General features: G+C 34.5%; 7 protein-coding genes and 3 long non-coding RNA genes across 12 annotated transcripts; 5 read left to right on the forward strand and 5 right to left on the reverse strand.

Annotated features, from left to right (window-relative positions):
* Positions 1-5,008: 5,008 nt before the first annotated feature.
* On the forward strand, positions 5,009-5,377 carry LOC112797582 (uncharacterized). The gene has a single exon (XM_025840595.2). It carries the CDS (start codon positions 5,009-5,011, stop codon positions 5,375-5,377), a length of 369 nt encoding a protein of 122 aa, XP_025696380.1.
* A 512-nt stretch (positions 5,378-5,889) lies between these two features.
* On the reverse strand, positions 5,890-7,841 carry LOC112797581 (probable glucan endo-1,3-beta-glucosidase A6). Its single transcript, XM_025840594.2, has 2 exons — positions 7,309-7,841; positions 5,890-7,223 (listed from the first exon to the last, which is right to left on the reverse strand). The coding sequence occupies exons 1-2, from the start codon at positions 7,352-7,354 to the stop codon at positions 5,890-5,892; spliced, it is 1,380 nt and encodes a 459-aa protein (XP_025696379.2). The 5' UTR covers positions 7,355-7,841.
* Positions 7,842-10,095: 2,254 nt separating this feature from the next.
* LOC112797583 (uncharacterized) lies at positions 10,096-11,612 on the reverse strand. Of its 3 annotated transcripts, none has more exons than XM_025840599.3 (3): positions 11,476-11,612; positions 11,314-11,394; positions 10,096-11,002 (listed from the first exon to the last, which is right to left on the reverse strand). In XM_025840599.3, the coding sequence occupies exons 1-3, from the start codon at positions 11,503-11,505 to the stop codon at positions 10,235-10,237; spliced, it is 879 nt and encodes a 292-aa protein (XP_025696384.1). In that variant the 5' UTR covers positions 11,506-11,612; the 3' UTR covers positions 10,096-10,234. The 3 variants fall into 3 exon arrangements, with proteins under 3 accessions (XP_025696384.1, XP_025696383.1, XP_025696382.1); XM_025840598.3 differs by having other exon boundaries at positions 10,096-11,005; XM_025840597.3 differs by having other exon boundaries at positions 10,096-11,008.
* A 126-nt stretch (positions 11,613-11,738) lies between these two features.
* Positions 11,739-12,698, forward strand: LOC112797584 (uncharacterized). The gene is made up of 2 exons (XM_025840601.2): positions 11,739-11,907; positions 12,003-12,698. The coding sequence occupies exons 1-2, from the start codon at positions 11,827-11,829 to the stop codon at positions 12,522-12,524; spliced, it is 603 nt and encodes a 200-aa protein (XP_025696386.1). The 5' UTR covers positions 11,739-11,826; the 3' UTR covers positions 12,525-12,698.
* Positions 12,699-13,612: 914 nt separating this feature from the next.
* Positions 13,613-14,152, reverse strand: LOC114927588 (probable glucan endo-1,3-beta-glucosidase A6). The gene has a single exon (XM_029297635.1). The coding sequence runs from the start codon at positions 14,150-14,152 to the stop codon at positions 13,613-13,615; it is 540 nt and encodes a 179-aa protein (XP_029153468.1).
* Positions 14,153-18,307: 4,155 nt separating this feature from the next.
* On the reverse strand, positions 18,308-19,729 carry LOC112797585 (uncharacterized). Its single transcript, XR_011881472.1, has 3 exons — positions 19,576-19,729; positions 19,429-19,506; positions 18,308-19,167 (listed from the first exon to the last, which is right to left on the reverse strand). It is a non-coding gene; the product is annotated as an uncharacterized lncRNA (long non-coding RNA).
* A 74-nt stretch (positions 19,730-19,803) lies between these two features.
* Positions 19,804-21,243, forward strand: LOC112797586 (uncharacterized). The gene is made up of 2 exons (XR_011881471.1): positions 19,804-20,074; positions 20,305-21,243. It is a non-coding gene; the product is annotated as an uncharacterized lncRNA (long non-coding RNA).
* Positions 21,244-26,404: 5,161 nt separating this feature from the next.
* LOC112797588 (protein TIC 20-II, chloroplastic) lies at positions 26,405-30,095 on the forward strand. The gene has a single exon (XM_072236125.1). It carries the CDS (start codon positions 29,389-29,391, stop codon positions 30,016-30,018), a length of 630 nt encoding a protein of 209 aa, XP_072092226.1. The 5' UTR covers positions 26,405-29,388; the 3' UTR covers positions 30,019-30,095.
* Positions 30,096-30,586: 491 nt separating this feature from the next.
* Positions 30,587-35,269, reverse strand: LOC112797587 (U1 snRNP-associated protein usp106). Its single transcript, XM_025840606.3, has 13 exons — positions 34,627-35,269; positions 34,468-34,520; positions 33,747-33,915; positions 33,600-33,663; positions 32,929-33,008; positions 32,582-32,735; positions 32,402-32,463; positions 32,175-32,246; positions 31,835-31,893; positions 31,433-31,514; positions 31,264-31,304; positions 30,964-31,185; positions 30,587-30,889 (listed from the first exon to the last, which is right to left on the reverse strand). The coding sequence occupies exons 1-13, from the start codon at positions 34,771-34,773 to the stop codon at positions 30,871-30,873; spliced, it is 1,224 nt and encodes a 407-aa protein (XP_025696391.1). The 5' UTR covers positions 34,774-35,269; the 3' UTR covers positions 30,587-30,870.
* Positions 35,270-35,792: 523 nt separating this feature from the next.
* On the forward strand, positions 35,793-37,502 carry LOC112795312 (uncharacterized). Its single transcript, XR_011881473.1, has 2 exons — positions 35,793-36,081; positions 37,047-37,502. It is a non-coding gene; the product is annotated as an uncharacterized lncRNA (long non-coding RNA).
* The last annotated feature ends 33,548 nt before the right edge of the window (positions 37,503-71,050 follow it).

Below are 71,050 nucleotides of genomic sequence, written 5' to 3' on the forward strand. Positions count from 1 at the left end.
ATGAAGAAGCCACAAATTTTATAGAGGAAGTATTAGAAACTGCATCTTCCTTGGTTATGTAGCCTAAACCAGATTTTTCAAACAATGGTCTTTGATTTGCAAGTAATTTGTTCAAGTTGCTAGAACCTTGAGCAAATTTTGCTAAGTCACCATTCAACCTTTTGATCATTTCATTTAATCTTTCATTTTCAGCAATTAACTCATGAGAAGGATCAACAATGTGCTTTCCTTTTAATTTTTCAAGTTCAAATTTTAAAAATCTGTTTTCTTCAACAATGTCCAAAGCACATTCAGTTTCCTTCACTTTTTCTTTTAAAAATTCATTTTCAGTTCTTAACACATCTCTTTCAGATCTGCACTCATTGTATTTATCAAGCAGTTTTGATGTGTTTAGAGTGAGATCATCAATAATAGCATGCAAGTCCTCAATGGTCAAATCATAATAGTTTACCTCATCAAGATTGTTGTTTCCAGCCATGAAGCAGTCTTTGTCATCTCCTTCCGATTCTTCTTCTTCATTTGAGTCATTCTCAAGATCTTCCCAAGCTGCCATGAGTACTCTCTTCCTTTCCTTCTTGCCTTTGTCCTCCTTTTTGAGCTTTGGACAGTTTGACTTGAAGTGCCCAGCTTCCTTGCAATGATGACACGTCACCTTGCTCAAGTCTATCTTTTGCTCCTTTGAACTTGAACCCTTGTATTTACCCTTGCTTTTCAGCATCCTTTTAAATCTCCTAGCAAAAAACAAAAGCTCGTCATCTGAAATACCATCACTAGACTCACTCTCTTTCGGTTCTATTTGTGACTTGAGGGCTATTCCCTTTTTCTTTGAGTCTGTGTTTGTGTGTGTGGCTTCATAGGTAAGGAGTTTTCCTCTCAGCTCATCATAGGTTATGGGACTTATGTTGTTACTCTCGGTTAGGACAGTGGCAGTATTTTACCACTCTTTTGTGAGGCTTCTAAGGAGTTTTCTCACCAAGGTTTGTTCTGTATAGTTTGTACCCATAGCATCAAGGTTGTTGATTATGATTGAGAATCTCTCAAACGCTTCATCAATGCTTTCTCCATCCTTCATGCTAAACATCTCGTACTCTTTTCGCAGCATATCAATCCTCGTTTCTTTTACTTGTTTGGTGCCTTCATGTGTAACCTGGAGTTTTTCCCAGATTTCTTTGGCTGTCTTGCATCTAGACACCTTCCGGTACTCTTCAAAGCTGATAGCATAGTGAAGAAGGTTGATTGCTTTAGCGTTCAGCACTATCTTCTTCTTGTCATCTTCATTCCATTCAACTTCTTCTTTCGGAGTCACCACTCCATCAGCACTTGTTTTTGTTGGAATCTTGGGACCACTTACAACGATCTTCCATAAGTTGTAGTCAATGGATTGGATGAAGATCCTTATCCTTTCTTTCCAGTAGGAATAGTTCTTTCCGTTGAAGAAAGGTGGCCGGTTGTTTGACTGGCCTTCAGTGAGGGTATAGGCAACTGTGGTTGTGCCCAAGTTGGTCGCCATTGGATCTTTGCTCCAAGCGGTTAAGTTTGATTCTTGAGACCTTAGCTCCTGATACCAATTGAAGGTTGTGGTAGGCTTAGAGAAGGGGGGTTGAATCTATGCCTTCCTTTTAGTTGCTGTTATTACCCCTTTTAAACAAATTTGCAATTCTGATTCTGTTTGAATTCAGCAGCGGAAATTTATGAGACAATTTATTTTTGTCTCATGAATATCAGAAAATAGAACACAGCAGAGAAGAGAAAAGCTAACACCAGCATGTATCCTGGTTCGGTTGCCTTGTGCTATGCAACCTACATCCAGTCTCCTCCACAACTATGGAAGAATTTCACTATAGTTAACAGTATTACATACACCAATAACACAGGATTGACCCAATCCTTTCACACTCAAGTTCTAACCTAACTTGACATTGGCTATGCTAACACCCAACTATACCTCTTAGTGCTAACCCAACTAAGAAAGGGATACCTTACAGGTACAAGATACAAGACACAAACACACCTAAAGAAATCTGAAATTAACTCTAGGCTTTTCTCTCAAGTGTATCACTCAGCCTTTTTCCACTCATGGCTTTTACTTGAGCTTTCTCACACTGCCTTTTCTCACTTGAAATTACAGAATGATAAACATTGAATAGTACAATATAATCAGTAAAACATGAAGGAGATTGACTTCATCAACAGCCTCTTTGCTATGCGAAAAACCAGATTAGCAAGCCTCTGATTTAGTTCTTCATACTGGCGGAATGCACCTTTGATTAGGTTACACTGTCCAGTTAGTTGAACTTCTTCAAAGAGCTCTCTTCAGAACATAAACCTCTATTCACTGGTTTTCTCTCTTTTTTTCTGAATGAACAGCAAGCTCCTTTTATTTCCTTGCATGTGGCTGGGTTCTTCTTCCAAGGTCAACACCTTGAGCCTTGAGCTTCACCAACCCACAAGCTCACTTTTTCTTTTTTAACATTAAAGAAGACCCTTTGCTTCTGACTTTTCCAACTTGACCGAAAGCCATGAGGAAGTAACCGAAACTGTTTTCCAATGGTCAACCAAATCTGAACTATAGAGATGCAACTTGGTCCCCAAGAATCTCTTGTGACCGTGGATTTGTAGCAGTGAAGAGCAGAGATCAACTTTCCCTTGAATACCATTTTCGGATAGTGCAGAGAGTTGGGAAGAAGGGATGAAGATCTGATGCATGCAAGATGAGATGGATTACCTTTCTTAAGCTTGATTTGGTTTGTTTTAACTTCTGTGCTTCAAGCTTCAATTCTCTCTTTCTTGCTTCTTTGGTTCTTTGCTTGGTGAAGAAGCTCTTTCACTCTCGTTCTCTTTCTTACTTTTCTGAACTTGATGTGACTTGATTTGAGATGAGAGAAACGTTGCTTTGGTTGGAGCAAGATGGTGGGAAATTGAAAACAATTTCAAGCTTGGATCGGGTTCTTCTCTTTTTGGCCCGTGGTGCCTTGCTATGCTTCTTTGATGAATTTGTTTGATATGAATGACTTGGGCTTGTCTTTATTCCCACTTACCATTCAGCCCATTTAGCTTTGTTTTGTTTATTCATTCAACTTGGGCTGCCAAAATTGAATTATGGCCTGCAGCATGAAATAAATAATTAGTTAATAGGTAGATATATTTAATCAACACTAATTATTTATTTTACCCAAAAATAATGTTTGTCATCACTAATTAATTTAGTTAATTTCTTAACTCAACAATCATTTATATATCACTTTTTTACTTTTAATAATTTATATTTTTTAATATCATTTAGTTATAATATATTAATAAAAATATATGGTGTCTTAATTTATAAAAAAATAAAATTAAAAATTAAATATTATATTTAAACTATTGAAACGTTATATTCATACTTGTATTTCATATAATATTTTCATTCTTTCACTACAGTATTTAAATGTAAACTAGAAAAGGAAAAAGAATAATAAATAAAAATAACTTCTTGGAATGAACAAGGATAAAGATTATATGAAAATCAAATAAATAAACTTCAATTTAATATTTTCATAATTTTATTTATAGTTTAATCTATGTATATATTTTTTATTTTAATATTATTAAAATTTAAATTAATTCATATATTTTATTTATAAATTTTAATTTTAATTTTTAAAACAAGAGTCTGATTAGTGATACTAATAAGATTTTTTTTTCCTTCCTTTACTCGTTTAAGGTGATTTAATGAAGATGAGTTATGAGAAAACTTTTAATTTGAAGGATAATTATTCAAGGAGGTTCATATGTGCTGATTTATTCCTTTGCTAAAAATTATTATTATTTTTAAATATTTTAAGCTGAAATTTATCATAAATATAGGAGAACAGACTTAAACAAAACTACATCAATTATGCTCAATTGTGATTCTAAATTTTTTCAACAAGAGAATTCTCCACAATTTGTTAATATGTTCTTTTGATAAAAATTACCAATATATTTTTTATTTTAAATAAAAAATTTTACCAAGATATAAAAATAAAACCTTAATAAAAAATTATTTTAGAATTATTTAGAAAAATATTTAATAAATGTTTACAACTCTATTTTTTTTCAGTTGCATTCATATATTAATATTATTAATATCTTTCTATATGAATAACCATAGTGAATAATATCTACCTAACTAATTATAATTTTTCTAAAAGGAAGCTTATTCTTGCAATTAAAGAATATATTACAAAAAAAACACCAAAATAAATAGTTAAATGTTCAAATCCAAACCAATTTAAATAAATCTGCTCATTCAACCCAGTCAAAATAGAAAATTGATCGAAGCCACACTAATTTAAATTATATTGAATATTTGAATATTATTTTCGGTAAATTACATAAATATGCAAGTAAATCTAATTACTTTTAACTTCCAAATTTAAACAAAATTTTAAATATGCAAGTAAATATAATTAAATACAATTTTTTTTAAAAACTTCATGAAAATAAATTTAATATTATTTTTAAATTTTTTTAAATTTAATAGTTTCTTATATATAAATTTTAATTTATTTTAAATCTAGGAAAGGATAATTCATTGTGTATAAAAGCTGAATTAAGATGCTATGACTTGTCTCCGTAACTGATTCCCGTATACGATGCTTCAGAAGATAACGAACTTATAAATCCAAACAAACTCTGTTTCTCTCTTTTCAGTTCTCACTGCTAAATGCCGATGAAAAAACAACACACACTCTTCTCTTTCTTGCTTTCTTCCTTTCTTTACAGCGTTTCATAAGTCACATCCGATTCGATTCGAATCTATTCAACAAATGCCGTCCTTCTCGCGCTCGTTTTCATACACCCCCGCGAAACCATCCTGTGTTGGTTGAGTAATCATCTCACTCCCCCGCTTAAACAATTGCCGTGGGTTTGAATTTCGCCTTGTATATACACCTCCGCGAATTTCTCTCCCGGAGCCTCCCTTCTCATCCCCACGCCGCCGTGTCCAACATCGTCATCTCTGAGATTCTCCTCTGAGCAACGCTCCATGGCGAAAACCAAGAATCAGAGGAAAACCGCCTTGGTGTCGACGTCCAATCATCAGAGGAGGACGTGCATGTGTTCCCCTACGACGCACCCTGGCTCCTTCCGCTGCTCCTACCACAAACGCCTCGTCGAACAGCAGCAGCAGCAAATGGCGTCGTTTCATTCTGCTTCTTCTTCGAGGGGTAACACCCTAAATCTTCGAAGATCGGCGATGCAGAACTTGCTGGTGCGGATCGGAGGAGTGGAGGGCGAGCTGGTGAAGAGAGCTCTAAGTACTCTGATCAGACCCTCCTTCCACAACCATCGCCGCCGTGAAGGCTTTCATTCAAGGCCGAGCTGCCTCTCCATCATGTCCAAGGCAGAAGATTAGTAAATTCTCCTGTGTTTCTTTGTTGATCATATCATCCTTTTATTTTTTTTACAAAGGGTGGATGCATTAAAAAGAAAAAGTTACTGTGAATATTTTTTTTTTCTTTTGATGTTGAATTTGTGAATAGTATTTCTCTTTGAAAAGAAACAAGAAGGAAGACTAAAGTCTTATCGATTTATCATTTATAATTGTTATAAAGCACTGTGAACCATTGAAACATTGCAATGTGCAAGTGACATTGTATGACAGTAATTATCTTACCAAAAAGCACTAGATATACCAATACAATGTAATATTTTGTTGATGGAGTTCTTATTACTAACTACTTGCCAGTGTTTGTGTTTGCATACAATTAATTTTTTTCTTCCTGCAACTTTCTGCTAAAATGATCATAGTTCTTGTTTATTATCTTCAAAGAGTCACACTTGGGAACTTGCATGGACCTCGACCTGTTTCCAGAACCAAACGCACAAACAAAACATCAAATAAGAAATCTCATTGTTTTAGAAGCCTTATAGAAATGAAAGGAAAGAAAACTCACTAGGATTGGAAGTTGTTTGTTGAGCAAGTCCATTGAAATAGCAAGTGGCTCCTTGACTTCTAAACTTGGACCAGTAAGAGCTAAATACATAGCTGGCATGAGCAGCAATGGAAACAGGCTCATAGCACTCTCTTCCTGGTGCAAGACCATCACAATTCACATTACTTTGGTTGCAAGTATATGTCAATGCAGCTTCCAATTCCATTGCATTTGCTCCTTTCACTGCCACACACCACACCCTCCCTTTGTAAGGCACATTGTTCTTTGGAGCTGGCAATGGCCCAAAGTCGGCCGCAGCCGACTTTCCTGTCAGGTCTATTTGATAGACTGGCGTGCCATCCGGGTGTAACAAGCCCCAGTGTCGCTCTGTCCCTGGACCAGGCTTTTGATTTTCGTTGAACAATGAAAAGATGTAAGTTGGGATTGGAACTCCAGGCCTAGCTGGGGTGCCAAGAGGTGGATTTGTTGTCATTCTTTGGATCAAATTGCGGTTATATGTGGCTGCATTGAATATGTTTGCCCCAGGCTCATCGATGTCACCGGCATTAGGCCATCCTGTTTCGGATATGGCGAGTGGGATATTGGAGAAGCCGAGTTTGGACATAGCAAATATGACAGAATCTAGCATTTGGTCTAACAAATTGGTGTAGACTAAGGCACTGCCAGGATCTCTTGTGCTTAAGCCTCCTCTGAATAGAGCAAAGTCAAGGCTAATGTTATAAGGGTTTTGTGACCATGGAAAATATGGATACACATCAATGAAGAAAAATGACTTGGTTCTGTTTAAGAAGTTAAGCAATGGTATGATCACATTGTCTCTTATCTCATATCGGAACATCCCTCTTGATGGTGGGAAGGTTGATTCCAACACATCCATTGCCAACGGGGTGCCAACTTTGATGGATGAGATGTTTAGAGCCTTGAGGGATCTCTTGATCATTTGCATTGCTGGCACAAGATCGCGCCACATTTTCCGGCCTTGTTCCGAGTAGGAGCTTAGCACCTCGTTGCCGACGAGGAGGTAGCGAATCTTGGTTTTGGGAAGGTAAGGTAGGACATTGTTCCTCACCCATTCTTCCGCTGCTCTTCGGTTCACGGCAATGTTTGAGATTTCATTGTTTGGGACCATAACTGAGACGTGAATCTTTCTATTTGATAGAAGGTTTAGAATGTCAGGGTTGGCATCATAGAGCTTCACATGTCTAGCTTTCATTTTTGTTAGTAGCTCTATGGAGAGGTATGGAGAAGGTAGATTGTTTCCAAGTTGGCCATAGTTTACACCAATGTTGTTTGAGGCTTTTGCTCCTATAAAAATAGTGGAAACAGTGTTACATAGTTTAGAAAATGGGATGGCATAGCAAGGAAAAGAAATGTGAGTTTTCAAACTTACTTGATAATGAAAGTAACCATAGGAGAAATACAGCCAAAAGACCCATTTCTCCAACTTTTTGTGCTAGCTATCCAGTGACTAGTTGCCTCCAATTACGTCTATGCAGTGTGCAATGGAATGAGGTAAGTTGTATGAATTTATAGAATGAGATAAGCTTTGCCACAAAGAAGGCATATATCTTAGGCTGAAGGATCTTTATGATTGTATTAAATAAAGGGCTTTCTTTTTCTCTTTAAAGTATGTTCTTTTGAAGCAAGAAATAGGAAAGAAATGTGGGTGTTTATAAATGACTAAATTAGTGATAACTTGTAAAAGGCAAGGGTGTGATCGTTTTTTTTTTTTTTTTTCTTGCTTGGACCTATTTTTTCAACTTATTGTGTATCAAGAAATGTAGTTACATTAGTCACGAACTTTAGAAGGGGATAAAGAACCCACAAATGAATGAAAATTAGACTAATGTATTAAGGTTTACTCATGTATCTCTTGTGAAAATGGACAACCGGCTAATTAAATTGCACTCTCCAAGTATCCCCTTTTTCATGACATTTTTTCAGTTAATTTAATTTCACTGGAGTCATATTGAAAAGAAATTACATGTTTATATTGTGCATATGCCTTCTAAGTCTCTTGGTATGTTTCTAGACATAAGTTTGATGATCCAAACAAATGACATTTAAGGTTTGGGACATATCAAAATCTTTCCCAAAGCTCAGTAAGTTCCTCTTCTCAAATGCAAGAGAGTTCACCAATACCAACTGATGAAATAGGACACGATTCATGCCTAGAAACAGAAACCCACGAGTTATGCATTTGGTTCCAATCACCATCGACAACATATCCGAAAGAAATAACATGAAGGTATTAAGGGATTCATAATATGAATGATGATGATGATCAATGTGCCGCTGCTGCTGCTGCATATTACAAATCTCGAGAAACTTAACCTGATGGTGGAGTAAAAAGGGGCTAGTTTTCCGATCACAAAATATAACCCAGTGAAAACACAGAAGAAAATGTAATAAAGGTGAGTTTGGAACCACTGTTTGAACTAATTTGGTTTGCAAATCAATTATATTGTTGGATTTTAAGAAAAGGATGAAAATTGAATTGGTTTGGAATCCAAGGAATTTTATCTTGTTGTAACTGAAATATTTTTATCCATCAAATATAAAATAAAAAGATTAGCCATCTAAAGTGTGTACTTAGCCAGAGCAAAAAGAAAAACCCTTTCTGAATACATGAGGGGGAAAAAAGCAGCAGCTTAAGAACTAGTAACTACTAACTAACTAACTAAGTTTTTTTCTATTTTTAACGCGGTTTTTCTACTAGTTGATGTTATATGGAGCTAATTTTTTTTTTTTTTATAAATAGGTTTTTCGTCTCACATATGTACAACTGCAAACTTTCATTTACCTTTAAGCATTGTAACAATGATCTTGCATATAGCCAGGATAAAACTTTCATTTACTTTAGGTGCGCCAAATTTCATTATTGTTGTTCTTGTTGTGTGTATAACAGAAAATAGATAGCTCAGTTTGCAGTTCGCCTTTTTATTTCTCTGTTTCTTCTTTATCTGGACAGGCCCAGCACCACGGGCTTAAGGTAGCTGCACAACTTGGGTTATTTGTGGCAATTGCCAGTTTGGTACTGGAGATTCATAACAGTTTTGTTTTAGATTTGGTCTATACAAAATTAGATGTTGATAACTATTTACCCAAAGCCATTTTCTGCCATTTGTTTTGATGCAAGGAGAAAGAAATACACACTATAAATGACGCAAGTAATGCCTCAGGCGCACTGAATTAACACGAACACTGAAGCAGTATTCAGAACAAGAAGATGGATAAAGAACCCACAAATTAATGAAACTTATGATGCTAATGTAATAAGGTTTACTCATGCATCTCTTGTGAACATGGATAATCAGCTAATTGAATTTCACTTTCCAAGTAGCTCCTTCTTCATGACATCTCTTCAATTAGTTTAATGTCTTTCACTCGCGTCATATTGAACGGAAATTACTTGTTATATAGAATCAGAGTTGACTAGGACTTAAACTCGTTTCTGGATAGACTCGGCTGGACTTGGGCAGACTCGGACAAACTTGCTCAAACTCGCGAGTCTACCCATGAGTTCATGAGTTTGAAATTTGTCCCAATTTGATTTAAAACGGTATCTTTTTTTTTTAAAAGAAAAAGATAGCCAGTTCATTGCTCATCGTTGTGCTGTCATTTCCAGCTCCACTCTCTCCTTCTCTGTGCTCGTATCCTCTAAAGCAAAGAAATAGGAAAGAAATGTGGGTGTTTATAAATGACTAAATTAGTGATAACTTGTAAAAGGCAAGGGAGTGATTGCTTCTTGTTTCCTTCTTGCTTTGACCTATTTTTTTCAACTTATTGTGTATCAAGAAATGTAGTTACATTAATCACAAACTTTAGAAGGGGATAAAGAACCCACAAATGAATGAAAATTAGACTAATGTAATAAGGTTTACTCATGTATCTTGTGAAAATGGATAATCGGCTAATTAAATTGCACTCTCCAAGTGGCTCCTTCTTCATGACATTTTTTCAGTTAATTTAATTTCACTGGAGTCATATTGAAAAGAAATTACGTGTTATACTGTGCATATGCATTCCATGATAATGATGTCTTCTTAGTCTCTTGGTCTATTTCTAGACTTAAGTTTGATGATCCAAACAAAAAACATTAAGGTTTGGGGCATGTCAAACTTCAGAGTTAAAAACTCAAATATCAACCATTTCTTATACCGTAGCCAGAGACACATTCATCGTAAACCAGTTATAAGTCCATTGCAAAAATATTCAAACTACAGGTTGTGGATAGGAAGATATTCTATAAGCTATTACACGATCTGACAGTCCGATTCCAAACATTGCTAAAACAAGAGAGATCAACGAGTTGTTCAGGCATTCATTGCCCCTATTATGGCATCCCCATTGACCCTTATTCCTTGGAATTCCAGTCCTCTTCTTCTTGCATATAGCCAAGATAGAAAAACTATCAGCAGTACCATTGAACCACCAATTAGGAAGATGCCAAGGCCCCCTAAGGTAGAAAACCATATGAGGGGCATCTTGTACGACCTTCCTAAGTTTACAGCAATGCCAGCTGCTTTATGTGCTAGTTCAGCAAAATAATACAATGGCATTAATATGCAGAGGAGTAGAAGAACACATTGTATTCCAGGGTAAACTCGGAATAGGAGCACAAAATTCAGAGCTAAACTCAAAAGAATCATGCTGATATGTACCATCGGTGGAAGGGACATACTAAAAGCTTCCCCAAAGCTCAGTAAGTTCCTCTTCTCAAATGTAAAAGAGTTCACCGATGCCAACTGATGAATTACGACACCATTAGTGCCTAGAAACAGAAACCCGCGAGTTATCTCATTGACTGCCGTCACCATTGACCATGTCTCCAACAGAAATAACATGAAGGAAGAACAGCAAAGAGGAAAAAGAAGAAGACCAATGTATGGTACTGCAGTTCCCAAGGCTTGAAAATATCGCTGCAGCAACTGCATCAGCCGTAGCTCCGGCTGCAGCAACTCAATCCCCCGCTCCGGCTCCCGCAGCCGCTCCCGCAGCCGCTCCCGCAGCCGCTCCCGCTCCTGCTCCTGCTCCTGCTCCTGCTCCCGCAGCAGCTCCAGCAGCCGCAGCCACTCCGGAAGCTGCTGCTGCATAATACAAATCTTAAATTATCGTGATGATAGAATAAAAAGGGCTAGTTTCCTATCATAAAATATAATCCAGTGAAAACATAGGAGAAAATGTAATAAGGGTGAGTCCGGAACCACACACTATGTTTGAAGTAACTTGATTTGCAAATCAATTATATTTGTTGGATTTTAAGAAGAGACTAGAATATTGATTGATTTTGTAATCCAATAGATTTTATTGCACTTGAAATATTTAAGAGATTCAGTGTTTATGGTTCAGTAGTAGTAGGGTAGTAGCAGCAGCTTAGGAATTAGTAACTTACTGGTTCAGGTGAGCGTTCTTGTTCATTTTCAAAGGAAAGCATATCTAAGCGTGGCACCTCCTCCGACGGTGGATCGGAGGCCTGAAAGAATCCGAAACGTGTTAATTTGGGGGAAATTTTGTAAAAAAGCAAAGCAACAGAGAGTAAGATACTATTGCTTACACCGTCAAGTGGATGCCCTTCCGATGACATAGGGTTTCCGATTTGCTGATTGAACTGGAATTACGAAACAAAGTAAAGTGGAGGAAAGACGCAGACCCCTTTTTTGTTTCTCTCTCCCTAAGTATGATCAATGGTTGATAGTTCATATTGATATCTCTTAATTAATAAATTAACTAATGGGTTGATGGTCCCACCGAAGGGAACTGCTTAGTTCTTAAGCTTTATTAACAATAAGAATAATTTATCCTTTTCCGAAGGCGAATACCGCATATTACGGTTGCAGCTCTGAAACCCTCGACTTTTTCCTCTCTTGTTCATTGCCCTCTCCCTCTTGTACATAACCAAGGTAGGATGGTTCAGAACCACAAACAAGACCATGATTTCAACCAAACTCACTCCTCTGGTGCACCCATGGCTTCGGGGAATAATAAGGTGCGCCAAATTTCGTTATTACTTCTTCCAAGTAAATAGATTACCCAGTTTCCAATTCACCTTTCTATTACTTTGTTTCTTCTTTATCTGAACAGGCCCAGCAGCACGACGACACGGAAACCATGCCAGAGTACCGGCTCAAGGTAGCTGCACAGCTTGGGTTATGTATGGCGCTTGCCGTTATGGTACTGATTTATATTTCAAGTTGTTTCAATCTATTCGCCATGTGTACCGCAAAGGTCAATGAAGAAATTAGTTTGAGGAAATATACGGAGGCACTTAGGAATCTGCTATGCCCTGTCCTGAAGCTGATAAATCAACATGTAAGCATGTCCAAGTTGGTTCCCTTGATTGAATTGTTCAGTTTCCTTGTGATTATATGTGCTGTTACTGTATTGCTTCTTCTGGGTGCAAAATTCACTCGCATTCATGTTGCTATGTTCTGTATTTGGTCCATTCTCATGCTCCAAGGATCAGATACTTTAACCATTGGGATCTACCTTATAATACTTGGATTATACTGCATATGTTGGTCCCGAAAAAAGGAACCACCAAATGGGAATGAAAAGCTGCAGCCAAAGAGAGAATCCAAGAGTTATTTTGAGATGAATCCGTGACTTTTGTATTAGGGATACCTATGCTAAATGAATGTCTCTTTTGTGTTTATGTTTGCCGAGCTTTGTAATTCGAAGCGGTTTGGTACTATAAGTTGGTTGGGTAAGGAACTATGTGTACCTGATTAACAATTACTTGGAGTATACTATATAATCATAGCTGTATGATTGTACCCAGTGAGGTTTCGGTTTGCGTTTAACTAGTGCTTATAGAATCTCGTTCTATTTTCGGTGCACACAAATTGTGCTGGGAATAGTTGTTGACTCGAGAGTGTCCTTCCATGCTTTTCAGCACCTCTAACAATTTAACCTAGAAGATTCATAACAGTTTTGTTTTAGATTTAGTAATAGTCTATACGAAATTAGATGTTGATAACTATATTCTATTATCCAAGGCCATTTTCAGCCAATTGTTTTGATTCAGGGAGCAAGAAATACACACTATAAATGACACAAGTAATACCTCAAGTACTGAATTAACACGAAACTGAAGTAGTTTGGGAACAATATAAAAATAACCCAATGGTGTAGTGCGCTTGCTTGCTACATTTTGAGCGTTGAACAGAAACTGATAATAGAAAAGATGAGGGGAAGAAATGGTTGATGGGGTTCTTTACGGGCTGCGGTAATTATTCACAAAACCGATTATTAGAGATAACCATGAATTTGGTTTATTTTCCTTTTATTGTTGTTTTTCTTTATCTTTTGATCCACTTTTGTTGTGTCGAGCTCTTTTTTAAAAAAAAAAGGACAAAAGGAAAATTAATAATTAACAATGTGTGGAGGAATTGGTGCAGAGCGGAGGAGGTAGTGTGAGAGTTGAAATTTAAGTCAAAAGATGGAGTTGTGTGGTGCTTTTTCCTTGAGTTTCAGACGCAGAGAAGTGGAGATGGTGTGTAGTTGCAGTTGTGTTGGATTGCTTTGTGAAAATGGCATCGTTTTGATTGGGACAAGGGCTGTTTCTCCCAATTCAATTGTTATGGTTAACATTTTATGGCTAACTTGACAGAAGATTCTATTTGTTTAACGGAAAGGGTGTCAATTTTTTTAGTTGCATAAAAAACGTTCAAATATTAATTTTACGGTATAATTTATAATGTCAATCCTGTTTCGGATATGGCGAGCAGAATATTGGAGAAGCCGAGTTTGGACTTAGCAAATACGAGAGAATCTAGCATTGGGTCTAACAAATTGGTGTAGACTAAGGCACTGCCAGGATCTCTTATGCTTAAGCCTCCTCTGAATAGAGCAAAATCAAGGCTAATGTTATAAGGGTTTTGTGACCATGGAAAATATGGATACACATCGATGAATAAAAATGACTTGGTTCTGTTTAAGAAGTTAAGCATTGGTATGATCACATTGTCTCTTATCTCATATCGGAACATCCCTCTTGATGGTGGGAAGGTTGAGATGTTTAGAGCCTTGAGGGATCTCTTGATCATTTGCATTGCTGGCACAAGATCGCGCCACATTTGCCGGCCTTGTTCCGAGTAGGATCTTAGCACCTCATTGTCGACGAGGAGGTAGCGAATCTTGGTTTTGGGAAGGTAAGGTAGGACATTGTTCCTCACCCATTCTTCCGCTGCTCTTCGGTTCACGGAAATGTTTGAGAATGTCAGGGTTGGCATCATAGAGCTTCACATGTCTAGCTTTCATTTTTGTCAGTAGCTCTACGGAGAGGTATGGAGAAGGTAGATTGTTTCCAAGTTGGCCATAGTGTACACCAATGTTGTTTGAGGCTTTTGCTTCTGTAAAAATAGGGGAAACAATGTGTTACATAGCTTAGAAAATGGGATGGCATAGCAAGAAAAAGAAATGTGTATTTTTAAACTTACTTGATAATTAAAGTAACCATAGGAGAAATACAGCCAAAAGACCTATTTCTCCAACTTCTTGTGCTAGCTATTCAGTGATTGCTTCTTCTTTCTTTCTTTCTTTCTTGCTATGACCTATTTTTTAACTTATTGTATATCAAGAAATTTAGTTACATTATAACATGTATCTCTTGTGAAGATGGATAACCGGCTAATAAATTGCACTCTCCAAGTAGCTCCTTCTTCATGACATTTTTTCAGTTAATTTAATTACATGTTATATTGTGCATATGCCTTCTTAGTCTCTTGGTATGTTTCTAGACATAAGTTTGATGATCCAAACAAATCACATTTAAGGTTTGGGGGATGTAAAAAAGTGAATTCCCAGTTAAAAACTCAAATATCAACCATTTCTTATACCATAGCCAGAGACACATCCATCGTAAACCAGTTACAAGTCCATTGCAAAAATATAAGTTGTGGATAGGAAGATATTCTATAAGTTATTACACGGTCCAATTCCAAATATTGCTAAAACAAGAGAGAGATCAATGAGTTATTCAGGCATTCAAATCCCCTATTATGACATCCGCATTCATCCTTATTCCTTGGAATTGCAGTCCTCTTCTTCTTGCATATAGCCATGATAAAAAGACTATCAGCAGTACCATTGAACCACAAATCAGGGCCATGCCAAGGCCCCCTAAAGTAGAAAACCATATGAGGGGCATCTTGTATGAACCTAACTCTACAGCAATGCCAGCTGCTTTATGTGCTAGTTCAGCGACGTAATACAACGGCATTAATATGCAGAGGAGTAGAAGAACACATTGTGTTCCGGGGTAAACTGGGAAGAGGAGGACCAAATTCAGAGGGAAAATAAAAAACATCATGCTGATGTGTACAATTGGTGGAAGGGACATATCAAAAGCTTCCCCAAGGCTCAGTAAGTTCCTCTTCTCAAATGCAAGAGAGTTCACCAATGCTAACTGATGAATTAGGACACCATTAATGCCTAGAAACAGAAACCCATGAGTTATGTCATTGGTTCCAATCACCATCGACAACATCTCCGAAAGAAATAACATGAAGGTATTAAGGGCTTCATAATATGAATGACGATGATGACCAATGTGCTGCTGCTGCATATAAAAAATCTCGAGAAACTTAACCTGATGGTGGAGTAAAAAGGGGCTAGTTTTCGATCACAAAATATAACCCAGTGGAAACATAGAAGAAAATGTAATAAAGATGAGTTTGGAACCACTGTTTGAACTAATTTGGTTTGCAAATCAATTATATTGTTGGATTTTAAGAAAATGATGAAAATTGAATTGATTTGTAATCCAAGGGATTTTATCTTCTTGTAATTGAAATATTTTTATCTATCAACTATAAGATAAAAAGACTAGCCATCTAAAGTGTGTACTTAGCTAGAGCAAAAAGCAATATGTGAGGGGGAAAAAAGAGCAGCAGCCATAGAACTCGTAACTTCTAACTAACTACTCATTTCTCGTTAAGCTTGGAGCACAAGTGACATCATGTAAGCATGTCTTCCCTTGATTGAATTGTTCAGTTTCCTTGTGACTATATGGGCTGTTGCTGTACTGCTTCTTCTGGGTGCAAATTTCACTCGCATTCATGTTGTTATGTTCCTTATTTGGTCCATTCCCATGCTCCATGGATCAGATAGTTTAATCATTGGGCTCTACCTTATAACACTTGGATTATTATTCATTGAGCTTTGTATTACGGATAGCATTGCTAAATAAATTTCTGTGTAAAGATGTTCCTAACAAATCTTTATTGCTCTATAAGTCTTTAAGAATTACTCCTGTCACACGGATTGCTCCTTTCTTTAGTTTTAAGGAGACTAATTTGATTTATTATGATATTTTTTAGTGAGTTAATGATTTTATAATAAAATGTCAAACACTTATTTATCTAGCATGCATGTTAAAAATTTTATTAAAAGCCATGAAAGAATCCATATGTCTAATGAGAGTAATTCTCGAAAATTTCAGGGCGAAAAAAAATTTTGTTAGAGACCAAATTACCTTATCTGATCAATTTAGGTATTAAGTTATTTTGTGTGTGTGTGTTGGCTGTCTATTCTAGTCTTGTTTTGTAATTCCAAGTTGTGCAACTGTAACTTAGGAGTGATTTGGCGCATTTTATAAGTTGGTTGGGTAAAGAACTCTGTGTTCTACACAAAATTAGATGTTGAAAACTATTAACCAAAGACATTTCAGCCAATTCTTTGATGCAAGGAGCAAGAAATACACACACTATAAATGGCACGAGTAATACCTCAGGCACTGAATTAACACGAAAAATGAAGTAGTATTCGGAACAAGAAGATGGATAAAGAACCCACAAATGAATGAAACTTAGACTAATGTAATAAGGTTTACTCATGCATCTCTTGTGAACTCCATCATCTTAATTTTCACCGTTGGTTCTGCATCTAGAAAGGGCAATCTTACATATAAGGAGTGCAAAGCTCTGTTGAAATTGTTATACTTTGGTAACTCAAAATTAATTACTTGACTCATTTGCTTCTTGCAAACAGCTATAAACATCACGCTTCTTGTCTGCAGTCACAACAAAGAACCAGAACTTGTTCAGAGATGAGTCCATGATTTCCAAAGAAACTACTTCTGCACACAACGCTATTCACTCAACAATTACCCTCAAATTTGTGTGCTTAATTAGTATCTCCATTTCACACCAAAACCTCCACATAATAATATGTAGAAAATTGGTGAATAAGAACAGGACAAAATAATATAATTAAAACACTAAAATGTTTCAAAAAAAAAAAATTAATTGACTATACCGTATGAAATAAATTGAAAGTGAAACATGAAAAAATGGAATCTCTCTAATCACATGGAATTTAGTTGGTGCCAACTGCCAAGGATACGAAGATAGTGGATATTTAAACGAAAATTTTATAATTGTCTTAATGTAAAAAAAAAATTTTTTTGTTGACATTTGAATGATAAATTGTAAAATTAGATTTTAATATATTATAAAAATATTATTTTATTTAAAATATAACTAAATAAATAAATTATATTTTTATATAAAATTTTTTTATAATCACCATAATTTTTTTTTAAAATATTTTTTACATCTCCATTTAAGTAACTCTGATAGAGATAAACTTGCCAAAAGCATACTTGGACTATAATACTTAATCGTACATGAGTGTGTTACATCAGAGCTGTTATGCAAATAATACAAAAATCAATTATGTACGTATTTTATCCCAAATTATTGACTACGTCAAGGGTTGTGATTAAACCAACAAACTAAGGATAAGATATCTAACTTTTACTATGTCTAAGAGCGAGAAATCAGCATATAATATAAAAGTAACAAGATAGGAAGTGGGACGCATGATACCTAAGTATTCAAAATGAACAAAGACTTTTTTGGTTGTCAACTTGTCATTAAATTATTAATTTTTTTTATAATTTTTTTTAACATATTAGATAAATTTTTAATAATAAAAATATTAAAAAATAAAAAAATATTTTTTGAAAATTATAATTTGTATTTTTTAAAAAGAATTTTTATAAAAAAAAAATGGTTCAGTATTTATTTAAACGTCAGTATTTTGATGAAAAAAGATCTTTTTTTTTAAATTTTTTAGCATGTTTGAAAAAGTTCTAATTGTAAAAGTAAAAGCACTACAAAAATTTAAAAAGATATATTTTTTTGAGAAGCTGTAATTTACACAATTTTTTAAAAGATTTTTTTTTTTAAAAAAAATATATTTTTTATATAATAAATAAACAAAAAAATATTCTTGTATTGTTATACCCAAACATAATTGATAAATAAAAAAATCTTTTTACATGAAATACCCAAACATAAAATTACTTTTACTCCATAAGATCTTTAAAAAAAAAATTCAAAAAAAATATTTTCTTAAAAACTCACCAAAACTAACTCATAATATAATAAATAAACAAAAAAATATTTATATATTATCATGTTTAAACATAATTATTTTTACATTTTTAAAAGATCTTTAAAAAAAAGATCTTTTTTAGAGGATTTTTTATCTTAAAGACACACCAAAACAAACCCGTAACGGATATGCGTAATAAAACATCCATTCCTATGTTTGGCCATGTTAAAAGGTGAATTCACCGCTAAAAGCTAGCTCATCAACATCATCACAGCCGGAGACAAAAACTATTAACAAGTCCATCGCAAACTACAAGTTATTATATGGTTTGATGAGTTGCTCACGCATTCATAGCCCCTATTATGGAATCCCCATTCACCCTTATTCCTTGGAATTGCAGTCCTCTTCTTCTTGCAAATAGCCATGATAAAAAGACTATCAGCAGTACCGTTGAACCACAAAACAGCGCCATGCCGATGCCCCCGAAAAAAGAAAACCATAGGAGGGGCATCTTGTACGAACCTAAGTCAACAGCAATACCAGCGGCTCTACGAGCTAGTTCAGCAAAATAATACCACTGCATTAATATGGTCACGAGTAGAAGAATACATTGTATTCCAGGGTTAAGTCGGAATAGGAGGAGATAATTCAGCGCGAAACTCCAAACAATCATGCTGATATGGACCATCGGTGGAAGGGACATATTAAAAGCTTCCCCAAAGTTGAGTAACTTCCTCTTCTCATCAAAAACATAAGAGGTCACCGATGTCAATTGATGAAATACAACGCCATTAATGCCTAGAAGCAGAAACCCACGAGTGTTCTCATTGGCTTGCCGCACCATCGAAAACATCTGGGTGAGAAATGACCTGATGGTAGGAAGGGTTTCATGAGGCGGCTGCTGCTGCTGCATATTACAAATCTCGAGAAACTTAACGTGATGATGGAATAAAAAGGGCTACTTTTCCCATGAAATATAGCCCTGTGAAAACATAGAAGAAAATATTATAAGGGTGAGTTTGGATATTTTGGAACCAAAAGTGTATTTGAATTATTAATTAATGGATTTTGAGAAAAGATGAGAATTGGTATCCAGGAAGTAGGAAGTAGTTGTGAAACAAACATTAAAATAGGAGAAGGCACGGCACAAGATTATCGTGTAACTTACTAGCATAGGTGAGAGTGGGTGTTCTATGTCAAAGGAAAGCATATGTGAGTCTAGCATCTCCATGGGTGGATTAGATGCCTGAAAGAAGAAGCAGAAGGGTGTTAATTTGGGCAAAGTTTTTGTTAAAAACAAGAGAGTATTGATTACCACGTCAGCTGGCTGCCCTTCCGACATTGGAATCGTATGGGTTTCCGATTAGCTGATCGAGTAGTAAACTTGAAAAGGGAATTATCTTTTGGAAACACGCAGTAATAAAGTGCGTCTTGTTAGTCTCTTGATTATTGATATTCATATGAGAATTAATAAATCTTATTTTTGTCTTGTCTCCTACTCCGGGCTCCGGATGTCTGCTTCCACTGACGTTATTCACTTATCCACTAACGCGTAACGCGAATTAAAAACTAATGGGTTGATGGGGACTCAATTAAGGAAGGGGGATATGTTAAGCTCAATCCATTCACAATAATTTATTCATTTTAGAAGGCCATTACCACATATTACGTTTGCAGCTCTGAAACTTCCATCTCTTCTCTTGCTCATTTCCCCCTCTTATAAGCCAGGCGGGATGGTTCAGAACCATACACAAGGCCATGATTTCAACCAGACAAACTCCTCGGATGCACCCATGGCTTCCTCCAATAATAAGGTGCGCCAAATTTTATTATTAGGGTGAAAACTCAAGTGAAGTTGATACCTAAGAGGCGTTAGATGAAAATTTAGTCAAATCAGTCACGGTATCAACTTCACTTCAACTGGACTGTACCTGAGTTTCCACCTATTATTACTGCTTCCTTTGTACTTGTTGTATGTATAAAAGAAACAGATTACTCAGTTTCCCTGTTTGAATTGATCTTTGGCCATCGACTGCCCCAGCAGCAAGAACATGGGCTTAAGGTAGCTGCAGAAGTTGGGTTATTTGTGGCACTTGCCAGTATGGTACTGGTTCATATTTTCATCTATTTCAATCTATTCAACTTGTGTTTTTCTGACACCAAAACGGTCATCGAAAAAGAAACAAGTTTGGGGAACTATATGTTGGCACTTATGAACCTGCTATGCCCTTTCCTGAAGCTGATCATTCAACGTGTAAGCATGTCCAACGTGATTCCCTTGATTCAATTGTTCAGTTTCCTTGTGATTATATGGGCTGTTGCTGTACTACTTCTTCTGGGTCCAAAATTCTCTCGCATTCATTCTGTCATGTTCTTTATCTGGTCCATTCTCCTCATGCTCCAAGGATCAGGTACTTTAACCGTTGGAATCTACCTTATAATACTTGGATTGTTATTCATATGGCCGTCCCGGAAAAATGCAAAAACCAAATCCGACGGAAAAGCTGCAGCCTAAGAGACAGAGGCAAGAGTTAGTGTGACTTGTATCCAATAAATTTTAGATCTGCATTTAGTCTCTAATAAATTTTTATTATTTTATAAATAAATTTTTTAAAGTTATTCTTATTAGATATATCGGTTTTTTTATTGTAAAATTAACTAATTTAACTTAATTATTTTATAATAAAAATTATTATAAATTTATTAAAATTGACAAATAAATCCGATGTCTCTAATGAGTGTAATTCTTAAAAATTCCAGAATAATTGAAATTTGTTGAGAGCAAAATGCATGATCTGAAATTTAAATTTGTGTTTGTGTGTTGGCTGTCTATTCGAGTCTTGTTTTTGTAATTCAAATTTGTGCAACCGTGACTTAGGAGCGATTTAGTGCTTCCAATACGTTGGTTGGGTAAGGAACTACGTGTTCTTGACTAACAATTACTTACAGTATGTATAATTATCCAGTGAGCCTTAACTTTGCATTTTACTAGTGTTTATAGAATCTCGTTCTTTTTCGCTACACACAAATGTGAAATTAATTATGCATGGGAATAGTTGATAAAACTTTGTCCAAGTTGGAGAGTGTGGTGGTGACCGGTGAGATGAGAGCTCACACCATGCAAGAGAGAGAGAGAGTTGCAGAAATGAGAATTGGTCTATTACTCGTGTAAAGTTTGGAAAAGTTAAGGACAAAGTTATGGTCAGTATATAACTAGTAAAAAAAAAAGTAAATTATTAAATAAAATTTTATACTAATTTCACATCATTTAAAATTTTATTAATAGTTATTTGATGACTGTAAATTCTAAAAATTATTAGTTTCCTATCAATGCTCTCAAATTTTATACAGATACATAAACGCTTTTGGCATTGCCGTGCCCACTAATAGAATATACTCTCTGATTCCGTCTAACTAACAATACACATCAGCACTCAATCTTCTACCGGATTTGTTTATTTTAACTTAGCTATATCTATAAGTGTTTGTTATAGTGTCTAAAAAGTGTTGTCTAATTATTAAAATAGATAAAATAATTAATTCTAAATTTAAAAGTATAAAAATTAAGAAATTTTAAATATTTTAAAATTATTATAAAAAATAATTTAAGCAAAAATTAGACACCAAACAAAAACACCATAGAATTACCCATATATATATATATATATATATTATTTATATATATATATATATATATATATATGCCACATATAACACGCCTCTAGACTCTAGTCACCTATATCAGTAATAATAGTTGTTGACTTCTAGTAAAAGATTCATAATGGTTTTATTTTAAATTTAGGCTATATAAAATTAGAGGTTGATAACTATTATCCAAAGCCATTTCAACCGAATGGTTGATGCCAGGAGAATTATTTGAATGAAAAAAACATACCTTTTCAAAAAATTGGTTTCGGTCGGTTTATTTGAATAAAGAAAATTATTACAAAGAAAGTTTATTATTCTATTAATCTTTATAATTTCATTACATTTACAATTAGTTTCTTATGATTTTTTTAATTAGATTCTATACTGTTTTTAATTGTATAATTAAATTTTTGTCAATATAAAAAATATTAAAATTAACGAAATATTTTTTTACAAATTAAAAGTATCTATAATTAAAATTTTAATTAGATTTTTTATATTTTTTTAAAAAAATATTCTATTAATTTTAATATTTTTAGCACAAAAAATATCTAATTATAAAATTAAAAATAATATAGAGACCAAATAAAAAAAATAAAAATTTAACTACAAATTTAATAAAATTATAGAGACTAATAAAAGAATTAAACCTAAAAATAAAATATTTTTATTAAATTTTAAATATATTTAAATACGTCTTTTTAAAAAATATTTTTATAAAAAAATATTTGTTCATACCCTGACCCAATAATGAAGACCCAGGATCAAGCAAAAGATCTAATCCAAAGGGTTGGGCCTCATCAGTACCAACCTTCGTCCTATGAAGTCGGTACTCACCACGACTTGTTCTAAAGAAGTCGGGCACGAGGGTTAGCTGGCGGATAAACACTCATTCAAATGAGTAACTGCCCCTAGAATCTCTCTAACCACTTCCAAGAGCCATATCCTAACCTCCCTAAGATAATGGGACGGTTAACACCCTAAAAAGATGGCACTACTCCAACGGTGGTTATTGGTTCACCACTATAAATACACTGACACCCCTCAGGTATCTCTAAGTCCCAATACTCTCTAGACCTGCTCACACCCTTGCTAACTTAGGCATCGGAGTGTCTTTGCAGGTACCACCCCCCATTCTTTCTCGCCACAAGTCGGACGGGGGTCCCCGAGTTGCAGACCCATTTGAAAGCCTCCTCCTTCACACGTTTGGGCCAACCAACACCATCTAGCCCATCAATCTCCGGTTACCCATCGTAACATTGGCGCCGTTGCCGGGGACCCGAGAGATCAACCAGTGATGGCAGACAGATCCCCCGTAGAGGGTCATGTGGAGTCAGATTCTGAACAAGAGAATCTGGACACAGGTAATAATGATGCAGACTTGACCCTCCACCAGGGAACTAATGATCAACACAGGGAAGGTACCTCCGGAGTAAAAAATTCGAAGGTAAACTCTTCAGAAGGGCGCGAATTAGAGAAAGAGGAACCATCCCATGCAACTGAACTCATGGGATTAGTCCACAGTCGCCTGGAACAGTTAGAACAAGAACGGGAGCGACAAAAGGAGACCGAAAAGAGCCTAAAAGAGGAGATGGAACGACAAAAAGAGTTAAAAAGAAAACTCTTAAAGTTAGAATCCTCCCTCAAAGGCCGAAACTCCCGTGACGAGCAAGAAGAACCGCCCCTAGGAGGGGAGGATCCTTTCAGTGAGGACATAATGAGGGCAAAAGTTCCGAGGAACTTCAAAAGCCCCGATATGGACCTCTACGATGGAACCACGAATTCGAAGCATCACTTAAGCAACTTCAAAAGTCGGATGTACCTAGCTGATGCTTCCGACGCTACACGATGCAAAGCTTTCCCAACCACTCTATCGAAAGCAGCGATGAAGTGGTTCGACAGCCTCCCCCCGAGGTCAATCACCAGTTTTGAAGACCTCTCAAAGAAGTTTCTGATAAGGTTCTCTATCCAGAAAGGCAAAGTGAAACATGCACCGAGCCTCCTGGGAATAAAACAGGAGGTCGGAGAATCCTTACGAGCCTATATGGAAAGGTTCAACAAAGCATGTTTAGAGATTCAAGACCTGCCCACAGAGGCAGTCATAATGGGGTTAGTCAATGGACTTAGAGAAGGCCCCTTCTCACAGTCCATATCTAAAAGACACCCCGTCTCTCTAAGTGATGTACAGGAAAGAGCTGAAAAGTACATCAATATGGAGGAGAATGCTAAGCTGAGAGACCTGAGTTGGCGACCTGGGCACCCTCCCTCAACAAAAGAGAGGGAGAGGGAAACCAAGAAAAAGGAAGAACTCGGTCTCGAGAGGCCAAGAATATACCACTCTTATACTCCTCTGAAAGTCTCTATAGTGGATGTATACAGAGAGATTTGTAATACTGAAAGGCTGCCGCCCCCTAGACCCATTAAAAATAAAAAAGGGGGGAGCCGCAGCGACTACTGTGAGTACCATAAAATATATGGTCACTCCACAAACGACTGCTACGACCTTAAAAATGTGATAGAAAAGCTAGCTAGAGAAGGTCGGCTTGATAGGTATCTCATAGAAAGGTCGGACGGTCATGGAAAGAGAAAGCGAGATGATATGGATAGAAGAGATCCACCACCGCAGACTCCGGAGAGACATATCCATACGATCTTAGGGGGGTTTGCGGGAGAGGGACTCACCAAATCCTCTCGCAAAAGACATCTTAAGAGAGTTTACTAGGTCGGAGGAGGATCATCCGACCTCCCTACCATTTCATTCACAAAAGAGGATGGGCAAGGAATAATCCCTGGACACGATGATCCAGTGGTAATAACTATGATCCTAGCAAACGCCCATCTCCATAGAACCCTAGTAGACCTAGGAAGCTCAGCGGACATCCTTTTTAAGCCCGCTTTTGACAAACTAGAGTTGGATGAGAAAGAATTAAGAGTCTACCCCGATACCTTGTATGGATTAGGTGACACGCCAATATAACCACTGAGATTTTTGCTCTTCCACACCACTTTTGGAAAAGGGGAAAAATCAAAGACTCTGAGTATAGACTTCATAGTCATTAATGTGGGGTCAGCATATAATGCTTTAATCGGCAGAGCTACCCTTAATCGACTCGGAGCAGTGGTATCCACTCCCCACCTTTGCATGAAATTCCCGACTTCAGCGGGGATAGCAACGGTAAGGGGAGACCAAAAGTTGGCAAGAAAATGCTACAATGAAAGCCTAAACTTGAGAGGAAAAGGCAGAGAGGTTCACACAATAGAATTTAATTTTAATATTTTTAGCACAAAAAATACCTAATTATAAAATTAAAAATAATATAGAGATCAAATAAAAAAAAAAATTTAACTACAAATTTAATAAAATTATAGAGACTAATAAAAGAATTAAACCTAAAAATAAAATATTTTTATTAAATTTTAAATATATTTAAATACGTCTTTTTAAAAAATATTTTTATAAAAAAAATATTTGTTCATACCTTGGCCCAATAATGAAGGCCCAGGATCAAGCAAAAGACTTAATCCAAAGGGTTGGGCCTCACCAGTACCAACCTTCGTCCTATGAAGTCGGTACTCACCACGACTTGTTCTAAAGAAGTCGGGCACGAGGGTTAGCTGGCGGATAAACACTCATTCAAATGAGTAACTGCCCCTAGAATCTCTCTAACCACTTCCAAGAGCCATATCCTAACCTCCCTAAGATAATGGGACGGTTAACACCCTAAAAAGATGGCACTACTCCAACGGTGGTTATTGGTTCACCACTATAAATACACTGACACCCCTCAGGTATCTCTAAGTCCCAATACTCTCTAGACCTGCTCACACCCTTGCTAACTTAGGCATCGGAGTGTCTTTGCAGGTATCACCCCCCATTCTTTCTCGCCACAAGTCGGACGGGGTCCCCGAGTTGCAGACCCATTTGAAAGCCTCCTCCTTCACACGTTTGGGCCAACCAACACCATCTAACCCATCAATCTCCGGTTACCCATCGTAACAATATTATTTAATTTTCTAAAAACCAACCATACCTTATCTTTAAAAAAATAAAAATAAAATATTTTTAATATTTAAAAATTATTTTAAATATCTATCTAAATATAAAGTAATTTTTATCTATTAAAAATTTTATTTAGAAAAATAAAAATAAAAATATTTTTTCTAAAAGTCAATCCAAATTTATCCTTAATGAACTGCAATTGGTTGTCCTTCAGTTCAAGCTAATAATAATAAATGAGGGAGGTTCTGAACAATAACCAATTTAATTCTATTTCTAGAAGTCAATAAATAAATGTTGCATTTTTTCTTATATTCAATGTTTTCATTTTATAAAATAAAGATTTTTTACATTATATATCCAAACATATAATTAATAGCTGATAATGAGGTCTTGTTAGTCTCTTGGTCTGTTTCGAGGCACAAGTTTGATGATCCAAACAAATGACATTTAAGAAGGTTTGGGGCATGTAAAAAAGTGAATTCACAGTTAAAAACTCAAATATCAACCATTTCTTATACCATAGCAAGAGGCACATCCATCGTAAACTATTTTCAAGTCCATGGCAAAAACTTTCAAACTAAAGTTGTGTAAATGAAGATATTATACAAGTTATTACATGGTCCAATTCCAGAAATTCATAAACATAACACAGAGCTAGATGAGTTATTCAGGCATTCATAGCCCCTATTATGGCATCCCCGTTCACTCTTATTCCTTGGAATTCCAATCATCAGGGAGATGCCAAGGGACCTCTAAGGTAGAAAACAATGAATAAACCTGAGATTACAGTAATGCCAACGGCTTTATGTGCTAGTTCAGCAAAATAATACAATGGCATTAACATGCAAAGGAGCATAAGAAGTTAAGAACACATTGTACTGCAGGATACACTGGGAATAGCAGGACCAAATTCAGAGCAAAACTCAAGAAATTCATGCTGATATGTACCATCGGTGGAAGGAACATATTAAAAGCTTCCCCAAAGCTCAGTAAGTTCCTCTTCTCAAATGCCAAAGACTTCACCGATGCCAACTGATGAATGCCTAGAAACAGAAACCCCCAAGCGGCTTCAATGGCACAAAGGGCTTCATAATATGCAAGACAACCACCATGAGAAATTGAGAATGAAGATGACGACCAATATATAGTACTGCAGTTACCACAGCTGCAGACGCAGCAGCTGGCGCTTGTATTGGCACTGGTGCTGCTCTTGCTGTTGCTGCTGGTGGTGCTGGGGTCCTGCTGCATATTACAAATCTCAAGAAACTTAACGTGATGATGGAATAAAAAAGGGCTAGTTTTTCAGAGTAAAGTGTGTTGATTATTGATATGATATGAAAATTAATAAATCCAATATTTTTGTCTCGTTTTCATGACGATTTTTTGTTTTACTCCGGTTGTTCCGCTGCTTCTATTGATGCTATTCACATCTTCTAGGGCGTTATGCAGTTTCTCAACTCTTTTGTAAATGAACAAATGGGTTGATGAGACCAACAGAAGGACATTGCTTAAGCTCTGTTAACAATAATTTATCATTTCCAAATTCCATTACCGAATGTTACGTTTGCTGCTCTGAAACCCTCCACTTCTCATTGCTCTCTACCTCTTGTACACTATCTAGGAAGGATGGTTCCGAACCAAACAAACTCCTCTGCTGCACCCATGGCTTCCAGGAATAATGTGGTCGCCAAATTTCATTATTACTGCTTCGGATAAAACAAATTACTCGGTTTCGATTGACCTTTTTTATTTCTTTTTTTCTTCTTTATCTAGACAGACCCAGCAGCACCACCACAAGAAAACTGTGCCAGAGTACTGGCTCAGGGTAGCTGCAGAACTTGGGTTATTTGTGGCAATTGCCAGTTTGGTACTGGTTTATACTTTCAGCTATTTCAATCTATCCGCCATGTGCTTTTCTGACACCGCAACCGCCAACAAAGAAATATATTTGGGGAAAGATATGGAGGCACTTAGGAACCTGCTGTGCCCTGTCCTGAAGCTGATAAATCATCATGTAAGCATGTCCAAGTAGGTTCCCTGGATTGAAATTCTTCAGTTACCTTGTGATTAGATGGGCTCTTGCAGTATTTATTCTTGTGGGTGCAAAATTCACTCGCATTCATGTTGTTATGTTCCTTATTTTGTCCATTCTAGTGCGCCAAGAATCAGATAGTTGTTTAACCGTTGGGATCGACCTTATAATACTTGGATTATTATTCATATGGTCGTCCCGGAGAAAGCAACAAGCCAACAACCAAATGAAAGGGAAAAGCTGCAGCCAAACATGGAACCCAATAGTTGCTTTGAGATGTATCCGTGAGCTTTGTATTAGGGATAGCAATGCTAAATATACTTCTACTTTGTGTTTGTTTTTCGAAGCGATTTGGTACTTCTTATAAGTTGGTTGTGTAAGAAACTATGTTTGTTTGATAAACAATTACTTGGAGTATAATATTTAATCATACCTGTATGATTTTACCGTGTGTGGGGATAGTTGTTGACACGAGTGTGTGCTTCCACGCTTTTCAGCACCTCGAACAATTTAATTTAGTAGAAGATTCATAAAAGTTTTGTCTTAGATTAGTCTACACAAATTAGATGTTGATAACTATTACACAGCCATTTTCAGCCAATGGTTTGATGCAAGGAGCAAGAAATGTACACACTATAAAGACTAAAACTGAAGTAGTTTTGGTAACAGGAAGATAAAAATAACTCAATGGAACAATGTGTGAGATAAGAAATGGATTGGATTAAACAAATGGAAAATTAATTAATTAACAATGTTTGAAGGAGTTGGTGGCCCAGCGGAGGAGGGAGTAGGAGATGCGGTGTGAGAGTAGAAATTTGAGTCACAAGATGGAGTTGTGCGGGGATTCTTCCTTGAGTTTCAGTGGCAGAGGGAGGAGGAGGAGGCAGAGAAGTGGAGATGGTTGATACTTGGTAATTGCGATTGTTTTGGATTGCTTTGTGAAAACGACATCGTTTTGATTGTGACAACGGCTGTTTGTGGCAATTCAATTGTTATTGTTAACATTTTATGGTAATTTGACAGAAGATGATTCTATTTGTTCAATAGAAAGCGTGTCATTTTGTTCAATAATGTTAATCCAAAATTACTGATACACTGATATCATTCTCAAATGCACCTTTTTTTTTAATAAAAAAAAAGTTTTCCTAAAATATCATATAGGATGCAGTATAAAGAAAACTAGAGAAATTTAAGTATAATAAAAAATATTTTAATAAATTTAATGAAAATATAGTAGATTGAGTGGTATTATTAATTTTAAGAGTAATCTATCATCATCTAAATTATTATTTTGTAGTCAATCTCAATCCTCATCTTAGCTAGTAGTAGTTGTAAAGTGTATTTGTACCTTATAGTGGCAACTGATTGAAATGTTAGAGCCAGTAACGGTGTAAAATAAAACCAAAGTAAAGCCCTAAACTCAAAATTCAGCAACTTACCTTGGAAACATGGCTTCCATCCCTCTCCTCCTCCGCTCCACCTTCCTCAAACCCCAACCCCAAACCCTAACCCAAACTCACCAGCGACAATTCTCCCCTCTCCCAATCCTCAAAACGAAAAGAATCCCCCAAAACGGCACCGTATCGACCCGAACAACAACGTGCTCATACACATCACCGCCACCAACAGAACGGTTAATCTCAATCGCCGCATACACGCTCCCATTCTTCAACTCACTCCAGTACGGACGGTTCATCCTTTCCGCAAACCCCAACCTTGCCGTGCTCTTCGACCCACTCTTCCCTCTTTACTCGCTCTACCGCTCTCTCCCATACGCCTCCTTCATCGCCTTCTTCGCTCTCTACCTCGGAATCGTGAGGAACACCTCGCTCTCCCGCTATGTGAGGTTCAACGCAATGCAGGCCGTGACGCTCGACGTTCTCCTCGTGGTGCCGCTTCTCATTCAGCGCATCCTCGCTCCCGGTCGAACCGGGTTAGGGTTCCAGGTCATGGTGTGGTCCCACAACGCTCTCTTCGTTTTTAGTGTTGTGTGTTTTGTTTACAGTGTGGTTACTTGTGTTGTGGGACGAACTCCCACCTTGCCTTTCGTTGCTGATGCTGCTTCACGGCAAATCTGAGCCGTTGCTTTTGTTTCTTTCTTTGTTAACTTTGACTTTAATGCCAGTGCAATCAAATGAATCATCTTCAAAGACCATTTCCATTGTTACTTTATTTCTCCAATATTCTGCAATGTTAGTTAGAAGTAGAATCCTCTACAATGTCAATCTTAGAAGTAAAATCCATATGCAATCAATCAAATATCTATCTAATTGCTTCTTGGTCCCAACTAACGCAGATTCACATTCGAATAGTACAGATGATTAAAAATAGGGAGCACATATCCAAATATGTCTTCCTTTTCCATATATAGGAATTTAATTTCGTACAGAATGTGAAAGAATTTTATACAGATAACCAATACTAACTACTTAAAAATCGCATAAATCTTGTTGAATAATCATGTAAGTGTATTAAAATTAAATTTACTTAAATGTCTTAATAAGAATGTCATTATCAAGGAATAATATTATCCAAATTAAAATGGATGCCTGGTTTGATTTCAATTAATCAACTCGCAGTAAGTCTATATTTTAAGTGTGGGCAATCTTAAAGATATATTTGTACTAAACTAAAATTCACAATTCGTAACGACAAAATGATCGTATTTTGGATGGATAACAAATGTTAACACAATAAACCAACTATTTTAAAAAGTGCAAATGTCGATGAAGTGATCCAAGTAGGCAAATTACAAGGCGGACTTGATAGCTCTGAACCAACATCAATCCATCAAAACCATAAAGCTACACCTAAAGCTCAAGTTACATCCATCATTGGAGAATCCTCTCAACACAAATTGCAAAATTATTTTGTCCGACACCAGGCTACTAAAATATTATATCATAATCCAAATGATCCACATCAAATACCTAGTACCGATCATAGCGCCTGCCAGAGAAACGAAAGAGTTAGACATCACAAATACATTTCATAGTTGCCCAAAATTAGTGACAAAACTTTACCTGTGGCGATCATAGTCCCTGGATCTCTCACGTGATCTTGAGCGGGACCTCCGACGTCTCGATCGATCATAGTCTCTGTCACGTTCTCTATCATATCCACGATCTCTGTCGTGATGCCTATCGCGGTCTCTACTCCTACGATCATAGTCTCGCCCTCGTTCACGACTGTCACCTCGATCCCGGTCCCTACTTGGCTCACGATCCCTACTCCTTTCTTTTGATCTAGTGCCAAATAAATGCACAAAACACAATTAACTAATCATTAAATCATACTTACAAGCTTGTAGTAAAGAAATTCACCTCCTGTCATCAAGTGACTTCCGGCTCTTGGTCCTCTCCTCCTGAAGAAGAAAATAACATGATACCATATTGTGAGATAAATTCTCTCCCCAATAAACTATTCATGTATCATTAGATAAACAATTATCCAAAATAATTAAAAATAATAATTGCATATAAGATGTTTTACCTGGAGTTCTGCTAACTTCTCTCGAATCTGCATATACCCTAAATGGAGTTTCCCTCCAAAATGATCAGCTAAGCGGCGATCACTGAAAATAGTAACAAATAGTAAAATGGTACAGTGAAACATGCAAAAAAAAATAATATATTACAACTGATGTATCACATGATTTCCCCAAAAATTTTCTAGCTAAGAATAGCATTATCGACAAGCAAAAACAGAAAAGACGCACATTCTTTAGCTGCAAAAGTTATCCTCGTAAAACTGGCACAAGAGCCTGCTGGTGACAAGAGGTATTACTAACGGGTCAAAAGCTGAAGCACTTGAAACCCCAAATTCTAACTCCATAAATTCCTATCAAAACTTAAAGATGGGTAAAAAGATGTATTGCACAGGATCAGTTGTTACCTGTCATAAACACTCAAAAATGCTCCACATATGTCACACACGCGTAGCTTCTGATCAGTCTGAGTAGTTATATATGTATAAGAAAACATAAGAATCAATTGATATAATATAAGGAAAGCCATTCACACCCAAAAAAAGAAAAATGCTCATGTGTGCCAGCATACATGTGTATTTTGCTCTCAAAAAGGTAAAGTTGCAGTGAAATGCTTGGATGCAAGAATATGGAAAAAGACTTGACATTACACATTTCATTTATTTGGATGCATCATTTAAAATGTAATCGAAATATGAGTGCAGATTTAATCTCATTAAAGTTATAGAACACAGGAAATCTACTCACAATCCGCACATCAGCAGCTGTATATTTTGAAGAATTTGAATTATCCACTACAGGCTCCTGCCTTGCCGGAAGCTGACACAAAAATCAGATTGTTAACACACAGATCGAAATTGACAAGAAAAAAGCACAGCAGGTATATATGAACTCTTCGATTTAAATAAGCAAACAGTACCCAAAATGATTTCAATAGCAAGACAAACAAAACCATATTATAAAAAGTGAAGGACCTTCTTAAGTGCTTCGGCTTCTTCCAATGCTTTTTGCGCCTCATCAACCTTTCCTTGCTCGCCTGTTCATTAATCCAAACTTATATATTGTTAAATATAAATTAAAGGGATTTTTTCCTTAAAGAAGGCATCTCTCCTCAGTCTTCCAATGAGCTAAAGAATATCAGATCAGTGGCTTACCAAGGTCCTCGGCTTTCTTCAACTTCTCATTTATCATCTCTTGAGTTCGAGGATCAGGAGCAGCAACAGGAATGGGAGCCAAAGGAGGTGGATTTGGCAGAGGTTGAGGTAAAGATGCCCTGTCTTTGTTAAAGGCATCTAACAGGAGCATGGACTGTTTGGAAATTGTTAGAAAGTTAAAAGAATTGTTAGTATGCTCCTCTAAAATAGTGATCAGACAACTATCTTAATAGTCTAATGACAAAGGGAAACAATAAAAGGAAAAAGGTCAAACAATGATCCAGAGTTTACAACACCGACAACGACACATGGATCTTAGCATTCAAGGGTGATAACCGATAACTGACCTGCTTGTCTGCTCTTTTAGTTCTAAGTTCTTCCACAACCTCTAAAGCACGAATCTTGAGATCTGTCTTGCCTTCAAGATCTGCATCCAAAATTTTTTACATGGTGGAAAGATAAATAAAGACTTAAATTTTCATCATGGAATACACGTATCAAAGTATAACATCTCGTATAACTCCATGCTCATCAAAAGGGGGGAATATAAAAATATCAAGCGTACACAAATGTTCAAATCGTAAACACTACAAATGTTTTGAAAGTCTCATAATCAGCTTTGGTGAAAGGAATAAACCCTTTCAACTGATGTGGTTTTACATGTAATTAAACTTGAAAATATATGTTATGAATAGATGTAGGCTGCATAGCCACCATGCATGCAATTCTACAACATACCAGAACCATCAACAAATGTAGATACATTATCATTTTTCAAGCAAAGAACCATTAGAAAGGACAAAAAAGAAAACATTAATATAATACTTAGGCAATATATATATTCAACTTATCAGCAAAAACTACAACTTAAAGACCCTAAAAAAGGGGTTAGAATGGCATAAGCAGAAGTAATTCATGCATTATACCCCGTGGAATTGCAGGATTTTATACAATTAACGGAAAAGAGATGCAGGATCATCTACATGCTAACAAACGGAGTATGGACTAATAATTATACCATATTGATCAGCTTCTTTCAACTTCTCCTTGATTTCTTTTGACAACTCGAGCACCTCAGGAGTCTGCACATTCAACAGAACAATCATTAGAATTTATAGACCATCACAATCACTCAGAAAATCCCAACCATGCCTCATAGCGTCACCTGAGTAACTTCAGAGACTGAAATTGCAATTGCCGCTTTTGCATCTTCATCCTCAAGACGCTTCAGAGCTCTACCAATCTTCCTATCGCATTCACCAATGAGCTTGTCTATAACATCCTCCAACTCTCTGTCATAATTATCTGTCCCTTTCGCTTTTGCTTCCTCATATCTAGAAACGGTAAAGCAATACAACGTGAACCACGACTAAGCCATTTTGACAACAATATTATGCCCTATCACAAAACCATGTCTACTAAAAGGATCATTAATCTAAATCCCTTCTAATAGTTTTGTTTTCAGTTTCTTATGTGTCTACCTCTACCTAACCTACTAAGCTTCCCCCTCATCTGAACTACTACTATAACAAATGTTTCTACAGATTTTCTCATCACATGACAAAACCCCAAAAGGTAGGAAGCTTAGATCCTTCCCACCATAGGTAAAATCCATAATTCCTCACTAATTTACTCATTGTGAAGAATCAAACCTATATCAATAATTGGAGGGGCTCTTTTTTCCAGTGAAGAATCAGTATTATGACAAATCATTGGAGCACTCGTGCAGCAGGAGTAGATCATTAAAAATCAAGACTAAACCATTTTACAGCTAAAATCTTCAATTCAGGTAACATAAGAAAGAAAGAAAGAAAGAAAGAAGGGGGAAAAATTATAGAATAAGGTTAAAATGAGTAAAGTAAATAGAGATCGAGAAGGTAGTATACTCTTTCCGAAGCTGCAAGGAGTGAACCTTGGGGCATGGACCCATATCCATTTTCTGAAAGAGAAACAAAAATAACAAAACTAAAATTAAGCCCTAACCCTAACCATAAGGAGCAAGAAAGAAAGAGAGGGAGAGGAGAGATGGTTCGTTAGGTAGTTACAGTGAGCTGGAAGAGTTCGTGTGGGCAGAGACCGACGAGGTAGAGGCGGCAGACGTCTCGATCGTAGTACTTGCGGTTGACCTCTCTGACATCACCGTTCCGATTTGCTCCCATTAACACGTCCAGCTGCTTCCTTATGGCATCCATGGTGGTGGCGGTCGGAGGAGGAGGAGGAGGAGGAGCAGGAGAAACACCTACCCAATGGTTAGGGTTTCTATTGATACAGATTGGGAAGATTTCGACGACGGGATTTATTTTGCTTCTTACTACCTTTTTCTGTTTTTTACACACACACTCACTCACTCGCTCTTTCTTTTCTTCGGTTTTCTAATTTTTACTATTGTTTGTTCATTTTGGTGAATTTTATTTTTTGCGGGGTGCCCCTGAGATCTCTAGTATTTACCCGCAAAACCTTGGACTAGGTATGGACCTTGGCTTGAGATCAGGATTATGGACAAGCTCCAACTTCACTGGCCAAGTGGGATCCATCCCTCTTTCCGGGTTAAAAGAATGAAAAAGTGATATTGGGGGTAGGAGTGTTTCATGGATCGAAGTCGAATCCCATATGAGATATGACGTTGTTTATCTGAATTCGGTTCGAATCCAATTTGATCCGATCTACACAACAATAGAATCCGTTATTGGATTTTAAGTAGGTATCTATCTATCTATATATCTATATTATTCAGGTTTTAAAAATCAGATTGGACCAGTTGGTCAAACCGGTTCAATCAGAAACCGACAATAAAACGGCCGATCTTATATTTAGGTTCAGTTTGGGTAAACAATTTAATTAAACTCTTTTTGAAAAAATAGCTTAAACAATAAATGACTATATTAAAAGTAGTTTATAAATAAGTTATTTTGTATTTTAATTTTTAGTTCTAAAAATACTTATTTTATAAAAATGTAGTAAAAATAGTAATATTACGAGAGGAATTATTTTTTTAATTTTTCTATAAATTCCTAAAAAAATCGCAATTTAATTTTAAAAATTATACTAAACATTAATATTACTATTTTTTATAAGTCAAAAGTTTAAAACAATTACTTTTGAAAATTTTCAAACAGCCCTCATAACCATAGGAGAAAAAACCATTTGAAAATTGAATTGGTCAGTTCGAATAAAACGACGCCGTTTTGTTTATTCGGGAAAAAAAAAAAACAAAACAAAACAAAACAAAAGCAGAACCATTCGTGAACCAAACACCCCCCCCCCCCCCCGCCGCCCCCTCTTCTTCCCCCAATCATTCGTGCATTCCCTGGAGACCTCTGGAGCCAAGGAAAACCCTAGCCCTTCATCGACGCCGCCGTCCCCAGGTCCTCAGCGCCACCGCTGCTTCCTCTTCCCCGTGTTGTTTTCGTTTTCGCTGGCACGTCGTTTTCATCTTCCTCTTCCCCAGGTAGCTCGGCACGTCGTTTTCATCTTCGCTGGCTTCTCGGCACGGAACCCAGGTTAGTGACCCTGCTTTCAATTCTTCGCCTCCGCTTCTTCCTTTTAATTTCTGAATGTTCGGTCTTCTTCTTCGTTTGAAGTTCTGAAATTGTTGTTCAATTTTTGTTCCATTTTTCTTGTAATGTTTTGTAAATTGTAATTGTCTGCTGCTGATGGATCTGTCTTGTATTTGCTGGTTGCTGATGGCTGTAATTTTTTTTTTCAAATTTACTGATGGCTCGATGGCTCTGTTAGTCTGTTGCTTTCAATTCTTTGCTCTGTTACTGATGGCTCGATGGCTCTGTTAGTTGCTGATGGCTCTTAATTTTTTTGTTCAAATTTACTGATAGCTTTGTTTGTAGTTGCTGGGTGAAGGTTTAGTGTTTTGGAATGTTTTATAATGTGCTAATGTTTGTAATTGCTGGCTTTGTTTGTAATTGATGGGTGAAGGTTTAGTGTTTTGTGATTATTGGTTAATGTGTTGGCTTAGTGTTCTCTCTTCTCCAGATTTCCCTTCTCCCTGTATTTCTGCATGTTGCTGAATTGGTAATCAATAAATTTGCCTTTTTGCTGTAAATCGGGACTTTACTATGATTTGTTAAATTTGTTGCTGTAACTTGAATTTGTTGCTGAATTTGTTGCTTCCCAGTCACAGAATCAGAACAGAATGCTCAGTCAGTGCTTGATTGATTGGCTTTGCTCACTGATTGTATTTTAAGATAAATTTTAAATAGATAACTTTTAAATTTTAAATTTGCACTGCCTATGTTACTGATTCACTGTTCTTTCAGTGCTTTTTGTTGTTGTTAATCATTGTGATGAGCTTTGTTAAAGTTTGCACTGCCTATATTACTGAGTGTTCCTTCAGTGCTTTTTGTTGTTGTTAATCATTGTGATGAACTTTATTAAAATTTGCAGTACCTATGTTCCTTCAGTGCTTTTTGTTGTTGTTAATCATTGTGATGAACTTTATTAAAATTTGCAGTACCTATGTTACTGATTCACGGATTCATCCCTCTTATCATTATCATCGGCATGAACCCCGAACCAAAACCCCAACTTTCTGGATAAATTTGTAACGAAAGCTGATTGAGACTTTTTCTTCTACTTAAGGTATGAATCAGAATGATGAGGCCAAGTTGTGAATAGACAAGTGTCAACGGACTATAATATATATTGAGTTTGTGACATTAGAAGGGTGTAATAATAACAATAATGGAGTCATGTTATTTGAATATTGAGGTTTAACATTTAAACTCTCAGCTTCTCAGCCATGTTTGATTCTTCATCTCAGTTGATTCTTAATTTTTCTAATATACGGAGCTTTCTGAATCAAGTGGATCAGATTATGTAGTTTTCTTGATTTGGGATATTTTTGGAGACGCATTAGAAGAGCTATTTTATTATTATGTTTGCTATAATAATATTCACATGTTCTGTATGCTTGTTGGTTGAAATTATTTGGTCTGTTTTCTTTGGTTTCTGCTATGTGCTGTGATACGTTAAGAAGTGAGATAGATTAATGATAACCGATTAATGATGGTACACCTGTTTAGGATTTTTTAAATTGTACCATAAAATTTCTGTCCCTTGCTTATCATGTTACGCTGAATACGGTGAGGAGGATGAGGAGGAACAAGGAGAAGAGGAAGAAAATGGAGAGGAGAGAACACTTGAGGAAGACCAAAGTGGATGAAATAATGATGAGATGTAATAACTTGAGAAAGTGTATAAAGATCATTATCACCGGGAGCTGTAACAATTATTAACCTTTTATTCTTAACATTGATTCATGTAGTTTAGTTTTAATAATATTTGATTCCATCATATTTTCAGTTGTTTTAATAGGTACATGTGTAAGGACATTAAGAAGAGTATTTATAATTTGTGATATGGCTGGTAGCCTCATTGATGAACTAAATGAATACCAAATTTTTTATCGAGTCCTCCCTTCCTCCTTTTATTCCTTGCTTTTTTAATTGCATACCATGAATGTACCTGTCTTTAGTTTTGGAAATTCACAGATCGACAAATTCGATGCTTCAGTGCATTGTCGCAACCATCTGAAGAATCGAGATTCAAGAGGCTTATAGAGCAAGATTCAAGAGACTTGGATGCTTCATTTTTTTTTTTTTACTATCTTCAAGTTCTAATTTTTCTTCTATGTGGTATTTTCATTTAATGATTTAATTGGTTTTTGGTTCATACAATTCCATAAGAAAAAATGTGTCTAATTACTAAAATAGAATAGTAAATGTTAGATATACTAGCAAAATCAGCGGTAAACTCTATTAATTTGAGCTACAGACATATGTAGTAGAGTTTTGTCGGCAATGCACCATGAAGTAGTTTTGACAAATAGGTAATCTTGCTTTCCATAAAACACTTGCTTCAATTTAAACTTTTTTTAGTTAAAGTACATAATTTATTTTTGGTAGTACTAAAAATTTAAAAGGGACTATTTTCAATGCAAATAACATATTTTTGTGATAATATTTGTTAGGTGTATAATTAACTTAAAAAGCGAACCTTACTTTATTAAAAATTTAACTGTTTTTGGCACGAAATTTAATTTTGGCTAGGTATTGTTCTCCTCAAGATTTTTAGTTCATATGAAAGATTGATGCATTAGCACATAGATTTATTTTCATAATTTTATACATAAAGCGATAAGTTTGAGGCTATATAGTTTTATTCATTCATCACTATTGATAGAGGGGATGATATCCCTTTGATCGAGTCCATTTTAACTAATTAAGCATAAATTGACTTCTCTATAAAATTAATAAATAATTTGATTTAAGTTTTTAAATGATATAATTTTTAACTCTAGGATATCCTCTGCTGTTAGATTTTAAATTAAAGATTGACTTGAAATAATATGATATCTTTTGCAGCTGAACAAAAAAGGTTTAGAATTTAAGATTTAAAAAAAATGTATACATGATTTTATGAGAAATTTTTAAAATAATAATTAGCATTGTTGAACTTTGAGTAACTTCATACTTCATAGATGCTCTGTATTTGTTTGTTTAAAAAGATGTTGGATAAGAAATTTTAAATTCAGAACTAATTAGGACTTACAATATTTATTGTGAAGTTTGGTAGAAAGTAGTGTTAGTCCTTGCTTTTAGCAAAGATTAAAAAAATTGAACACATTCTTAATCTTTGGTGTGCTTTGTTATATTTACTTTTACTTGAAGCATCATTGTAAAGTTAAAAGATGAATGTGAGCAAAAATGCAACATATCTTGAAAACCATTTACACCTTTATATTAAAAGCAAATTTTGTAATTACTAAGCTTCTTTTCGCAATGCCATCCCATCTTAGAAATCTATATTTATGTCACTTTGGGTGGTATAATTATTAAAAAGTAAAAAAAATTTAAAAATAGTCTTAAGGTTTGCATAAATTTTATTTTATGATAAACATTTGAAATTGGATTTATAGAGTTTTATAAAGTTAACTTGAATTCAAATTACAAGATTGACAAGGCCGTACTAGGTAAGCATTCCTTAACTCATGATTGACAATAATATTTTCATGTTCTTTTGAATATCTTTTTTCAAGTTTTTTAATATTAATTTTCTGGATAAAATTATCTTTTTCTATTCCTTCTTTAAGTTTATGTTTACTTGAAGCATTAAAAGATAGAGACTAATAGTGCAAATGAAGATTGAGAATATATAAGTTTAGAACTAAAATTTAAATGAAGATTTATCAATATTTTTATTTGAGGTAGAAATATTAGGTATAGAATGCAATGCAATATGTTGTATTAAAGACCAAAAATTCTTCGGCAACAGTAGTGTAGTGTGGCCAATTCTAGAGCTAAGATATCATTTTTTTTATTAATATTTTTTAACTAAAGCCGATATTGTAAGGTTAGTTGTGGTTGTTGGAAGCTTTTAAGATCTTTTAAAAGGGATGCACATAATTGAAAGGTTTTTACATCTTTTATGCATACAATTTTATTGATGACATAATGAGGGTCATGAACGATTTGTTAAAGTAATTTAGGAATTTTTTTTTATTTTACTATAACATGCAAATTATTTGTTAAAGTAAAATAAATTTAAGTAATTACAATAATTTATTATAAATTATAATTAAAAATACATATTTTAAAATACAAAATTCTATCTTTAATTAGCTAAATCTACAAAAAAGTAAGAACAATTAGCATTTTATTTCTGACTTCTAGCATTTATTTTCAATTATAATTCTTTAAACATATTAGTAGGATGGATTTAGGTTGCAAGTCATATTAATTTCACATCACTTATGATAGTATTTGTCAATTTTAAAGATTTTAAAAAATGTTACAATAGATCTAGAGTCAAACTTAATAGGAGATATTAATTCGATAGTTTACTTAGAATCACGTAAAACCTTGATTGATTTTTTTTTTTTTAGTGTAAGACCAAAAAAAAAGTTTAATTTAAGTAACATGATTGTTTACAATTTGCAACTATGAACTATCTTATAAATTATTTACATGACTAAATTTATTGATAGAAAGTTATTGATGAACTAAATCCTTTTAAAATTAGGACCTTAAGTGATAGTTACAAATTTTTTATGTGAATTATGTACATGAACTAATTCTTTAATATACTTTAATTAATGAAATTATTATTTTATTGTCTTTTTTTATTTTTGAAGTATGTAATACTATTATTCGAATTGACATCCACATCATGAAAGGATATATCGCTAAACCCATCTCAATTCACTTTAACTATGGTTGGTTTTTCTAATTCTGATTATTTTACACAGGAGAGATTGGTGAAAAAAAATGCTTAGCTTCATTTAGCGATTTTATTAAAAGATTTAAGATAAATATCTACTTCTAATTGTTTCTCAATAAATTTTTAAGTTTTTACTATTTGTTTTAACAATGTTTACCATAGATGTATTCTTATTAAGCTGTGGGTTTATATTCTTATTAAACTCCATGTTTTGCTGATTATGACAACAAATGAGGCAGGTAGCATAGTTGAAAGAAATTGTGTTCTTGAACTTCTAAATTTACCTATATTTTTTAAAAAGCAAAATAATTTTTTATTTCTAATTTATCACATTGCATGCATGGGTTTGACGTGCTTATTTTAAGTTATCGTATACTATCTATTATAAAACAAAAATTTTTAATAACAATATAACATATTATTTTTAGATTGGTCACTTTTATTATTAGTGATACTTTTTTAATGTATTACTCTTTTTCTATCTACGTTAACAATTTATTTGTGCGTCTGTGCGAGTAAAACAAATAATACCATTATGAGATCAATGTAAACTATATTTAAATTATTAATTGGTGTGAAAAATAAATGAGCACTATTAATATCTGAAAAAGTAATGTACTCTAATTTAATACAGAATAAAGTACTATTTTAATTTTTAATTAGTAGAAAATTTAGAACATTATGTATATTGGGGAAAACTCTGCGTACAAGCGATTAGGGCTTGTAAGTATTACAAGCTAATTAAACTCTAATCCCCAAAATTCGCTGCAAGTGCTACGTTCCTTACACGCGCTACATCCCTTCTTCTTCTCCTTCTTTTTCGATCGTTCTTTTCTCCTCCTTTCTCAATGGTTTGTTCTTCGTCGTTGACGTTAGTTCCTCCACATACTGTTACGACACATTTTCATTGCACCTTCTTCTTCTTCTTGCTGCACGTTCTTCTTCCTCTTCCTCTTCTTCTTCTTCTTTTCTTTTGTTTCTTGCCTTCTCTTTCTCCTTCTTCATTTACGTGCTTTTCTCTCTGTTTTCTTTTTTCGTTATTCTTGATTTCTATTGTTTTTTGACATCAAGCTCTGAAATCGTTTTTAAAGAAGAAGAAGTAGCAGAAGATGAGGAGGAGAAAGAGAAAGAGTTCTGAATTATGCATGATTTTGGGTGTATTTCTTAAATCCTTTGGGTGTATTTCTATAATCGTTTGGGTGAATTCCTGTAACCGTTTGGGTGTATTTCTGTAATCTCTTGGGTGTATTTTATGTAATCGTTTGGGTGTATTTCTGTAATCTCTTGGGTGTATTTTATGTAATCGTTTGGGTGTATTTCTGTAATGCTTGCCATTTTTTCTGAAATGAAAAATACACCCATAGATATCAGTAAGATACACCTATAGATATGAGTCAGATACACGCATAGATATCAGTCAGATATCACTCAAATACACCCAAATGATTACAGAAATGCACCCAAAGGATTACAGAAAATACACCCAAACGGTTACAAGAACCCAAACGATTATAGGAATACACCCAAAGGGTTACAGAAAATACACCCAAAGGATTTAAAAAAATACACCCAAAATTCGTTGAAGTACATCTTATGCATAATTCAGAACTCTTTCTCTTTCTCTTCCTCATCTTCTGCTGCTTCTTCTTCTTCAAAAACGATTTTACCATGAAAAATCGAAAAAAAAAAAAAAGAGAAAACAGAGAGAAAAGACGTAAATGAAGAAGAAGAAGAAGAGAAAAAGAGGAAGAAGAACGTGCAGAAACGAAAGAAAAGGAGAAGAAGAAGAGTAAGAGGAAGAAGAACGTGCAGCAAGAAGAACAAGAAGAATTTCAGAAACCATGAAAATCGAAAAAAAACGAAGAAGAAGAAGAAGAAGAAGAAGAAGAAGAAGAAGAAGAAGAAGAAGAAGAAGAAGAAGAAGAAGAAGAAGACGAAGACGAAGACGAAGACGAAGACGAAGAAGAAGAAGAAGAGAAGAAGAAGAAGAAGAAGAAGAAGACGAAGACGAAGACGAAGACGAAGAGGGACCGTTTGAGTGGGACGCGTGTAGTTACGCTCCATTCAAAATGAGTTAATGCGCGTGTTAATGAAGTTTGGGCTGATAACTTGTAAAACTTGTACGGCCTTTTTACTTGTATGTGTAGCAGGCCCCATGTATATTTTGACAGAATCATTTATGAATAATAACATGACATAATACTCCATAGCATTTCTTTTTTGAAAAAAAAGACAAATAGGTTATTGACCTTTTGATCCACGGACATTTAACTCTTTGAGAATTTAAAAATACATTTAAATTCCTAACTTTTTTAAAATTTAGACATATCGATTCCTCATCTTTACTTGGGTCTATCAGACCCAATGAAAAAGTTAAATGTGACTCGCGTTGTGATTGATACAGATGCACACGTGGGAGAGTTTTTAAAATTGGATAAATTAGATCCAAGGATCAATGTGTTCAGATTTTGAAGAAATTAGAAACTTAAATGTATTTTTAAATTTTCAGAAACTTAAATGTAATTAGGGATTGATTTGTCATTTTTTTTAATAGCAATTTTTTTATTTGCTTAAAAATTTTCATATATTTTTCAAACAAATCAATGTTCCTTTATTTTTAACATTAAATAATATCTCAAATATATTTTACATTCACATTATTATAGTCTTTATTTATCTTGCCTGCGCATTGCGCAGATATCTTGCTGGTTGTTACTAATTGGAGCAGATTTCCGGGACTTGGAGGTCTTGGAGTTCATAGAACTTGGCATTGCCATTAGGAAGCTTGATATGTTGTGATAAGTCCTCATATGATATAATGTTGCATATCACAAGTAAGATTGCACATTATGTGATCACATGAGTTTTCGTTTGTGGGATATTTATGGTGAGTTATTTTACTATTTATCAATTTTTTTTGATGTTCTTGATTTTTTTCGGTTTTTTTAAATAGGCTAATAATATTACAATAGATCAATACCTTTAAGTTACCGTGTAAATAATGAAAATTAAATATGATTATTATGTTTAACTATGAGTTTTAATAGTATAGTATGTATAAGTAATCACTGAGAAGATAGTTAGAGTATCGGAGATTGAATGATATCTCTTAACAAATTTTTTTAATTATTGTGAAACTGTTCTTCCTCTTATTTTTTGGAATAAACTATGTATATAATTAGTATTAGTTGAGTTCTTTGTTCTTGATTTATTCATTCTTTATTAAAAGTTTTTTTTATATATATTCTAAGTGTGGTATTGTTCTTGTTATTACTGTAAGATAAATATTATTGTTGACAGACGATAAATTTTTTTTATTTTATCTTTTAGTGTGTTTAATAAAATTTTAGTAATAAAAATAAAAATACTAAAAAATTTAAAAAATGTCTCTTTTAAAAGTTATAATTTATTTTTTTATTTTATTTAAAAAATATTTTTAATATAATAAATAAATAAATAAATAAATATTTTTATATTGTTGTATCAAAATATAATTGTTAAATAAAAAAATATTTTTACATAAAATATCAAAAATTCATAAAATTATTTTTATTTTTTTAATTTTTTTTTTTTGAAAATAAGATCACTTAAAGAATTTTCATAAAAATTTATCAAAAGAAGCCTAAAGATTAGTTTTCCTCTTTGCCTATTTATTATTTAATCATTGATATGATTTAAAATTAATTATGCTTTTTATCATTAATAAATCATCTCCAGCAACTTTTGTAAATAAATAGATTGTTGAGTTACTAAATTACTTATGTAAAATTTTCTCCACATGATTATAACACAATAACTTTATAATAACAATGCTAACAATGGACCATTTTTCATGACCAAAAAGCTTTTTCCCAAACATAACTTCAAAAGTTAAAACTAACCAGTCTTAATCCTAACCCGTCTTAATCATTCCACTTCCTAACGTAACTATAGCTTAATCATCCATTCTTGAAACAAACTTCTCACCAACTCAGCAAGTAACACGGCAGTTTTTTTTTGGAGGGTTGAGTCATGCACCTAAATATCAACATTAAAACATATAAATAAATTAACATTCAACATTAAAACATACAAATAAATTAACAGAAAGCTTTAGTTTAACAAATTACTTAACCTATAAATAAATATTAATGATATTAAAATTTTAATTATATCTCTTACCATACCACTAAAGTTCATGACAGTCGAATGGTGTCACTAGAAGATGAAATTTTTACTGTGACTAAAAATAATTATTTATTCTTTTATTTTTTTATTAAGTACTAAACTTGATATATTAATTAAACAAATAATAGACACAAAAAAAATTTAAACAAATAATTATTCATTTTTTCATTTTATTGTTCAATAACATTATAAAAAACTTTTACTATTAAAAATTTAAATACATTTAAGTATATATATTAAAGAAAGAAACAAAAAATTAAAAGAGTTTAGGAAGAAACGAAAAATTATTTAGAAAAGTATTATTTTTATTATTCATATTTCTTATCTGTGATTATAAGGTTCTTACCAATATATAGACCAAGAGTATGCTAAGAGTACACTCATTATAGAATAATATCCTAATAAATTATATTGATTTTTTTCTAATCTTTTCTGATTTTGTTTCCTAATTATGATATTCTAATACTCCCTCTCAAGGTGAGTAATGGATCACCAATACTCAACTTGGTTAGAACTTTATCAGGAGCTTGTTTTGAAACTGCTTTAGTAAGAATATCAGCCTCTGATCTCACAAGTGGAAGTTTGATAATGCTATTCTCAATTTTTTCTTTGATAAAGTGTCGATCCATGTTCTATCATATTGTACGGGATTCTCTAAAATGTTGAGCAAAAACAAACATTGTAAATTAACGATAGATCCAAACACGACTTTCAACTACTGCTAAAACTAAAGTACTGAAAATTAAAGATAGATGAAACATAAGTTTCCACTACTACCTAAAAATAGAACATCTGAATCTCTCAAGAGAGTAACATTATACTACAACTCAAAACACACACTAGTTTAAACTTCTGTAGAACTCCAACTATTTCCTTTTTCAATGCATCCTTCGTCTGAAAAAAACAAAAGAAAAAAGATGATCCGATAAATATCTCAGAAAAATATGAAAATCTACTTTTAAAGATAAAATAGTAAACAATAAAATTATACCATCTCAAAAATCTCATTTGGGTAGGTGATCAAAGTATTAGAATATCATAATTAGAAAATAAAATCAGGAAAATATCAAAGAGGATTAGAAAAAAATCAATGTAATTTATTAGGAATAATATCCTAATATTCCTAATAAATTATATTGATTTTTTTACCAATATATAGACCAAGAGTACGTTAAGAGTACGCTAAGAGTACACTCGTTATAGAATAATATCCTAATAAATTACATTGATTTTTTTCTAATCCTCTTTGATATTTCCCTGATTTTGTTCCCTAATTATGATATTCTAATACGCACATATTCTTATCACAGAGACAAGTTAGATTGCAAACAACGCTAACAACAAAACATTGGCAAACGCCACCATTGCAGAAAGCGTGGAGACAGTAGTAGCAACAAGATGTCTCCAGTTCGGCTACCGAAGCCTTTAGACGATTTCGACAGATACTACTCATACACATACAACCATCATGGCAGTTTGTTTTGTTAGTTTTGCATGGAGACGTTGTCTGCATACAGTCACCGCTGCAGGTACATTCTCCTTGGCCTTTTTGGATTTCTTTACTTTTTTTTTGTTTTCTTCTTTGTCTTTCTTCTTGTCCTTCTTCAGTGAGCCTCCAACAAGAAAAAGATTCAGTAATTGGGTAGACATTTTTTTGGTAGAAAATTAGATAGAAGATATGTATACAACCAAATAGTTGATGTTATGAAGTATATATAGACTGTTCAGTATGTATACCAGCTACTATTTTGGAAGATCAAATTCCAAGTGGGTCCGGTTGTTTGTAATTTATTTATCGTGTAGCTTTGTTGTAATGTACAAGACTAGCCTTACTAGAGAGAAAAAAGACAAAATTGGACACTTAGGCTGTATTTATTTTTGGAGACATGACAATAAGACAGAGACAATAAAACGGAAACACTAAAAATTATTTTGTGTTTTGTGTTTGGATACGATGGATAAGACACTAATGCAAAATAACTAAAATAGCTATGTAATTATAAATTTTTTACATCAAGTACAAATTAATTTAATAAAAAATAAGAGTACGTAGGAGTACAGAAAATTACAAGAAAAATTGGTCTATGAACTAATAAGATAAAAATAGTATTAAAGTAACAAAATTAAGAATAAATAAAGTAACATAAAATAGAAAAAATTTTGATTAAAAAAAAGTCCGTGTCCACCTTTTTAAATTCTGTGTCCATTATTGTCCTTCGTAAAAGAATGGACACAAAAATATAAAATAGTATCTCGGCATGATAGTGATTTTTTTTTTACCAAAGATAGGAGATTCGAACCCACAATCTTTTAATTGACTATGGAAAGATTATGCCATTTGAATTATAACTCATTGGCTTGTGATGTTCTTATTCCTTCTTTGAAATGATGGACTTTAATTAAATTATAAAAAATATTACATAGGGGTATTAGTAACTTATGCAACAAATTATATAATATAAATATATAATACTTTTGTAAAAGAAAAAAAACAAGATTAACACATAAATAGTTTTGTATGTGAAATAATTTTAAATATCATGGTTTCTTTTCTTTAAATGTTAAGATAATCATAGTTTAAGAACTTAAGATTGTTAAATTTTATATGTTCATGAACTTTTAATATGGTTAAAATAGTCTATTTTTACAAATTTTTGTGTGTTAAAATAGCTAAATCATAAATAATACTTCATTAAAATAATTATAAATTTTTCTATATCATAAAAATAACAAATTATTTCTAATAAATAAAAAATTGTTTTTATTTTTAAAATTTTAAATAATTTAATACCTCAATAATTTTTTAAAAAAATGAGAATTAATTTGTTACTTTATTTATAAGATATTAATTTGTTATTTTTTTATTTATATACAAAATATTTATTTTCAATTTTTATTAAAAAATATTTATATTTATACATATTATTTGTTAATTTAACAACATAAGTTGTAAAATTAAGAAAAAAATGAGTATTTACAGGCACAAAATACGAAATAATGAAACAAAAAGAATCATTCTTATTTTCAAAGGCTATCAGACAAAATTATGGTAACAAATATTTAATTTTAATTATAAATATCAATAAAAAATATTTTAGTTTGTATTCAAATAAAATATAAAAAAATTTAAAAACTAATAAAAATCTAAATTTAAAATAAAAAAATTACGTTCTTAAAAATCTATAAATTTAAATTTAAAAAAATAGATCTAATATATAATCATCTATTTTTTTCCCACGCTATCCCCCAACCCGACAGGTCGAGGACTAATCCGCCGCGGATATGAGCTCCATTTAAGGGTCTGCCGCTGGCCAATGGCCAATGGGTTGCTGCATGCACAAGGCGGGATTCGAACCCTCGACACTTGTTTAAGCGGACAAGTGAGCTGACCACTCGACCAACCCAAATTAAAATTAGTTTTTTTATTTAAGCAAAAAATTCTAATTTATATAGTATTCTAAAAGATTAAAAACTAATTTATTATTGTTGTTATAATTATTGTTGTTAAAAACTGTTTTGTCCAAATTTTTTTTATTAAAACTTAATCAAAATATTCTATTTTATATATGCAATAATTTATTAACCAACAACATACTCTTAAATAAAATTATATTTAACCAAATATCAATTTAATATTACTTTTAACATAAGCCAAATAGAAAAAATGTGACTCAAAAACATAAAAGGGTAAAAAAAAGTTTGATTTGGATTCAGTGATTATATTTATCCATATTACACTTATTTGAAATAAAGTACTTGTTATAAATTCTAGTAACTTGCGTTACTCTCCCTTTTCTGAATATTTAAAACTCTTAACAAATTAATTAACTTTTTGTTCTTTTACAAAATATAGCATTATTTTATTTTTTAAGAGTTTAATTTTGATATTGTGATAGTGTAAAATATTTTACACAGTCGTACAATTACATCAATTTTTTTTAAATGACCATTCACACTGCTAATAAAAATAATAGTTATTTTTAGTGATATAGTATTACGTAATTAAATGCACATATAAAACTATTTTATATTAACGGTGCATCAAAATTAAAATTTTTAAATAATAGAAATATAAACAAAATTAACTATCCTAGCATAATTTCTCATCGCCTTTTAAATAAATGAATCCAATAATACAACTTGCATACAAAATCTTAGTAATTAAATCAATAATATGTATCTATATATATTTTTCGTATTAAATCATACATTTTTTTATATAGATCTTTAATTACCACAATCATTAAAACTTATTTATAATAGTATACCAAATAATTTTTTATCAAATACTAAATACATATTTTTTTTACGCAATATCTAATTTTTACTTTTTTACACAATAACTAATTTTTGGTGTATGAAGTATGAACAATATAATTAAAAATTAATACGAGATACAATAAAACAAAAACAAAAATAGAATAAACAAAAAATTTCTAACACTGAGTGCATTTCGCCAAAGCTATATGGTTGAGAAAAAAAAGGCATTTTAAGCTTGCAAGAGTGGAGGACAAATTAAGAATTTCAACCTAAAGAAAACTTGAGAAAAGAAGAACCAGTTGTATGATCTATAAACACTCCAAACCTTCATATGCATAATATGTTTCATCCTCAAATCTGAGCCTTGTGTATTATTTAATGTTATATCTCAATGGTAATGATAATTGAAATTTCAGACTTCTAAAAAAATACATGCCATGCCTGAAAGTTTTCTTATACTATTCACTCTTTGTTAATTTCCTAACTAACTTATTGAACTGTATATAAATTATTGAGTATTAATAGGAATATTTAACTAGTAAAATTATCTTTATTAAATTTTTAACGAAGTTATATATTAGTTTTGTTTAGATATATATTTTTTTATATACGTATTTTAATTTATTTTTTTAATAAATAATCTCATAATAACATTATAATTTTTATAATAAAAAATTAAATTAATTTTTTATTATTCTAAGTATGTAAAAAAATAAGGAGAATAAAAATATTAAAAAATTAAATTTTATTTTTCATTAATTCTATCCCTACATTACAGAATATTGTTTTGTTATACAAATAACAAAGTAAAAATATTAACCTTTTAATAAGGCACATATAAATTAAGTATTTTATAAAACATTATCAGAACTAGCAATTTGTAAGTAGTTAAAAACCTTTGTTTCTGAATCTTTATAATTTGAAGCCATAAACATTGATTCATTAATACTAGTTATGTATTTAATTTTCCTGTTATATGTACGAATGAAAATTAATCTTTGATCTTATTCATATATATTTTATTATCTTAATTAGATAATATATGTTAATATACATTGATGTGACCATATATATATATATATATATATATATATATATATATATATATATATATATATATATATAATTGACTACTTATTATATATGATATAAATTAAAAAAAAAAAAGAAAAAGAGTTTACTTATTGTAACAAATTATCCTTTTAGATGTTAAAAGTAAGAATCGTATCTTTCACCAAACGTGTAATTTTAATTTCGGACACATATGAAGTTGTTTAGAATTCGTTTATACGGTCAAAATTTTTTTATGTATTCTAAATCTAAAAAATAAATGCATACTCTTTGTTTTTTGGTATGCATATTTTCAAAAAAAAGATCTTGTATTTTTTTTCTTTATCTACAAAAATATTAAATTAAAAACTTGAGTTTTCTAGTTGACTTTTTGGTATTAAGTATTAAAAACGAGTGTAAATGAAACGAACATTGAACAATTTATAATAAGTAACATATCTTATTTAATTTTTCTGGTTATATCCGCACATGCCTGTGTTGCACACTCACACGGTCACTTCAACATATATATATTAATTAGAAGTGAGACTCAAATCGAAACTTCTAGATGAAGGTGAAGGGACTATGTTATTTGAGTTATAATTCATTGATATTTAAAAGATAATATTATCTATAATGCACAAGCATTGATACGGACACGACAGACACACAAATTTAATTTAAAATTCTTACAAGACACAGAAACACGACATATATATGAAATATAAAGTATTTTAAAATAAATTATAATGATATTTTTATATTTTATTAATATTAATATATAAATTACTTTTTAAAGTATTTTTATTTATATAAAATATTTAAAATATTTATTGTTTTAATAATTAATAATATATAATATTTATAAATTGATTTCAAGAATATATGTTAAGAGTAAAGCTAAACACGCTGTTTAGATGTGTTAAAGTGTGTTCGAAGAAGAATTCTTTATTTTTTATTAAAACATGGTTGGACATAGAAGACACGCGTATCGAACGAGTATTGATAAGTGTCGTGTTTGAAATGTGTCTGATATGCGAAAGAACAAATAAAAATAGTGTCTGTGTTTTATAGATTATAGACAATAAAAATGAATAAATATATAATATAGTTATGAAAAAATTAAGAAACAAGAGTATATATAAGTATATTTATATTTAAGTCATTATTCTACTTAAATTATTGAGTATTAATAGAACTATTTAGCTAGTAAAATTATCTTTATTAAATTCTTAACAAAGTTGCATACTAATTATTTTTAGATATATAATTTTTTTTATATATATTTTTTAATTTATTTTTTAATAAATAATTTCATAATAATATTATAATTTTTATAATAACAAAATTGAATTTAATTTTTATCATTCTAAATATGCAGAAAAGTAAAGAGAATAAAAATATTAGAAAATTAAATTCTATTTTTCATTAATTCTATCCATACATTATAGAATATTATTTTCTTATACTATTAACAAAGTAGAAGTATTAACCTTTTAATAAGGGACATGTATATCAAGTGTTTTATGAAACATTATCATAGCTAGCAAAATATAAGTAGTTGAAAACCTTTGTTTTCTGAATCTTTATAACTTGAAGCCATGAACTTTAATTTACTAGTACTAGTTATGTATTTAATTTTTCTGTGTAAGTATGAAAATTAATCTTTGGTCTTATCTATATACATATTCCACTATCTTTAGTCTTATCCATATACATATTCATATACATATACATTTTATGTATTCTACTGTCTTTTTCTAAAAATTTGATACTCTAGGTACAATAAATTGTAAGTTTGGTATTTATTTTGTAGTATAGCTGTAAATAATTATTGTATCTCCAAACTCCAAAAAAAAAATTGATAAAGAGCAGCTGTTATAGACTTATAGGACAAAGATGCAGAAGAGCTAGTACTACTCAGCGATCCATATGCTATACATGTTGATATGGTTGTTGTGATTTGTTGGTGTGTTTGGCCCACAATTCAAATTCTCCGTACTTGTAGGGACCTTGCATGGGTCAGGGCAAGTGAAAAAAAAATTGTAGAATACATAGTGAAAACAAATACTACTACTTGCTATATATGATATGATCTTGTTGAATATATTAGCCTTAACTTGTTGTATGTAATAAGCACCATGCATATGTACATCAATGTCCATATAATATTCTTATTTTTATTCAAATGATACTTGTTCTGGCAAGGACACACGTCTGCTCGTTATAGGTCGGATTCCGCCTGTTATTGGGAGGAGACCTGGTCGACAATGGAGAATGTCCTGCTAGAACACGAACCGATCGGGGTACCTGCAAAAAGGATTCCGACGCTCAAGTTAGAGGAGAGTAAAATATCAATATTCAAATATGAGTGTGTGATGTGAGACGTGAGTATTGAGGTGTTCAGGTGTTGCCACTTGAGCTGTGTTTCGTTGGTTTAGAGGTTTCCGCTTTATAGGTATATGGGCGGTTTTCATTAGAAGATTTGCTGGAGTGAATCTCGGCTTATACCGAGATTCTTGGTGACTATTCTGTGGTGTGATTATCTGTTAGTTACCTGTTTGACGTGGCTAGTGTTTATCCGAGATATAGGCGGGTAGTTCTGAGTTATAGGGTACGATACACAGCCCCCAAGCTCGGCTTGCTTGAGTATTTTTGTTATTTTATTTTTTAGCAAGTTGAGCTTTTAAGACGGCCTATATCTCGGATTTATTTGCAGTCTTGTCCAGCCCCCAAGCTCAACTTTGCGCGCGTTTTTGAGAAGGAGAAAAGAAGAATTAAATGATTTAAAAGTGGGGTTTTCCCACGTCTTTGGGGAAACGTGCTGCCATTATTTCGTTTAATGGCTGAAACTGAAACGTTTTGACTGAAGCTGAAACGGTTTTGACTCCTAGTTTTTCGCTTTTGGCTTTCCCACATAGTTAGTGGGTTGTAATAGGTTGTTGTTGTTTCCTTGGGTTTCTTCGAGAAGTCATTCCTCTCTACTCTGGTTTACCAAATGACTTCTAAAGGTTAGATCCTTTGCGTTTTCCATCTTCTACTCTTTCTTTACATCTTGTCGTGTTTTTTGTCTGAAATGGAGAAGGAAAAGCTGAAAGAGAAGCATAAAGTTTTCGAGGTTAAAGACGATGCTCCTTATCATTGGGTCCATGACGATGTTAAGACCCGCGCCTCTTTGTACTGCAATTCTGATTCTCTTCAAGAGTTTCGTTCTATGAAATTGACTAAGGATGGTTCCAACGTTGCTGTTGAGCTTCTCCCCTGCTCGAGCGAAGATAGGGTTTGTGAGCGAAGAGGGGGTTGGGGGTATTTTTATATGTATACCCCCTGTTTTTCTGAACTGCATGTTAGGTTTCCTTTTACCTCTTTTGAATGTGACGTGTTGACTCAACTTAACTGTGCTCCTTCCCAACTTCACCCTAATTCTTGGGCATTTCTAAAAGCGTATCAGTGTTTGATATCTTTTCTTGAATATCCTCCCTCTCTTGGGGTTTTCTTTTCTTTGTTTCAATGTAAGGGGGTTCGGAAGGGTTTATGGGTTTGTTTGAGTAGTTTTCCTGGGCGATCTCTGTTTCTTCTTTACAAATCTTCTTTCAAGAACTTTAAGTCTTTATTCGTGAAAATCCGTTCTGTAGAAACAGAATATCCGTTCTATCTTGATGACGAGTTAATAGAAAGATATACTCTTTACTGGTGTTCCGAGCCCATGCAAATTCTTGAGGCTTATAGGACGGATGAGGAGGACTTGGTTATTGACTTTTTATTGAAGAATTTTGCTGCTGGTGAATGTCTTTCAATCCCTGAGATATTGGGTTTTGAGAAAGATAATGATGGGGAGGGGTTGCAGAATTATATAGGTAACATATGTCTGTATTTTCAATGTTATTCTGATTCTGAGGATTTACGTTGTCTTGTTTTACGTTTTGTTTACAGGAGGACGTCTCCTGCATTTGACTTCGTCTTGCCTTCAATCCTTCCTTGATAAGAAGAAGGAGAAAAGTATGGGTGCTTATGTGCTTTTCAAGGCCGGTGAGGATGGCGCTGCTTTTTCAACTGCGCAGCCGGTGTCTTCAAAGAGGAAGAGGGATGTGCCTGATGATTCGTTGGAGGTGGTTTCTGCGGGGTGTAAGGCTACTGACGAGGTTTCATCATCTGTTTTTGACCGCCAGCGAAAACTTTATGGCTTCATCCCTGGGGCTAATGCTCACTCCCTGTGGAGTGATCAATTTCCCTTGGTTGAGCTTTCTGATAGGGCGTCGCAGTACCCTGGGGATATGACGCTTACTCATCGTGTTGGCTTAGAAGCTTTAGGGAAATATGTCCAAGTAAGCTTTCTTCCTTTCTTTTCCTCTACTCTTCTTCTCCTTTTTTTTTTGGTTTTTGATGCTTGTTATTGGTAGGTTGTTGCTGCTCGTTTATTGTGTGTTGGTCGAATGACCGAGCTGCTAGGAGCTGGGCAGGTTGATGCTGAGAAGTATGCCACCTTGGAGCGTTTGGTTAAGGAGAAGGAGGGGGTTATCATTGACTTGGCTGCTAAGATGAAGGAGAAAGAGGATGTTGCCACTGATGTTACTTTGAAGTTAAGTGAGAAAGAACGAGAAGTTACTCGTCTTCAGGATCAGATCAGATTTCTTCAAGCTGAGATAAGGGAGAATGATAAGACCAAAGGAGAGATGACTGCTCGTATTCATGAGCTTGAGGATCAAGGCATTGATATGTTTACCTCGGGTTTCGACCGAGCTGTTTCTCAGTTATCAGTATTTGCCCTTGAGTTCGATGTTCATCAACTTGATGTGACAAAAATTGTAATTAATGAAAAGCTTGTTCAGGACGAGGTTAATGGGGATCATGATGAAAATGTTCCTCCTGCTTGAATATCCTTCTTGTAGAGTAAATGGAACTTGTGTTTTGTATTTTGTAAGTACTGATGTCGGTTTGACATCCGACCTTGGATATTATCATTCCGAGCTTATGTTTCGGATTTGTTTTGCTATATGTTTTAGTAATTCAGCTTTGATGCTTCTTTATTTGTTGGATTTTTGGTAGAAAATAGATAGCATAATGATTGTATGATATTTGAAATTGTTCTTCATATTTGAGGGTTGTAGGATGGTCGGCCTCGTTAAAACCTACCCGAGTAAACCTTCCTTAGGGAAAAACCTCGTGGTTAGGAAAAATAGTACCTGTCCATCCTACTTATTTACAGTGATGTTATCAACTATAATAGTATTTTAAGGACGAGATGTTCCATGTGTTTGGCATGGTTGTCCCGTTCAAAGTCTCTAAGCGATAGGCTCCTTTGCCGATTACTTTAGCGATTCGGAAAGGTCCTTCCCATGTTTGTGCTAGTTTTCCGTGGCCTGGTGGTCTTCAGACCTCTTCTAGTTGTCTGAGAACTAAGTCTCCTTCTTCGAGTGTTCTTCGCCTTACTTTCTTATCGTATTGACGTTTCATGGCTAATTGCATTGATCTTTGCCTTAGCTCTATTAGGTGACGTTCTTCGTCAATGACATCAAGCTCGGCGTGCCGAGCTTGTTTATTAGCGTCTTCACTGAAGTGTTCGGTTCGCGTTGATCCTTAGCCGAGTTCTAGGGGGATCATGCATTCGGCTCCGTACACTAAGCGAAAAGGGCTCTCCTTTGTTGTTGACTGTGGAGTTGTGTTATAGCTCCACAATATTTCTGGTATGAGCTCGGCCCAGCGGCCTTTGGCCTCGGTCAATTTCTTCTTAAGAGCCTGCAAAATTACTTGATTAGCTGCCTCTGTGAGCCCGTTAGTCTGTGGGTGCTCGACAGAGAAAAAATGGTGTCTGATGTTCATACTAGTTAAGAAAGTAGCGACTTTTTTATCGGTAAATTGCCTACCGTTATCAGAAACAATTTCCCTTGGTAAACCATATCTACAAATAATAAACTTCCAAATAAAATTTTGTACCTTGTCTGAGGTTATTTTTGCAAGTGGCTATGCTTCTATTCACTTTGTGAAATAATCGACAGCTATTAGAAGAAATTTTACCTGCCCTGGTGATATGGGGAATGGTCCGAGGATGTCCATGCCCCATTTGTGGAATGGCCGGCTGATGTCAGTCACATGTAAGGTTTCTGCCGAACTGTGCATTAATGGCGAGCACTTCTGGCATGATTCACATTTTCTGACCTTGTTTATGCAGTCCGACCTTAAGGTCGGCCAATAATACCATGCCCGTAAGATTTTCGCTGTTAGGCTTCTGCCTCCGATGTGGTGTCCACAGATGCCTTCGTGAACTTCGTCCATTGTTATTCTGGTATCATCTCCTGCTAGGCATTTGAGTAGTGGTCGGGAGAAACCGCGTTTGTATAGGTCGTTTCCAATTAAGGTAAATTGGGTTGCTTTCCTTCTAAAAGATCTCGGACCTCCTTCGGGTATGACTCCTGTCTTCAAATAGTGTATTATTGGAGTTCGCCAATCTTCTTCCTGTAACAAATTCAGAACATACTGCATATCTAGACTTGGTTTTGTTAGTGTGAGGTGTGTCAAATTCTCTGGTTGTTGACCTTCTCTGTATGTTGCTAGTTTTGATAATATGTTAGCTCTGCAGTTTTGTTCTCGTGGAATATGTGTGATTTCAAACTTTTGAAAATTTTTTATCATGTTTTTCACAATATGTAGATATTTTTCGAGGGGATCTTTAGTTTGGAAATTGCCTGTTACCTGTTGGACTACGAGCAAAGAATTGCAATATACCTGTAAGCTCGGTACTTGGATTTCCTTTGCGAGCTTAAGCCCTGCTAGTAATGCCTCGTATTCTGCTTGGTTATTTGTTGCTTGGAATTGAAATTTGATTGACTGTTCTGCATGTACTCCTTGTTTGTCTTTTAGTAATATTCCTGCACCACATCCATTGTCATTGGACGCTCCATCTACGTACAATTCCCATGGTTTTGGTTCTTCTTCATTTGTAAATTCCGAGATAAAGTCGACCAAGGCTTGGGCCTGTGGGGATCCTCTAGATTGATAAGAGATGTCGAATTCTGAGAGTTCGACCGACCACTTTGTCAGCCTTTCGGCTAAGTCAGGTTTGGCTAAAACTTGTCGGAGCGGTTGATTAGTCCGAACTATAATTCAGTATCCCTGAAAGTAGTGGCGCAGCCTCCTAGCTGTGATGATTAATCCAAATGCCAATTTTTCAATCATCGGGTATCTTGTTTCTGCTCCCTGTAGGACCTTACTTATGAAGTATACTGGATGTTGTTCTTTGTCATCTGGTACAAGTACTGAACTGATTGTGTTAGTTGAAATTGAAAGAAATAGGTGTAGAGGTTTACCTTGATCTGGCTTTTTCAATATAGGCGGCGATCCTAAGGTGTTTTTGAATTTTGTGAAGGCTTCTTCACATTCCTTCGTCCAAGTAAATTGATCCGTCTTCTTTAAGGTATTAAAGAAGTGATATGACTTTTCTGCTGCTGCTGGTAGGAAACGGGAAAGAGCTACTAATCGTCCTGTGAGTTGTTGGACTTCCTTTTTGTTCCGATGAGACTGCATGTTGATTACTGCAAGGCATTTGTCGGGGTTTGCCTCTATTCCTCTGTTTGTTAGTAAGAAGCCAAGGAACTTACCTCCTTTGACTCCAAAAGCGCATTTGTCTGGATTCAGCCGCTTATTATGCTTTCTGAGTTGTCCAAATATCTCGTTCAGGTCGTGCTTGTGTTGTTCTTCAGAGGTCGACTTTACGACCATGTCATCTACATATATTTCGATATTCCTTCCAATTTAATTTTTGAAGACTTTGTCCATTAGCCGTTGATATGTTGCCCCCGCGTTCTTCAACCCGAAGGGCATGACCTTGTAGCAGAAATTCCCTTGATCCGTGATGAATGCTGTTTTTTCTTCGTCTTCTGGGTGCATGAGAATTTGATTGTAGCCTGAATAGGCATCCATAAAGCTGAGCACTAGAAAGCCCAAGGTGTTATCCACCAACCTATCTATGTTAGGGAGTGGGTAGCCATCCTTAGGGCACGCTTTGTTCAAGTCGGTAAAGTCCACACACATGCGCCACTTCCCCGAGCTTTTCCTCACCATCACGATGTTTGCCAACCATGCTGAGAATCGAAGTTCTCGGATAAAGCCTGCTTCCAATAGTTTTTTGGTTTCCACCTCGGCTGCTTTTCTTCTTTCATCTCCCAGATTCCTCTTCTTTTTCCGTATAGGTCGGGCGCTAGGGTTGACGGCCAACTTATGGCAGATGAAGTTAGGATCAATGTCGGGCATGTCCGCCGGTGTCCATGCGAAGAGATCGGCATTTGTCTTTAGTATTGTGACAAGGTCGGCCTTATGGTCTGCAATGAAAGCGGAACCTATGTTAGTAAATTGTTGATTTTCATCACCTAATTTTACCTTTTCTAGGTTGTCTGTGGGTGTGGGACGACTGTTGTCACTTCGAGGGTCCAATTCTGCCAAAGTTGGTATGTCCTCGGAATTATACACAGTGTGAATCCGAGGCATTTCTTCCTTTTTTACTGCTTTGAGGCTTGCGTTGTAGCATTGTCTTGCTTCCTTGTGATCGGCGTATATTGTTCCTACGACATTGTTCTGCAAGGGAAATTTCACACAAAGATGAACAGTTGAAACAATGGCTCCAAAAGTGTTAAGTGATGGACATCCTAGAATTATATTATAAGGGCTGGGGCAGTCGACTACTAGGAATTGGATGTCAAGCGTTTTGTTGTACGGAGGATCTCCAATTGTTGTTCATAGCCAGATATACCCAGATATTGATACCTTTTCCCCGGAGAAACCTACCAATTCTCCGGGTGATGGCTGCAGCGCATTGTCACTGAAGTGCATCTTTTTTAAGGTTGAATAGAAAAGGACGTCGGCACTGCTTCCTGGGTCGAGTAGGACCTTCTTTACTGTTAATTCTCCCATGTGAATTGAGATGACGACTGGGTCATCTAAGTTCGGACAGGTTGATTTGAAGTCGGCTGTGCTGAAGTTGATGCGAGAGGTCGGAGTTAATGTTTGTTGTTCGGGCCGAGATTCTTCCATTGCCATCATTGCTCGGTAACTTCTTTTTCTTGCCGAGGTAGTGCTCCCTCCGCCAGCAAAGCCTCCCGAGATATAGTTAATAATTCCTTTAGATGGGGGTGTTTCGACTTGTTTATGCATGTTTTCTCTTTCTTCTCGTTGCTTTCTTGTTGAGATGTATTTGTCTAGGAGTCCTTGTCTGGCCAGCCTCTCCAGCAGATCTTTTTCCACGATGCACCCATCTGTTGTGTGACCGAACTTTTGGTGAAAGGCGCAGTGTTTGCTTTTATCCACATATTTCTGGTCTTGGTACGATCCTGCCCGGACTGGCGGTTTGATCAATTTGTTGTGCAGGATTTCTTTGATTATGTCTTCCCTCCTTGTGTTGAATTTTGTATATGTGTCAAATTTTGGTGTTAATTTGAATGGTTTTCTGATGTCTTTGTTTGCCTCATCTTCTTCTTTTTTGGTTGGCTTCTCGCTCTTTCGTGCTTCCCTTAGCTCTTCAATTTCAATCTGACCCTGAGCTTTTTCTCGAAATTCTTCCAGCGTCTTCGGTTTTGCTACTGCTATGGCCTCTTGGAACTTCCCAGGGCGGAGACCACTTTTGATTGCGTGCAGCTATACTTCGGGGTTAAGGTCGGAGATTTGCATGGCCGCTTCTATGAACCGCATCATATACTCCTTTAGGCTTTCGTGTTGCCCTTACTTGATCGTGCTGAGATAGTCTGAGTCTCATGCGTAAATTTTAGATGCTGCGAAATGGTTTATGAATAGTTTAGCGAACTCGTCAAAGTTCGTTATTGATCCTGCAGGTAAGTTAGAAAACCATAACAAAGCGGCTCCATCTAAAAAAGTAGGAAATGACCGACACAAGATGGGATCGGAATCGCTATTGAGAAACATCATTGATTCAAATTTTGTAACATGGATTTTAGGATCTCCGATCCCTTTGTACGGCGTTAAAGTCATTGGGAGTGTAAAGCCCGTGGGCATTTTGAAACCCATTATTTCCGCTGAAAAGGGGTTTGTTCTTCGTCTCGTCGTTTTAGGATTGGTTTCTCCTGTCTTCACGTTTGACTCCGACTGATGTTCGTCGTGTTGGTCAGTATTCGCTTTCTTATTGGCCTTGTGCTCGTCGTTATTTTGTAGGGCCTCCAGAAGCTCAGCCATCTGTTGGTTTTTCGCTAACAAGGCGGCGTTTGCAGCCAACAGGTCGGCATTGTTTGGATTGGTTGAGGGTGTTGCCGAGCGATCCGTCATGGTTCCTGAAAAAAGAAAAAAGGGGAGAGGAAATATGGGGCCAACGTAGTGCTGTTAGCTTGAAAAAATAATCAGAAAGCAAAGTGAGGCGCTGGGCCCCACGGTGGGCGCCAAATGTTCTGGCAAGGACACACGTCTGCTCGTTATAAGTCGGATTCCGCCTGTTGCTGGGAGGAGACCTGGTCGGCAATGGGGAATGTCCTGCTGGAACACGAACCGATCGGGGTACCTGCAAAAAGGACTCCGACGCTCAAGTTAGAGGAGAGTAAAATATCAATATTCAAATATGAGTGTGTGATGTGAGACGTAAGTATTGAAGTGTTCAGGTGTTGCCACTTGAGCTGTGTTTCGTTAGTTTAGAGGTTTCCGCTTTATAAGTCTATGGGCGGTTTCCATTAGAAGATTTGCTGGAGTGAATCTCGGCTTATACACCGAGATTCTTGGTGACTATTCTGTGGTGGGATTATCTGTTAGTTACCTGTTTGACGTGGCTAGTGTTTATCCGAGATATAGGAGGATAGTTCCGAATTATAGAGTACGGTACAATACTCATTTTTATTTACTGTATATTAGAGTGTATTTGCAATTTCAAATTTTACAAGAGAGTTTTTCTTTTTTGAAAACTAGAACACACAAAATAACATACGTCCCAAGTAGAGAAAGATATTTTTATCCGTACGATTGCAATAGTGTAAACAACATGAATGCATTAATTTAATTTTGCAATGCCTTTGTTAATTTAAAATTAAAATATTATACACACAAAAATTAAGATATATATATATATATATATATATATATATATATATATATATTATGAAAATAAAATTTTTAGAAAAAAATGTAAAATTATATTTATTTATTTTTGTAATTTTTCATCATTTTTTTCTTTCGTTAATAATAAAAGTCCAATATACAAACTCAACACTTGTGAACATCTTAGTGGAATGAGAATCATTATAAAGATTTATATCACTAAAAAAAGCATATTCCAAGAAAAGATACTCAAATGTCTCCATGTGTCGAACACAAGTGTAAAAGAAATAATTTAATTTATGGTCAAGAAGAGAACAAAGCCTCAAATTTGTGGGTAGAAATATTTTTTTTTCATTATAAAATAAATCGGAAGGTCCGACTAGCATGTTTAAAATTTTTTTTAACACTAAACACAAATTTAAGAATCAGATTTGTATATTTAAAAAAATTAAAATAAAAAAATAAATTTAACCTTTAGATTTGTATGTTTAAAAAAAAATTAAAAATCACAAATCTAAAATATCAAATTTTTACATTATTAAAAAATACAAATAGAACTACAAACACCAAAATTAAAAAGCATACTGATGAAGCTTAAACTTTGGAATGAGATTCTTTCCCAAAGTATATATACACTATTCTATTTGTTCAAACCTTTGTTGTATTTGCAAATAGAAAACATAGTTGAATGAATGACACTTTATTGAAATGTTAAAATAGATATTAAATTATACATGAGCTCAAGAAAAATAAAGAAATAACAAGAAACTAATTTTAAGTAAGTCATCTCAGAAGCTAGGATCAGTAAAAATAATAAGTTCAATAAGCTTTGTCCCAAATAGTTTGCAAATTGCTCTTCTCTATGGAGCATGAAGATTTACATGTTGAATGGAACACTACCAGTTCATAATGACCAAGGTCTGGATATCTTTAATCATTATTAATATTCCAAGCAATCAACCTAACTAATGTGATTCCTAAAGCCACCTTGCCATGACAACATCAAACATCTTCTTAGGCAAGAGAAAAATATACCTCAAAATCACATCCAAAATTGTTCATATTTTACCGCATGTTTATCTTCGTCAATGTCATGTGTCACCCACCGTGTGGGCTCGAGTGCCAGCTACCATGCATTAGTTGATAATATTAACTAGCCAATAAAATTAAGACACACATCAAGTTAGCTAGTGTATGATTAGTTTAAAAAAAAACGGTAATTCAATAAATATTATCACAATGGTAGAATGGTATTTATAGGTCCAGAACCATTTTTTGATGGATTGAGTCTTGGAGTGAAATAGACAATAAACAAAAAGAATGAAATTAGAATATGGAATATTCCAAAAAATGTGTGTCAAAATGAAAAGAAATAGTAATTAGACACCCAGTGATTTAAATGGTTAGAGCGGTTTAAAAAAAAAAGGAATGATGCAAATTAATAAAGTAATAACAAATTAAATATACATAGCAAATCTTAACATCAAATTTTAAGTAACTAACAATAACATAATAAATTTTAATAATACCTTAAAAAATAAAAAATAACATAACAATGGAAATAAAGTTATATATTAGTTAAAATAAATAAATAAATAAATCTCATTTTAAACATAAAATATTTATTAAATAATAATACATGAATAATATAAAATTATATAACAAATTAAACATATTATAAATAAAATTATAAACATAATTATAAAATAATAATATTATAGTACATTATATTATGCGATTTGAATTGGATTAGATCAGTTTTGTGAAACAAATCTAAAATTTAATCCGATCCATGCGATTTGCAAAAATAAAATCCAATCAAATTCAAATTAGTACAGTTTTAATCGATTTTTTATTTGAATTAGATTAAATGAGTGATTTAATTTAGAAATACTCCTATTTGCTATTTTATTTTGCATCAATTCCCTTTTTTTAAATCACATTCTAACCATTTAATTTACTGGATGTATGTCCAATTTCTATTTACTTTTATTTTGACACATATTTTTGAAATCAGGCCTGCTACACATACAAGTTTACAAGCTTACAAGTTGGCCCAACCCAAATAGAACTCACGCGCATGAAGAGAGATAACATGGCGCGTCAAAATCACGCGCTCAACACTCAAACGGTTACGTATGGCAGACTCTTCCACTTCTTCCACTTCTTCCACTTCTCAAAGCGCTTTGAAAACAAGGAAACCCTCCCATTTTCAAGCGAAAATCGAAGTTCAAAATATACAAATCGTTGTTCGAAACCTCCATCAAAACACCATCAAACTCTCCGTGAAGAATTTGAAGAGAAAACAAAGCAACAATACTCAACGTAAGTTCATTAAGATTCCTGTATATTTTACTTTTCTTCTACGTCGTTCTTCTAGGGTTTACTATTATTCTTGCTTTTTTGTTACACTGTTCTAAGTTCTACGTCGTTCTACGTTGTTGTTCTAAGTTCTCCTGCTATTGTTGTTGATTTTTGGGGGTTTATTCTGTAGATTGGGGGGTGTATACTACTTAACCTTGTAATGTGGCTTGATATTGAAGCATGGTTGAGTGATATCTGACTAATATCTATATGGATGTATCTGAATAATATCTATGGGTGTATCTCACTGTTATCAATAGGTGTATCTTGCTGATATCTTTGGGTGTATCTGACTCATATATATGGGTGTATCTTACTGTTATCAATGGGTGTATCTTATTGTTATTAATGGGTGTATCTGACTCATATATATGGGTGTATCTTACTGATATCTTTGGGTGTATTTTTCGTTTCAGAGAAAATGGCAGCAAGAAACCAAACAAAAGACCTTAAGTGTGCCACACATCTCCTGAGTGATAAGTTCAGAAACATGACTGAAGAGAAGAAGGCGATTGTGAGGGATCTCGGATTCGGTGGGTTGATGCACATCCCACCACTAAGGGTGGATCACCAACTCTTAAGGGAGCTGGCAAACAACTTCAAACTTGGGGAGAACAGACTAAAGACAAGATATGGTTCTTTCCAAATAACACAAAAAAATAGGTCATGCGCTTGGCATCAATGCAACAGGTAACTAGCTTAAAATTATAGGTGTATATTAAGTTGTTGCTTGGGTGTATTTAAGTTGATGCTTGGGTGTATTTGAATCGACTTGGATACTTTGTTGTCTTCCTTTTTGTAGGAGATCTATTTCCTGAGAAAGTTGAGTATAAGAAACTTTCTGATGATGACAAAATAATTTATAGAAGATTCCAGGGTAAGACCCTCAAAAGTCTTACCGATGAAATGATGGAAATCGGCGTTGGCAACGAAGAGGAACGCCTGATGTTCAAGAGGATATTCATCCTTTACATACAGATGGCGTTCCTTTTGCCAACGACGATAAACAAAATATCGCCCGTGCACCTGACCCCAATTTTTAAGATGGACGGCATATCGGAGAGAAACTAGGGGGCATGTTTTGACCTTCATGGTCAAGGGCATCACAGACTACCAGGAGAAAAAGAAGAAGGCAATTAATGGCTGCCTCTTCGCCCTAATGATAATCTACTTTCATCTTTCAAAAAACAAAGGCAAGAACAGGGCTGAAAGACCACCAAAGCCCTGAATTGCCAACTGGACTAAGGAGCAGTTGGTGGAAAGAATGACTGCAGAAAGAGAGGAAATTTTGGTAAGTAAACATAATAAGTTGGGTGTATTTTATTTACCTGAATGCTGATAACTAAAATATCTCATGTTTTAGGGGATTGTGAAGATGGCAGAGACAAGAGAAAAAATGAAAGAAAAAAGAAAAAAAGAAAAAAAATAAGAAATCAAAAAAATAAAAAAGGAAAGCGAGTCCAACATCGTCTTCAGAGACAAAAACTACTGACAGTGACATTTCTACCTCTGAGTCTGAGGCTCAAGAAGACTCAGAAGATTCAGGAAGAAAACACCCAAGCAAAAAGGGGAAAAAGTAAGTACCATACTTGGGTGTAATTTCTTTTTCGAGTTGGGTGTATTTTGTTTGATCACGTTGGGTGTATGTAGTTTATTAAGCAGGGTGTGTTTCGTTTGCTACGTTGGGTGTATATTGTATATTCAGTTGGGTGTATCTCGTGAATTCATTTGGGTGTATTTTTAGTATGTTCTAAATGATGATTGTTTGCCTTCTAGAATGGACTCCAGAAAAAGAAAGCAGAGGCAAGAGGAGTCAGATTCTGATTCAGAATCTGAATCTGAACCAAGTGATGAGTAATGTCCTGAAATTGTTACTCCTTTCTTTTGGCTTCATTATAAAGATTTCGTGTATTAACTGAAGTGTCTATTATTAACTTATAGGAGCGAAGAATCATCACTTGCGGAGAAGGAGAAGAAAAAGAAAAAAACAAAAACAACACCAAAAAAGTAAGCACTTCTTTGGATAATATTCTGTGATAAAATTAATTTTTTATTTCTGATTGGTACTCTTTTTTTTTTCCACCCAGAACACAACAAAAAAAGAAAAAAGTTGTTGTGGAGGATTCACCTCCTGAAGAAGATCAATACTTTGACGGGTACAGTACCTCGTAAGCTATATTACGGTCTATCATCGTAATTATTTTTGTTAACATCTTATTTTATGAATGTATTGAGAGATATGAAATATCAAGTGACGAACTCGATGAATGGCTAAGGGAAAACGTTGATAAATCTGCTGCAGAGGGGTATGTCTTGCTGGGCTGTGTATTTGAGATTTTGGTGTGTTTTGTTTGGTAATAATTGTATCTTGTTTCGCAGGGAGAACCAAGCTGACCTGCGATCGACAGAAGGTCGCTATGTGTCTTCTAAAACGTAAGAAGCTTTATTATTTAATAAAATCTTGTTATCATGATTTGGATGTATTTTGTGGAACCATTTGGGTGTATTTTGTGGATCAAGTTGGCTGTATGTTGTTTACTAAGTTGGGATATTTCGTTTGTTTTGTTGGGTGTATATTATCCATTCGGTTGGTTGTATCTTGTGCATTCATTTGGGTGTATTTTATACATGTATCTTATTTTGTCTGAATAACATGAAATCTGTTTAGACTACCGGCTGTGAACTTGGGAAGTGATGATCCTTCCTCTCAAGGACGCACAGAACAGAGTAGTGTAAACCAGCCGTCACAGAGCATGTAATTTCTCTTTCAAATAATCGTTACTTTTGTTCTTCTATTACCTTCTACTTCTAATTCTGTATATATTTTTTTTAGAAAAAAAAGGCCCTTTATTATTTTATTCAAGAAAAAAAAGGCAGCAAAAAAAAGCAAAAACTGCAAGTATGTAAGTTCTCAAAAAACAAAGCCTGTCTTCTTTTTGAATTGTTCGGGTGTATTTTTTGACCTTCTTTGGGTGTATTTTAGGTTGAGTCCGACTAATTCGAATATGATGGTTGTGAGGGAACAAACACCGTCGAAAGCGCATGCAGTGTGAGTTTTCCAAGAATATTTCAACCTTATAACCTTATTATTTTCAAATACGTTGTTAACCATTCATTTTTCTTCTTGTTTAGAGTCCCGATCCAGGTTTTTGTGCCGGCATCCCAAACAACCACTGAGACAGATTTTGAACCAATCCCTATGCTACGGATTGAAGGGACTACAGAAATGTAAGAAATAGTATTGGGTGTATATTTGTTTAGAGTTTGGGTGTATATTTGCTAACATTTTGGGTATATATTGTTCCTGATCAATTTTTTTTTACGCCATGATTAATTTTGTGTAACTGTGCAGCACTCCTGAACCCCCCAAACAACTTCAAGAAACCACACCCACGCTTCTCCCAGCTCCAACTAAAATGTAAGTTCATCAGACTAAAATCAATCTTTGCTTATCATCCGTATATTCTTATTCTTACTCTTATTCTTATACATCATGACGCAGTCATCCAGCCGCAGAAGACGCTGCTGCCCTGTTGATGATGGCATGGACAGCAACCTATGTTCCTAAAACAGATCCAGGGATGCCATCATTCAGCCTTGGATTGACTGATTCAAGCCAGGAGGGGGCGTCAACGCAGGACACAGAAAGGGAAAAATCTCCAGAAACTGCAAATTTGCTAGAACAATTAGACAATTTAGTCCAAAAATTAGCAAGCAGTACGGCGAAGGGAAAAAACGAAAGTTCACAAATTCAGAGGGAGACTGGGGGAGAAAGTTCTGCAAAGTTTAAAACTCCTGGGGGAATAAATCAAATTCCAGATATGAAACAAAAGTGCTACATCTGGGGGACGAGACTGAAGGAAGACGCAGATGGCAATACATTTTGATGAGAATGCACCTTGCATCCCTCCAGGCAAAAAGTGATATAGAATCTCAGGTAATATTAGAATAACATTAATGTTTTTACACCAAAGTCAACTGCAATGTTTATTAATGTAAAATTGATTTCGGCATATATTTCTAGATTGTATCTGCCATCTGCCTCATCCTCAACCAGAAAAATGAAGACAGATTTCAGGAACAAATATACTGTCTCCCCCCCCCCGATATTGTGGTAAGTGTTACTTCTACGAACTTTGGGTGTATTTTCTATATTGATTTGGGTGTATTTTTTAGGTTCGATTGGGTGTAAGTTGTGTATTTTCAGTATTTCATTTCTTGTTTCGCAATTCTTGCAGAGCATGGCACTTTTGGATCACCCAAAGGGGGAATTCATATCACCAAAAACGAAAAAAGAATTCAGGGTGGAAGCCTACCCGAGTTTCATTCCCTTCATAGATAGAAAAAAATTAACTTCGCATCCATATGTAAGTTTTTGTTTGCTAAATTTGTTAGTACGCTTATTTACTTATATGCCAAATAAAATAACACACTGTTGAAATATGGCAATCCTTCAGATTTTTGCTCCTGTTTGCCACTCGGGGCATTGGTGGTTATGGCTGATAAATACAACAAAGTGGAAATGTCAAATACTTGACCGGCTACACAAAAAAGCTCCAAGCGATGAGAGAAAAGACATTAATAAATTCACTGTAAGTTGCCTCTGTCTTCTTTACTTTAATAGATAGGTCTATTTCGTTAGTTGTGTTGGGTGTATATTGTCCATTCAGTTGGGTGTATCTTGTCCATTCATTCGGGTGTATTACTAATTTGTTTTGGTATTTAAGGGATATGTATTTTCAAGATTGATAACATATGCCGGCGGGGAACCTCTGGAGAAAGGGGAGAACGAGAAGAAAATTAAAGCATCATATGTTAAAATATCAGGCCAAAAAACAAGGTATAAATTTGTGACTCTGAACATTAAACTTTCCTAAATGAGATTTGTAATTTATTTTCTTCGTTTTTAGCTATGATTGCGCTATCTACGTTATGAAGTGGCTTGAGTTAATTGAGCCGGAAAATATCAAAAAGGGAAAGTATGAATGGGATAATTGGCCACAGGTAACTGTCTTTAGAACTATATAACTCTGTATTACTTTACTGAATTAATATTGCTGTTTAAACAGAATATACTTTTTAATTGTAGGAGAAGGTAGACTACTATAGAGTGGAGTATGCTTCCCGGATACTATTCAGTGAGATGAATAAACAAAGAGATCGGGCAATTAGAGAGAGTAGTGCTATAAGGCTGTCGAAGCCATCCTCTGTATTATTGAATCCGTTTTGTCAGATTAATTCTGCTGATATAGAAACTGGGTAATCCAACTGCTGGGTAGTTTGTAAATTGAACAAATGATGTAAATATTTGCCATTTATCAACAACTTCTATTCCATGTATATTTTTTCCCATAGTTAAACTATCTGTGCTGGTAAATTGTCTGTGATGTATTCAAAAGCTGTATTACAGGTGGTAAAATATGAAGCAAAAAATCAAGGCATATATAAACGCAAATTATAAACTGTTACACCCAACGCAAGTCTAATAATACACCCAAAATTGCATAAAATATACACCCAACTATTTGTGCTGTATTCAAAATGTATGAATTACATGTACTAAAATATGAAGAAAAACATCAAATGAAATATGCACCCATAACCTGCGAATTTTTACAGCTTTTGTTCTATATGTATCTATATATGTGTCTATATGTAAATTGTGAATTAACAAAAATACACCCAAAAGAACAGTGCTTTTACACCCATATTCTATAAAACTATACACCCAAAGAGTTATCCCCTGCTGCTGGTACCCTGAACTGATAATTCATAACGTGTCCTTGATATTGGCTGGAATTTGAATGCGCTGCTGATGCAGCATCAAATAGGATTATCTGAATATAACACTCACACATTAGCTAAACTATTAACGAGAAAAATAAACTCAATCGCCACAAATTTAAAGAACATTACTTTTACTTCGCTTAAAACTTTCGTCTTCTTCTTCTTTGTGGCATTTGCAATCTGTTTCTCCAGCTTTGAACCTAGCCTATTTTTTGGACGTCCTCTTGTTCGAATCCTTGGCGGGCTTTGAAGCTCGTTAACGGATTCCAAGTTGGCGTCTTCGTGGGATAAAGAAGATGTCCCCTTCCTTTTGGCTTTTAATGCTTCCATCTCGGCCATGACGTTATCGTACGCACGGTGCAGAATTGCAGTCAGCTCCTCCGATTCGGAGGCAAATTCACAAATATTTTGTGAACAAAGAACCAATTGGTCGAACCTCTTGCTTCTTGGCTCCATTAGTGGCTCGTCGTGGCTGCTCTTGATGTGTGTGTGTCGCCTCTTTACCTTCTTGCTCCATCGTTCCAGTATATATCTAGGGGACACTTGGCTTACTTGTTCGAAGCTTAACACGCTTAGTGCGTGACGGCACAGTATCCCTCTCGACTTGAATAATAAACATTGGCATTTTACCTCGGCTGCAACTGAGTCGTAGGTAACCGCGAACTTGTTGAATATTGAGCTGGAAACTTGTTCTCCGATTTCGTATATTGAATAGCCTAGAGCGGAATTTTTTAATCTGGTGATGCAATTCGCCTTTCCTCTGAATTGCGCTTGGACTTCCCTAAACTTTGCATGAGTGTACGCATCTTGAAACTGAGCTTCAATGGAGAATTTGGTTGCACACGGTATGACCGTATAAAAATCTGCAGCATCTGATTCTCTCTCTGCTTGCTCCCTGCTTCCGAGGCAATTATCGTATTGTTTGGCGAACTGAATAAGCGAGCTGTTCCGGGTGATGTACTTGTTAAAAAATGAATGCATGCTCTCGCTCCTTTGTGTGATTCTCATCCCTGCCCAGAAGTGGTGATCCAGATAGATAGGAACCCATATGTGACGGTCTTCGTACATATCTGCATAATACACCCAAACACAGACTGTAAAATACACCCGAGAGAACATACAATTTACACCTCTGCTGCAGATTTTAAAAACACATTACCTGAAAGCCACTTGTTGTCCGCAAGACCAAAATTCAGCAGAAAATCGTTCCAATTCCTATCGAATGAGTCTTTGCTATGAGAGTTCCAAACAACATGGCTCATTTCTTGTTCGATATTGGCATGTCCCTTGTACCCGTTTAATTTGCTTGGAATCTTCTTCATGATGTGCCAAATACACCAGCGGTGAACTGTTGTTGGCATACAGGCCTCTAAAGCCCTTTTCATTGATGCGCACTGATCGGTGAGAAACCCTTTCGGAGCGTTTCCTCCCATGCAACGAAGCCAGCATTGAAATAACCATTTAAATGATTCAATTTCTTCGTTCTTCATCAAAGAGCATCCGAGAAGTGTTGACTGACCGTGGTGATTCACCCCGACAAAAGAACCACAGACCAAATTATACCTGAAACAAATTACCATGGTCTAG

The sequence above is a fragment of the Arachis hypogaea genome, chromosome 4, assembly GCF_003086295.3.
Source record: "Arachis hypogaea cultivar Tifrunner chromosome 4, arahy.Tifrunner.gnm2.J5K5, whole genome shotgun sequence".
Lineage (NCBI taxonomy): Eukaryota > Viridiplantae > Streptophyta > Magnoliopsida > Fabales > Fabaceae > Arachis > Arachis hypogaea.

Excerpts from the sequence above, each read along its gene's own strand:
- LOC112797584 (XM_025840601.2), top strand. The coding sequence starts at position 11,827 with ATGGTTCAGAACCACAAACAAGACCATGATTTCAACCAAACTCACTCC. Across the intron at positions 11,908-12,002 it reads TGGCTTCGGGGAATAATAAG|GCCCAGCAGCACGACGACAC; the intron begins GTGCGCCAAATT and ends TTATCTGAACAG.
- LOC112797582 (XM_025840595.2), top strand. The coding sequence starts at position 5,009 with ATGGCGAAAACCAAGAATCAGAGGAAAACCGCCTTGGTGTCGACGTCC.
- LOC112797583 (XM_025840597.3), bottom strand. The coding sequence starts at position 11,505 with ATGTCATCGGAAGGGCATCCACTTGACGGT. Across the intron at positions 11,395-11,475 it reads AAGGGCATCCACTTGACGGT|GCCTCCGATCCACCGTCGGA; the intron begins GTAAGCAATAGT and ends GGATTCTTTCAG. Across the intron at positions 11,009-11,313 it reads AAGAACGCTCACCTGAACCA|CAGCAGCTTCCGGAGTGGCT; the intron begins GTAAGTTACTAA and ends TGTATTATGCAG.
- LOC112797581 (XM_025840594.2), bottom strand. The coding sequence starts at position 7,354 with ATGGGTCTTTTGGCTGTATTTCTCCTATGGTTACTTTCATTATCAA. Across the intron at positions 7,224-7,308 it reads ATGGTTACTTTCATTATCAA|GAGCAAAAGCCTCAAACAAC; the intron begins GTAAGTTTGAAA and ends CTATTTTTATAG.
- LOC112797588 (XM_072236125.1), top strand. The coding sequence starts at position 29,389 with ATGGCTTCCATCCCTCTCCTCCTCCGCTCCACCTTCCTCAAACCCCAA.
- LOC114927588 (XM_029297635.1), bottom strand. The coding sequence starts at position 14,152 with ATGCCAACCCTGACATTCTCAAACATTTCCGTGAACCGAAGAGCAGCG.
- LOC112797587 (XM_025840606.3), bottom strand. The coding sequence starts at position 34,773 with ATGGATGCCATAAGGAAGCAGCTGGACGTGTTAATGGGAGCAAATCGG. Across the intron at positions 31,515-31,834 it reads TTTTTGAGTGTTTATGACAG|TGATCGCCGCTTAGCTGATC; the intron begins GTAACAACTGAT and ends TACTATTTTCAG. Across the intron at positions 31,305-31,432 it reads AGAAGTTAGCAGAACTCCAG|GAGGAGAGGACCAAGAGCCG; the intron begins GTAAAACATCTT and ends TTTCTTCTTCAG.